A 66,297-nucleotide genomic window follows, 5' to 3' on the forward strand; every position below is an offset into this window, starting at 1 on the left:
GTCTGGCACGGCAGGGCCGTGCGGGCATGGTGTGGCCGCGCGGGCGTGGCAGCAGCACGGGCATGGCGGGGCGGCACGGCGCGATGATGCGGCGCAGTGCGGCGGGCAGCGTGCGTGGCGGCTGCGGTGTGCGCGCGCGCTGGCGGAGTCTAGGCGGGAGTGTGCGCAGGCGAAGTCTAGGGGGGAGCGCGCGCGGGCGGCTAGCGAGGAGCGCCGAGGGTGTCAAACTCTCTCCTACTCTCCCTTGTTCCAAAAATTTGTATCTCAAAAAGATAGACTCTTCTTTCTTCTTAACCAAGGGGTCCTATATATAGGCCCCATAAGAAACAAAGGAAACCCTAACTAAAAATTGAATATTTAACCTAAACCTATGGAAAAAACTTAGATAATTGGAGGGCTTTACCATCAAATTGACATCGCCAGCGTTATAGACACAGTGGATGCTCAAGGAGGCAACTGAGTACAGCCGACTTACACTTCAACGGACATGGGCATACCTTCACTAGAAGCGCTGGTGACATCTTGAGGCTCTAATACCATGATAGAAGATGTAGTACCTGCAGAGAGAAGAGAAATGGAAGAAGAAGGAACCATGATAGGCTTCAAGGGAGATCCAAGGGTGATGGCGCGGCACCGTCCGACACTGCAGGGCCGTCACTCAAGGAGCCAGCACCGTCATCGAGCCCGCCACCGACACGTGTCCCGCCGACACGACGAGCCACATCATCGACGCACAACCACGAGTTCAGATATTCGGCGTGATGACACGCCACCTTCGGAGCGTTTGACTTACTTGTTTTTCTTTGTTTCCTTTTCACCTCTTTTTGTCTTTATCATTTTGCCGTTGTAGTGAGGGGAAGAACCCATATGAGGATACCTTCCCCTCCCATCTACCTAGTGGGCCTTACAAGCCCCTTATTTTCCTTTTCCTTTGTTGTTTAAGGGGGCCCATTTCCTCCTTCCTACATAAGGGAGGGGTGGGCGCCCCCCCAAGACAGTCTTGATTTTCATTGAAAAATTATAACGTTGGAATTCCAAGAGTCACGACCGTGAGAAGCGGAAGAAGAAGAAAGAAGAAAAAGAAGAAAGAAGAAAGAAGAAGAGGAAGGAAGAAAAAGAGGAAGGAGGAGAAGAAGAAGAAGAGGAAGGAGAGAAGAGGAAGGAAGGAGGAAGACGCTGACCACCGCCCTGCTCGGAGCTCCGCCGCTGCCGCCCTGTCCGCCGCCGCTCTGCCGCCGATCGCCGCCCTGCCCGGAGCGCCACCGCCGTTGCCCAAACGCCGCAATGCGCGCCGCCGCCATCCCCGCGCCACGCCACACGCTAACGCCGTCCACAGCGCCCCGCCATCCGCACGCCGCTGTCTTTCCGCCAATACCGCACGCCGGCGCCGTCCACAGCAGCCCGCCATCTGCACGCCACTGTCTCCCTGCTTATGCCGCTACCGCTGACCACACCTCACGCCCTCGCGCGGGATCGCACGCACCGCCGGTTCCCCTCCGCGCGCCCGGTTGCCGTGCTTGTGCACCCCACGCCCTTGCGTTCGGGCGCTCGCTGCCATCTCCAGCACGCCGCTGCCGGTGGTCCATGAGCACCCTCCTTGTGTCGCACTACTGTGAGCTCGCTCCGCGATTGGCCTACACCGCACCGTACGGCCATGGGCCTGCCCCGTGCGCCGTCGGAACCTCACCGCGTTCAACCGCCACCACGGTGCACCAGCCGTGCACTGCCTGCGCGCCACAGCTGCCTTGCGCAGTGTCACCCTGTACAGTGCCCATTCTCCTTACCGCACTCCGGACGCCGCCCGCCCACCGTTTATCCGCGCCGCCCTCTCGCTCACTCCCGCACCCGTCAGCTGTCGGCGCCCTCGGCCCTGATGTTCACTCCGGATTTCAATCGATACGAGATATCCGTCGCCAGCGCGACAAAGGTACCCCCCTTACCCTGCACCCTTTACGTCTCTTACTTTCTTCAGTATACTTTCGTATTGCCTCCTCCGCGCTCGGGTTAGACATAGGTGAGCGGCACAGGTTGAGAAAACAACGAATTTATACGAGAGTCTTACCTGCCCGGTACGAGTCGGGTTCTCCCAACGCGTGTGAGCATATCAGCGGGGTATCCCCGTTCGGCGACGTACTCGCCCTCGACCCGCTTGGGCGAGGTTCGGGAGGTCCGTTTGACCTCACCAGAAACGATCCCGTCATTCTCTAGAACGGCAACACCGCATTTCGGCGTACGCACGTACCAAAGTAGGGCTTTCACGCATCATCGTCATCATTTATACCAGCATTCTCGAATGATGCTGCCTGTCGTCGTCCGATTGAGATCCTGATTCGATACCGAGCCGCTACCCTCGGTGTCGACCGGACGACGTCTTGACGACGTCCGGCATCAAAGGGAGATCCATATTTAATAGGACATGTCACCGCCTGAGCAACATCATGGCATGTGTGGGGTAGGATGGCACATTATGATCTGCAGGCACACAACGCTGAGGACATGATAGTGACGGCATCTGTACGGTGAGACAAGGCGATCAAAGTCGGAATGTCAAGAGAAGGCGGCGCAGCCCATTGCTCTGGAAGACTGCGACAAGTGAAAGGAAAAGCTTCGAGATGTGCTGGTGGTGGCGTCCGTTCACTAACACGCTGGCATCCTGGTTGTCGCATTGTTACCGAGAGGTGTGAACATTTTTGGAATGATGACAACTTGTCAGTGCATTAACACCTTCAACGACGCCAACCCATTAGAGGTACGTGCAAAATCAAGACTGGTACATTATTTTCTTATTCTTTGGATAATTATAATTCTACGTTATTTAGATTCATTTACGGATCCCAATGAAAGTGATTCCCTTAGGCTAATGATAGAATTGAAAGATTTCTGCCAAGTATGATTATTTAAACATATGCTAAGTGTGTCTTTATTAAATTAATGGGATTAATTAAGATAAACTCTTCTTCGTATAATTAGGGGGAGGTTCGTGGGTCATTTGGCAGTTGACACTACTCTTGGGCATCCCATTACCCAGGGAGACTTTAGCCAGTCATCACCTGTTGATCCAAAAGACCTACCCTCAAGATCAATTGGTTTTCTCATTAAACGGCACGATTGACATAGGTATGTTTTTTACATTCATGTGCTATATTTTCATGGCAGATGGTTATAGGTTTTTTTCATGATTCTATATTTTCGTATTTATCAAGATTGTTGACCCATGTTCATACTGAGTCCCTCATTAAAAACTTTTAAAAAAATCATGGATGGATGAGCAGCCGTTATTCATTCCGTTCTATCCAGTCAACAGGTGCTGGTGATTTGCTCTAGCTTTACACCTGTCCAAAATGCATGTCTGTCCCATTGCATCTGTCATGTTTCATCTTCCTTCATTTGTCTCAAATCCTTTGTTAAAAATCCGTCATGACGGTCATGTAGACATGCTAGTTACATCCTGTCACATAATGGTTGTATTCCTCAGGACGTGTTGAAACTTGACCAAGAGACACCAGGTATTGGCTCATTAGAGCTCCAGGCCTTGAAACGGTTGGCAAGTCTATCAGGTGAAGGTCTAGAAAAACTGATGAAAGAGGAGAGACTGGATGCGGTTGTGGCGCCGAAAGTATTAGTAACAAGGAGCGGTGTCGCCTCCATGTTACATGTTCTTGCCATCGGGGGATACCCTGGGATAGTCATGCCGGCAGGGTTTGATGGCCAAGGAGATCCCTTGGGATATGCTTTGGTGGGCCCAAAGGGTCTAAGACTGCACTAATTAAGACTGCTTATGGGTTCGAGCAGGCTACTAAGATCAGGATTCCACCTCCAAGAGTATGATACCTCTTTTTTGTCAGACAGTGCCCCGTCCCATCAAGCATCTAGAAAGGCTAGGTGGGATGGGGATTACTAATATGTTGCAGAAATGATAAATTACCTTCAAAACACACAATTTGTGATGTGGGATGAATAATATATAATACATTATCATTATAATACCAGTGATGGCATATGCATCATTATTCTGCTGTATAGACACACATTTATATGGAACCTATAACTAGTCGGTCCCATTAATCCATATATGTTATCCATTGAGTATATGAGCAGTAATATTGCTTCTTGTTTTGACTAAATCAAACACAAGAACATGACTAGTGGGCATACGTCTCCACTTTCTTTTTGTGCCAATTGGTTGTATAAATCGTACACCATTCTGTTTTCTATGTCACCATTGTCTTCCTCTCCCCATCTTGTAATGCATTCGCATCACATTTTTTCTTATTCCTATTTTTCTACGTAAACCAGCAGGGATCATTCCCAACATTTGGTATCTTAGTGATGATCCAAGAGGTTTAGTGTCATGTCAAATTCCCTTCGAAATTAAGTTAAGGATATTTAATAAAATCAACTTAATTAAGTTGAATTAAGTTAAATTACCAAAATCAAGCTTAAAAACATACTTTCTATTGAATTAAGATGATGTTATTAAATATCCTTCTAGTAAATTATTGCATCATCAAATGATCCTTGAAAAAAAAGAGATATGAGAATGATATGTAAGCAATATCTTTCCTGTAATCATAACATAATATTTTTTAGGTTAATACTGTGACATTTATATGTTTTCTGCATTAAACAATTATTTCTGACTTGAATAATCCTTAAATGATTGCATCTTTTTCTTTAGGGATATTCTGAGTTTTTTGGATTTTTAAAGGATTTATTTAACATCGTATTCTGAAAGAATTTATATTTCTGAGTCAGAGCATATATTTTAATGAATTCTTTAACGCGGTACACAAGAAGATGTTAATTATCTTCTTAAATATGTACTGTGTTGGCACTTCTTGTCTTGGAAAGATAACCTACCAGTTAGGATAAATTTGTTCCTGATTAATATATTCGTGTCTTTGATCTAGCTAACTAATTTAGTTAGAAAATATATAACTTATGTAATCATAACTAGATTAGCACATGGGTCTACAAAGTCACGAGTCAAAGGAGGTCAAAAATCGTCTTTCAATGGAAGACATTGAGACTTGAGGATGATAGAGCTTCATCGATCTTTTATTTTATTGAAATCCTTTTTAAGCCTTATTTCAAAGAACTTGTTTAAGGCTCGTCATCATCTCGGGCTGGATACCTCTAATCATTATTAATGAACAGCCCAACATGTATGAAAAAATAAGTATATTGTATACTCTATCTAATTGTCTAGGTAGGTAGTCTGCATTTAACATGGTTATATCAATTGGCGTTTATCAAATTTCAAGACTCCTAATTCACACCCACTCATAAGCCCTCTTTGGAATTAGATATTGAATGACCTATAACTTTCTGAAATTCCACAGATCGTCCTACTGATTGGATTAAAATATTTACAAATGCTCTACCAGTGTCGCTAAAAATCTTCCTGAATGTTCTACTGGTCTATCTGAAAATTTTCCTGAATATCCTGTTGATCTTTCTGGCATTATAATGAATGATCAAGAGGATATATTAGCAGTCTTTTTGCACGACCAACATCTCCTTGGAAATTGGAGATATGTGCCCATTGGTGAGTCAAGAATACTTCTCCTGGACGTAAATATTTGAATTGTGTTCCCTCCAAACCCATTACATTCAAGTTCTGAAATCAGTTTGAAAGGTTCATCCATCATTGGTTTATTCTGATATAACTCCTGCATTTTCATTTCATGAAAATTAACATCACTGTGATTGTAACTTTTGCTTTTCTGTTTGGAATTTTTTGGGAGATTTATTGAACTTTTCAGTCCATAATTCAGAGTTTAAATTAAATTACATACTCTGAAATTGTGGATTTATGTTTGTCATTTTTTAATCTTGAGGAGTTAATATCTTTGCATTTATTTTTTGAACTAAAAAGCCTTAATCTCTGGACCTATAAACTATTTTGAAAAGCATATATTTCTCTGAAACCCTAATTGTAATAAACTTTGACAATAGAGAACAATAATTATCTTTTTTTCTTTCACTCTGTAATTTTACTACAGTACTGGATTCAATGTTTTCAGAGATTTACATCTTTAATAAATTGAACCATAACTTTTTTCAGTTATTAATTTTGAGTATCTTTGAAAAAAAATTAATATTTATAGATATTAAATCATTATCTAATATTGCACTATGGTAATGGAAATCTTAAATTTAGGATTTTAATTCAAGTTTGGTAATTGAGATTATTCAATAAAAATATATTTACCCACATTTCGTAATATTTAGCTAGTGATGAGTACAGATTGTCTCCATAGGGAACAAATTAAGGATTTAATTTTCTTACTATATTGATTAACGATACAAGAAAAAGATAAAAATGAGAATATAATAAGCTAGATTGTGGTATAAAGTAAAAGGTTGTAAAAGTTAAAGTCAAACTTAAAATTAGCCAAGAAAAGAGGAAATAAGTAGAATTATGTGATGTGTTATGAGAACAAGGTAGAGGACCTGACGGATACAGTAGTGCTCAAGTGCATGAATTATGTTCTGGTAGAGCGAGATGAGATAATGGGTATGTAAGAAAGTGGGATGATTGTGAAAAGATGATAAGAAACTTTAATTCTGATAACAATGATGTCGGGAAAGAAAAAAAATATGGCAAAGATCATGGCAATTTACAAGTGCTGATAAGCTCCCCCTCTTCTCTAATGCTTCTTCCCACACACCCAAGACACCAAGAACACGTTTGATGGATCCAAATACTTACTATCTTTCAATCAGCCTACACAAGTAGGAAGAAACTTCAAGATGAATTTCACAATAATCCAAGCCTGTGTTTATAGTTCAGAGTGTATGGATGGAATGAGTAGGGGGAGACGAAGTACTGCTGAAAAATTCAGCTCAATCTGAAGTGTAGATCGTCAGATATCACTGTTTGAAGTTAGAGTAATCCCAGTCCTTGATTTTCTCTATCTTCTTGTCATCGCCTCTCATACTTCCTCTTTCTCTGTTTTCAGTTGAACTGTCAAATCCTTTAGATTCCTCATCCTCTTGTCTACCGCGCTCATGCTTTTCGGAGTTGCCTTGTGTACATGCAGTGGGGAAAAGACAAAACAGAATGATAATGTATTTATATTATTAAGATAGTTTTAATTTATCGTTCTCGCTACTGATGTGGTGGCCCATCATCGCATGCCACATCAGCATTGTCCATATTTTTAACAAATAGGAGAGTCACACATGTGCACCACATGTACCCTTGCACACCACATGTACCTATGGCACCATGTGTCACGTGACACATTAGTGTTGTCGCTTATGTTGACCAGTCCACGAAGAGAGAGAGAGAGAGAGAGAGAGAAGAAAAAAGTTAGATTTTGTCTTTTTGCACCTCGGTCCATGCAACATGTATTGCAAAAAAGATGTTTTTTTTCTGATTGGTCCATGTTGCCCATGAGCCAGAAAAAACTAAAAAAAATTTGCTAGTCATAAATATCATTATGGCATCGCTTTTCATGATGAACGTCGTAGCTCAATGATTGGCTGATGCCGATCATTAACTGAGTTAATGTTGGATGTAGCCAATCATTATCCTTAGTTCTGATTCATCGCAGTCTGAGGAATCGAACGGTAACACCTGGCAGTGTGAAATAAAGATTTAAAAAATCTTCTAAAATTTATATTATATAAAATAAATTCCAAAAAATATATATAATATTTATTTCAACGAAGGAAAATCTTAGCTTTCCAATTTTAGCATCTAAAAATTCCAGAAAATTGTATTCTTTCAGAATCTATTGACATAAAAATCCCGAAATTCAATAAAAATGCCAAAAAATAATAATATCATTTTAAAATGAATTTAATATTTTAAAGCTTGTCAACTTGCCTATATAGTTGAATTAATTCAAATAAACATATAAATATGGTCTAGTTAATGTACTGAAAATGCATGTTATCAGGTAAACACATGAGTTTTTGTGTAGCTTTATTTATCTTTGAACTCCAATATTTTTTGAAATTTTGTCTACACAATTGGCTCAATACTTTTTTGGACTTAAGCTACCATATTTTGAAAGACATAGAAGAACACTATGATAGCTGTAGCAACGAACTAACGTACTAAAATTTCTGGTTGAATCACTAAGATTGCGAAGAACTATCTAGGAAAGTCCCCGGAAAAGTTTGGAGGCGTATGACCTTCGGGGACCTATCAACACCCTAAGGATGAAAGGAGAAGTTAAAGGTGCTTTTGGAGAAGACTCAAAGTGAAAAGCTGAGGGCATATCCATTCTATAGCTCTTCAGATAGTTCTGTGATATGAAAGTGTGGAGGGTATAGATTGAATATGTAAGGAAGACAATCTATTGGATTTCTCGTTAAAGATCGTCCAATGTTGTAGCAACCTTTTGCTTGATTACAAAACCAAGTAGGTTTGTTCCCAAAGCAGGGTCAAAGTTAAAAGAGTAGTGAGAATAGTAAGTTGGTACACTTTGTGTCAAATAATATAAAATATAGCTTAGAAAATGATAAGAGGTCATATTTTAAAAATACCAGTTTAACCCCCTTCTTAGTGTTTTTCACTATCACTTATCATGGCCAAGACCAATGACTACATCCCATAAATATTCCACTACCGGGGCCGAGGACATCATCCCATTGTCTTCTTAAATGTGTCAATTTTTATTAAAATTGTGTTTCCATGATTGAGTCTTTGAAGGACATTGAGTGGTCAAGATGGGATCATTGGAAAGAGTAATTGATAAAAAAACATGCTTCATTCCTTTGCCTGGACATCTAGGGAAAAAAATGACATGACAAAAGATTTTTTCCCCAAAATCACTACATTTGATTGAAAAATGTCTGAGAAATTCATGAAATGAGCTCACCAGAAAGAAGTGTGGGAAACTTGAGGATCAAAAGTGAAAATTTTATCTAAATCTTTATAACTTTATAATCTAATTGCAAAATTAATATTTCCTCAATCAAGTTCCATAGTTAATACAAGTTTCCAACCCACAACCCCAAAATATCTGGTCTGCAATCAAGTTTAAATATTTATAATTACCTCTTGCTATTATGATTTAAAATACCTAGCACATAGGCAACTATCCCTCCTCTTTTAAATGGATTTATAAAATGTGTGCACCAAGCAAGGGTCACCAAGTCAACAATGCAAATCACGCTATTTTTTTCCAAAGAAACACAACTAGACTCTTATTGCTAAAGGATTTTTGAGGTAAATTGATGTGAAGTGTGAGAGGAATGTAAAAACATTGAATGATAGATTTTTGTCATCCACTATTTAAAGTAAAATTAGGCAGTCGAGATGACGCCATGTTCTTTTTTTTTTGTCACTCCTTTCAGACATCGTGGTGTCCACAGCAAATCATTCTTTGACCAACCCTGAAGTTTATAGCTTTATAAGATTTCTCACATTCTTCACCATGTAACTACACATAACTTCAAAATAGTAATCCCTTTATGGAAACTTTAATCTTTCTAGAGGGGTATATAGTAGCTGTAGTAAATATTAGGTTGAAATAATCACAATCATTAAGATCACTACACTCCATCTACACGAAACCTGTCACATAGCTGCCATGAATGGGCATGCGCTGGATACCATAAATTGTCAACTCAATCCCTTCAGCTGAAATTCTGGGCCTACACTAATAAGTTTTCTGTTTTTATCGTTCTTAGTTACTAGAAAACCATATAAAATCCATAAAATGTAAAATTTTGTCATTTAATTTAAAATGTGTTTTAAATGAAAAATTACTTTGTTTCTAAGTTTGATCTTCTTGGAATACATGGCATTTAAAATAAGATATTTAAGAGGAATAAATAGTTTGATATATAGGGTCAAACTATGTCAACTTTGAAACTTCTTTTCAATTATTCTACTATTCTTCTTCTTGTTCCCTTTTCTGATCACAAAACTTATGTCATGAAAGAGCTAAACTCAATAAATATGCCTAATTTTATATATTTTGACCTTGAGAAAGATCAAACATGAAAAAGGACATAAGTAAAGGCAATGAACGTAATGAATAATTATATGACTGAATGCTCAAGATACATGTTAGTGATTCAAAACAATTCCCTATCCACAATGTGTCTCTATTTTCTCTAGAAGGGTGATACGCTTCAGATAAGAAGTACAAAAGGGATATCACATACCGATATTTTGAAGATTTTTATGTTTTGATATCTGATATTGTGAATGAATACCAGATATGGAAATGTACTTATAATATAACATACTAGTATATGTCTCTCTATCGTAAGTGTGGGACAGAGCGGGAGAATGAGCAAAATTCACAAACAGACAGATGAGTAGGAGAACTATATGTATACATACATATATGAGAGAGGGAGAGCAAGAGAATTTTTTTAAAACTAAAAAAGCAACAACATAAATACATTTTTTTTAAAGCAAGCAACACCTTTTGGCTCTGATACCACTTTATGTGGGACACAATAGCACAATTCATGAAAATTTTAAATTAATATTAAATGATATTACCAAAATATATCTTGAGGGTGATTCGAGTGGGTTTAATGATATAGAAGGTGCTTCAGCTGGTGAAGCAGGGATTTAACAAGCATAATGAAAGAATAACTATGATATCCCTAACTTAATGGAAGTAGAAGATTTGAAATACCCAATCAAAGTTTAGCACATGGATTAATAAGGTCAACAATCACTCAAAGCAAATAATCTATAATTGTTAACCAAAACTCATCTCAAAGTTCAGGTGTCACAAGTTACCTCAGAGAAGGGGTTCAATAGCTTGGTTGTTCTGATGTTGAATGGCCTAGGTTGGTATTGATCTTTAGCTCCATAGACAGGGGTGTAAATAAGAAGAGGAAAAGGTATGGGAAGTGGATATAATTGGAGTGAAATATTTGGTTGGCCAGAGAAGATGTTGATATGTAGCGCTAGAAGGGTGGAGGTGGTGGAAATTGAACTCACAAGGTAGATGGGATAAGGCATGAGAATATATGAAGATATGAAGAAGGGAGAAAATGGGAAGATAGATGGAGATTATGGAGGTGAGACAAAGGTGTCTGGTCAATAAGGTCAAGTATTAGATTTTAGGAAGATGATGAAGGAAGATAAGATATGGAGGAAGGAACCCAAGAGGAGATGATCGATGTTGAAGATGAGATCTTGTGATAGCTGTTTTCTGTTGCCGTTATTACCAGAGAATCACACTTCTCTAATAACCATACTTGACAATAATTATCAAGAAAAAGTGTTCATACAGACAGGCTTATAGCGCATTTAAAGGAAAGGAAAAAATGCAGTTACAAAGCAAATAAGCCATGGACGGTTTAAGAGAAAGCAGTACAGAAGAAGAGATGGGATTGGTGATTTACAAGGAAAAAAATTCACGGGAGAAAGGTAAGGGAGATAGGTTATGAGAAAAGTCAAATTTGGAAGTTATAGAGAAGAGAGAAAGACAGAAAAGTAGTGAGGGAAGAGAGTAGTAGAACATTCAATAATAGTGGGTGGTTAAGAGGATGAAAGAGCCAGTAGAAAGAAAGAGAATAGGTGGAGAAGAAAAGTACAAAAGGGGCTGAGTGAAGAGAGAGAGAGAGAGAAAAATAACATGAGAGAGAGAGGAGAAAAGTCAAAGAAAGTGGCTGAATGAGGAGAGAGAGAGAAAAAGAACGTGAGAGAGATAAGGAAAGTCAAAGAAAGTGGCTCAATGAGGAGAGAGCGAAAAAGATTGTGAGAGAGAGAGGTGAAAATAAAAGTGAAGGCTAAAAAAAAGAAAGAAAGAGAAAGGGATATAGGAGAGAGAAACTTGTGTCACACAAGTTTATGACCCTGATGCTGGCCCTCATGATTCTTCTATTGCCTTATAGGTATATCACTTCCCCTTTAGAAGCACTATTGTTCTCCTTCTCTTTCTGGATTTCTTGATCTGGAATAGCATCATATTTCACTTCCTCTCGATCATCGAAGTCGCCGCAGTATCCAACCAGTTCCTTGTTTTCATATTCAAGTTCACTTATCTCATCTTCATTAAATTTGTCCTAAATATCATCCATGTTGTCATCCTCTTCAATGTCTTCATCATCTGTCATTTATTCTCAATCTTGAAGGTCAGTGTCTTATTCTTGATCTTCAAGTTCAGTCATTGCTCCATCGTCCCCGACGTCACTAAAGTTACCTTGTTGGGATGAGGTTCGGACAAGGAGTACATTGAGTGCACGAGAGTCATCCTAGCATTCCTTCTTGCTGTAGGCTGACTTGGTATGATTACTGAAGCTTCATCAACTTGTGATTCCTCATGCAATAGTTGTTGATCCCAATTAGTGGTAATGATGTCTTAAGTCCCATCAATTCCTCCTAGGTTTGAAGAATTAATTCTAATGAAGGGCTCACTAGTGCAACAGAAGAATGTTCCCACAAGTGGGGGAGCGATCAAGAAATTTGGGCCATGGGAGCCAACAAGCATCTGAAATTTGTCTGTCAGCCCACTTCACAAGAAACCTATGTCAACCACATTGTGGAGAACAGATAAATTGGTCAGTGATAACATAATCAATTTTCTCTTTCTTAGTTGAATGCCCAATATTTGATGAAATGGGGCTTGCGTCACTTTGAAGAAAGAGGAAAGCTCAATACCCACTTGGAATATTGGACAAGCCTTGACACTCAACTAAATCAGAGTCATCGAATGTGGAACTCGTACCCCAATCCTCAGATAGATAAAAAACATAAGCATTTGTCCCTAGTTTCCTTAAAATTTTGAAGGGTCCAGCTCCTTGGTAACCCAGTTTAGAATATAACTTTGGTGTCCTAGCAGGATTATTACAATATCAACTGCGTGGAATTCCTTAAAATGACAGTGGGAATCAGCCAATTCCTTATACATCTCATTTTATAAAAATGATAATTTCTTTTTAATCTCAACTTGTAAGGCATGAATATGTTGGATAAATGACTCAACATAAAAATATGTTTGATCATACATGCTATTCAGATGTCAATCTATTGGTTTGTGAGGATTAAAACCATGGACAATTTCAAAAAGAATTTTTACCCCTGGATCGATTTACAAAACTGTTATATACAATTTCAATGTAATAAAGTAGAGAATCCCAAGTATCATGATGTTCATGAAAAAGACACCAAAGAAGATTTCCAAGACTCTTATTAACAACTTTATTTTGACCATCGGATTGAGGGTGAAAAGCAGATGTAAAATTTAATTTGGTGCATGATTACATGCATTTTAGCACCTAATGTACTCATAATTGCATGTTATCAAGCCTAAAATGATTAAATCTATTTTTAGAATGAAATTATGAATTTTATGCATTTTAGGGATTTTTAACCATATATTCTAAAAGAATATTATTTTTGAGATACAATATGATCTTTTTGGAATTTTTTGACATCAAAATTTAGAAAGATATGATTTTTCTGAGTCGAAATATATATTTATATGTATTTTTGGGCTTTCATTTTAATTAGTATGAATTTCAAGTATTTTATATTTATTTTAAGCCCTTTTTATTTTGTGTGCGACGTGTCGCCGTTTGATTCGTCGAACGGTGATGAATTAGAAGCTATTTTTAATGATTCGTGACAGACAATCATTAACTGATTTAATGATTGGTGTCAACCAATCATTTCAGCACGCAATCATCGCTTCTCGATTCGCCAAGTGATGATTGCAATCGATGCTAACGAAAAGGTGCCTTTAATGTTTTCTGCGCAAGGTGACATGGACGAATCAAAAAAAAGATGCCCTTTTTTGTAATAATGATGCAAAGATCGAGAAAGAAATGGACAAAAAAACACTTTTTCCTCTCTCTCTTTCCCCTAATTCTGAGAGCGCCGACGTGGCACGCGCGCATCCACCTATAGTAAAACACATTTCAGTGTGCCGCCACGTCACCACAAATCTTCTCTTCTTTTAATTTTTCTTCTGTCCTTTGTCTTCTTTATAGGCGCACTTGGTGCGGAAAATGACAAGCGCCGTGCGGAATACAAAAAGCCCACGCAGAAGACATAGTGGCATAGAATCTGGAGCGCCTTGACTTCTCAACATGCACAGAAAACGATGAGGATGATGAGGAGAGAGAAAATTTCAAGGGCTAGGATTCCTTCAACTTCAAACGGTCATACCTTTTGATCTATCCATACCCTCTGATATATTAATCGAGGCCTGAATCATTGTAAAATTCATCTTGAACTTGCTTCCTACTTGTGTGGGTTGATTGGAAGATAGTGAGTTTTGAGATCGATCAAGAGTTATCTTGGTGTCCTGTGATGTGGGGAGAAGTATTAAAGAAGAGGGGGAGCTTACCGGCACTCGTAAATCACCGTCATCCTAGCATAACGTAAGGATCCAAGGTAAGTGTCTTCGCCTTACGTTGTTGATAAACCCAAAATATGTCATATAATTAAACACATTTTGAGGTCATTTTGGAAAGATTTCATGTGTATTTTATCCGATTTTATAAGATTTTGCATCACATGCACTCAATAGAGCAAGTTATAAAATAATGCATTTTTTATGTCATTTTCATGCATGTTCTACGAATCGAAAAATTTCTTAGCGAAAATATCTTCAAGACATTTTATTTACTTTGTTTATGTTTTTGGCAGAGAAGAAGTTGAATTAAAAGATTGAATTATTGAAGGGAGAAAGCAAGAAAAAATGATAAAACAAAGTAAATAAAAAAATTTTAAAAAAGAGGTTTTGATGGGCCGGCTAAGGAACCGATCAGGAACATAGAGCTTAAGCCAGCCGCAGGCCAGCGAGCGTAGAGCTCAAGCCAGCCCACAGTTGGCAAGGGGTTGCGCCCCGTAGAGGCACACACAGCACACCAAGCAGAGGTCGTAAGATAAGTCCAGGTCCTGCACTAGAGAGGTAAGGCATTTGATTTCAGTTATTTAGAAATGTGATATATGTAGCGCCTTGTCTTTTTATCTTTTTGACATGGAATTTAGATCCCATACTCTATTTTAGAACCATCGCGGGCCGGGTCACAAAGCTTGAATATGAAAATAAAGTAAGACCGGGCTTCAAGCCACCCTAGCACAAAGTTCGTGTCTTTTCGGGGCTATTTTAAGTTAGAGGAATACGATCTCCACCGCTCGATCTTCTTTAAGAAGATCGGACGGTGAGATCTATCTCGCGCTATTTAAGATGTGTTATTTGTTTTTTTTCAGGCCTTTAATCGGCAGCGATCACTGACGCGGATGGGGGGACCCTTCGGCTGACAAATCAAAACACGTGAAGGTGACGTGGGTGGCTGACGGAGCACGCTGATAGGGCAGGAGCGGGGGTACACCATAAGAGGGGTTCCACGCCTGCGATTTAATCACAGGCGTTGAAGTTTTGTAAGGGCGATTGGACGGCTAGGGGCATTTCCATCCAATTTAGCCCCTGGGCCTAGACGCCACTGACCGGAGACCATTTTTGGACGGCGAGAGAGGACCACTGGCGATCCTACGGCCCAAGAGGACCTGCAGGGCCCTCCCCCTCCATCAGACGGGTTATGGGACACCTCCCAGGCCGTTAAAAGGGGCTAAGAGCCCCTAATTTCAAGTATCTTTCGACCTTAAGTCCATTGGACGGTGGAGATCCCTTCCACGTTTGGAAGCAAGCTGCGATGTCGTGACAGCGCAGGCAGTTGTGGACAGCAAGGGAGGAGCCGAAGAATATCTGAAGAAGCCTGGATTTGCACCCGGACGGCGGAGAAGAACGAGGGATACCTTAAACCAAAGCTTGGCGGCTGCGGCGATCGGCACCACCACTCTCGTCTTCAAATCAGGGTGATTCAGGCTAATTTGTGTATTTCCTCTGCTAATTTTCATGTTTTTATATTAATCTAGGTGCTTAATTTCTCATTCAATCAATACCGTGATCGTGTTTTCGTTGAATTTGGTATCGAGATCTCTTTGTGACATTTCACCAAACATTTGATGTGTTTGATGATTATTTGCTTGATTTACCTAAGTTCCACTATCTAGACTTTATAAAAATGTAAAAATATAAATACATCCTATTACCCTACCTCTGACTGGCATTCTGTCGAACATCTCGCGGTTGTTCGACAGAAATACCCCTTATATTCCATTTCCTCTTATAAAATCTATTAAAAAACATTCAAAAAACTTAGAATTAATTAAATACTCTAGATATATATCTCTTCTTTGACTCGCTTACGGGCATTTGGTCGAACGCCTCTTGGGTGTTTGACTAAATCTACTCATTGATTATCAAGATCGATTATAATATATAGAAGATATAATAATCATATAAACTATATAATTACTCCTATTTTGACCTCTTTTGAGCATTCAGTCGAACACCTATTGGGTGTTCGACTATATCAAACCTTATAACTTCAGAAGTCGAGCCTAAAACATAAAATATATATAACATGTAAAAAATAAAATCTATCCTATTTCATTGTTCTATAGGGCATTCTGTCGAACACCTAAAGGGTGTTCGACAGAACTGTCCCTTTACTCCCTATTTTTTATTATAATAATAAGTATAAAACTGATTATGATAGATATACTATCTATATAGTAAATATTATAACTATATAAGGTACTCTCCCCAACTGTAGGTGATTATCTACATATTTACTCCCTCTTTACTTCTTAATATTTCTTTTTACTTATATTTACTTAGTATATTATAGTTAATAATTACTTAATATTCTCTCTTCACCTTTCTTCTTAGTATATAAAAATACTACTTTACCCCTTCTATTGTATCTGAATATATATATATATATCTAGCTACTTATTCTTATTCTTTTCTCTTATTAAACTACTTATCTTATTAAAATAATATCCCCTCTACTTATTAATTATCTCTTCTTATACTTATTATCTTTAGTATTATTACTATATTTTATTAATTAACAACTCATCTATTGAATATAGACCTAAAGGCTAGTCCCTGTGGAGACGACCTTACTCACACTATACACCTGAGTAAGTTTCTATACTTTATTGAAAAGTTATTTGATTGTAGGCAAATTAAAATTAGAATGACAATTAAATTATTATGTAATTTGATTTCATCAAATTAGCGCCGTTGCCGGGGATTGGCGTCTCTTAGGTAATTTTTTTTTTGAGTTGTCTTCTCTTCTCTATTATTACTAGTATTTTCTATTTTTTTACCCTAACATTACAGGAAAATAAATTTCATCTTATATGAGCTCATAAGGAGAAATTTTGAGGTGACATCTTTTCTCTCCTAATTAAGATTCTTTTAGTTGAAAATTTTGTATACTTGCTTGCATTATTTCTAACCTTGTTGTAGGTATAGGAACTACTTGAATTTAAGGTGAAATTTAATTTTATAATTTCATTGAATTTGAATTTTCATATTTTTTGTGTTCTTTATATGTCTATTTTTAATGATTTTACATTTTACCCTCTAGAAAATATAGAATTGAAATTCTCTATGTACCTACCTTCTCAGGATTAAACACGGAAGGAAACTATAGTTGGAATCATGCTCACTCCGAGCATGAATACCCATCCTCACCATGGGATAGGTATGATTCAGCACATGATTATTGGATGTCGCGCTCACACTTCACATATCCAGATATCCAACAATATGACCACACCCCCCAACTACTCTACACCTTATTATTACGAAGACGATCATAGCCAAAACCGAGCACCTCATGGTTGTCCTCCAAATTCTCACCCAGATTTACATTCTAGAGAGGACTCGTTCCATAACACGAGCCGCAATTATTCATATAGGAAAGACTACTCCTACCCCCAACACTCTCATGTCATACCTTACATGTATAATGGATCCCCTACACATGATCACATATATGATCATTGGGATCAAAGCACGTCCACGACAAAAAGGGAACCTGATTTCTATGCACTGGATGCAAACCGGTCATGGAAGTTGTTGATTTGTAATGCCTATAGAAAAGAAAAACTCTTGGTGTCCCTCGATGATTTACATGCATATCTTAGTGAGTCGTGGCCCATACTAAAAAGGGGTTACGTGAACAACCTAAATGTTCCAATGATGGGAATGCTTAAGTTATTTAGGGACATGACCAATACCTTACCTCCTATACGTAGGGAATGCGAAGCCCATGAGATGTCTAAATTAAGACAATTGATCAAGAATCTTGAGGACATCATATTTAGAGAGCACAAGGATTTAGCCAAGAGAATCCAGGAGATCACTTATGAGTAGGGTTTGACATTTCGGATCAGGGACCGGTCGAACCGGACCAAACAAGACCGGACTGGAACTAGACCAAACTTCAGGTAAGGTTTAGGTCCATGCCAAAAAACGGACCAGATCAGTCCCTGTCCCACACACTAACCATCCCCTTCCCAGTCGCCCTTCCCATCACCCGCCCTAAGCGCTCATTGTTGCTGCTCCACGTGCACAACGCCTCTGCCACCCCCGTGCTCCTCCACACCCCCCGTACGTGACCGGACCGGGACCGGGACCAAACAAGACCGAACCAGAACCGGACCAAACTTTTGGTAAGGTTTAGGTCCATGCCAGAAAATCGGACAGGACCGGGACCATCAAACCCTACTTATGAGGATGACTATGAGGAGTTCTCTCATGATAAAAAGGGTATACAACGACAAGATCAAAGGCAATCCAATCACCTCCGTCCACTTGAGCAAAGTGAATATGACACTTGTGGTACCATGAGCCACAACACGAACATAGTTTTTCTCCCTTTGAACAAGAGAGAAGTCAGGAACTAGAGCACTCTCTCCCTAGATAAGACTACTCATATGCCATAGATGAACCCCAATCATCCCCCACCGTGAAATCCATGCAAGATATGATGATGAAGATGATGGAGCAATTAGAACTAGTCAGCAATAGACTAGATAAGTTAGAATCTCATCATACTAGTGAATCCCATCACATTGTTGGGAATGAACTAGAACATATCCCTAATCATATTGTGGAAAATATCCCCGGAAAGGATGTAGGTGTTGATACGGCGATGGAGCATCCACCCCTTCAGGATAGTAATGTATATCCCATGATTATCACTGATGATAAAGAAGATACATACGAGTTTGATGATCATACATTTAGAGGAGATGGCACACACTTAGAGTCCTCTTGTGTTACATTAGAAAATCTACCAGAGGAGGATTTATGATGCGATTCGGTGATCACGCCTCCATTTTATGAGGATGTTGATAGAGCTTCTATAATCATTATAAATAAAGGGGAAGGTATTTTCGAGGATCTTATATGCATAGGAGAGACATGTTTAGACTTTCCTGATTTTGAGTGTGATGAGAAGCCAAATTTAGGGAAACCAGTTGAGGATCAAAATTCTAAAAATTGGCTTGAATTTTTAAAATGCATGGAAAATCATTTTAGAAGGAAGACTTTTGAATTCATTGGATATCATTCAGGGGATCAAAAGCATGTTGACTTCCCACTGAGATTGAAATTACACTTGATAGAAGTCAAGGGATCTTTAAAGTCAACCTTAAAATATAAGTATATTCACATGGGGCTAGAATTACTTTTATGAAATTCTATAAGTCTGACTGATGACTATAAAGTCAGTGCATGTTGGGAGAAAACCCAGTCCCCTATCTTAGTTTCATGTTTCTAGTTAACTTTAACTTTCTAGTTAGGTTTTTATTTGCTTCATATAAAATGCCGAGGAGGTGAACGTGTAGAAGCCGTCACGTGCCGTCAACCAAGCCGATCATAAGGAGTCCAAACCGCTGTAGGCCAAGGAGCAGATTTGTTTGGTTCTTTCTTTGGATTTTTTTGGTACTATTAGTGTTTTTCATGCATATCATTAACAAGAATACCTGATCAATGGGGGTAGAAAATTCTATTTATACCACATACTACATTAGATGCTCCTTCAGGTGCATATACACATAACCCACTTAAACATCCAATTTGATAATTTCTTAGATGAAGAACGACCAAAGGATCTAGCATCTCTTGAATAGTGTGGTGAACCATCTGAGGAGGAAGAGAGGCGAAACTAGGAATCTATCACACGATCATGATCAACAGTCCTTGGTGTCTCACTCGTGAGTATACGGTGAGTCAGTGTGTGATTTCCTTTATTAAGTACTGAATGAACATGACCAATCTGAACTTCGGAGCCTATTCTTCAGTCATTGATTCTCACCTTATAGATTTGAGACGTGCTGTAAATTTCTCGTCCCAAGCCTAAGCTCCTAAATGCATATCTTCATCCTGCAAGTGATTAACCTCTAACACCTATGAAAAAAAGGTGGAAGCTGATAACTTGCAAATTAACATGATTAATTAATGAATTTTATATTATATTTATGTGTTTTAATGACTATATTTGCATGTAAAATAAAGATAGATCATTTAACCTTTCATTTTATTATTAATTCTGATTTTTTATCATTTTTTATGGAATTTAACTTCATTTCAGTGAAGAAATATTTTTTACAGGGTTTTAAATACTTGGCTAAAGGTTGGTAAGTGTTTCCATGATTTTTCTGGAATTTTCCATATTTTTATATAATTTTTTGACCATTATATAGCCAAGAAATGATTTTTACATATTTAAATAACACATATATTATTTATTTGGCATTTATAATATATTTAAATATTTACTAAGAAGTATCCACGTCATTCGCCCGAAATTCGGGCGAATAAATGGATATATTTATTTAAATAAGAATAAAGAGAGAGAGAGAATGAGTGGTTATTATTATATAATAAATAGAGAGAAGAGAGAGAGAAGAATAGTCAACATAAGCGGCTATGATTTAAAATATATAAAAGAGAGAAGAGAGAGAGAAGAATAGACAACATAAGTGGCTATGATTTAAAATATTTAAAAAGAGAAGAGAGAGAAGAATAGCAACTTATGATTTAAAATGAAAGAGAGAAGAGAGAGAGAAGAATGGTCAAAGATTGCGGCTAAGAGAATAAATTTTTTTTTTTAAAAAAAAGACCTTTTGTCCTTTTCTTTTGTTTTTATTATTTCAAGGTGACGTGGAGCATTCCTAGCCATTCAAATGACGAAATCACTTGCCAATGATTGCGTCAGGGCGTGATCCGAGAAAGCGGAAAACGAGAAATAATCATGCTAGCCAATCAAAACGCGCCATTTCCAAGCTTATTGGAGGAGAGATAAATAAATCCAACGGCTCAGATTTTTTCTCACTAAAACCTTGATATCTTGAGATCTACATGTCCGATTGGGCTGAAATTTTGAGGGTAGGTTCTTCTTTTCCCCCTCTACAATACAGACGGTTGGATCTTTAAATGGAGATCTGGAAAAGGGCGAAAATTACTTTTGGATGATCTCCCCCAAGCAATTGGCCAGGAAGGACACAGGAGGGATTCTTGAAGTCGACAGATCTTGCTTCTGAACTCAAATTTGTAAGTCTCTGATTTGTATTTCAATCATCTTCTTGAACGATTCTAAAACGCCAAGGCATGGGCGAAATGTACATGCCCTAGAAGTTTGTTTTGAATAAGATTAGCACTTCGTTTTGATTCCGATTCAAGATCTGGTTTTTGATCCTTAATTCTACGTCAACTTAAAACATTTCTGCTTCATTAGATTCCGATTCAATGTCGGATTTCAATTTTTTTCCCAATTTCTTCACTTTCTCTCTCTAGGTTAATTTGTTTAGTTTCTCTCTCTAGATTTCAATTTTTATTGTTTAGGAATTTAATTTAATATATAAAAAAACCTAAAAATAAAATTTGAATCGAAAATTCATCTATCTTGAACTCCAATTTAAAGATCTCTTTATTGATTATTTAATTCCCAATTTTAATTCATAAAATTGTTTTAAAATTTATAATAATTGGGAAATTAATAATATGAATTAATCTGAGCTTAAAATTATAATATTCCTATCTTGAATTTTCTGACCGAAATATTAAAAATCAAAATTAAGTTTTACTTAATTTTGATTAATTAAAGAATATTATTAAGGATAATTAAGATTTATTAATTGCAAAATTAATTCATTCTTGAAATTAATTTATTCAAATTGGATAAAAATTCTCATTTGTTGCCTCCCTGTGGTTCAACCTCTTACTTACTCTATATTCATATTTAGTGATTAAGGGAAATTATAAATTTTATTGCGTAAGTCTAAAAGCCCAAACAACAACATATTTTAGGTACATTTTCAGGCTTATCAGAAGCTTAGAAGAACAAGAAGCAGGATATGGAGCAAGGGGCAAAGAAATGTGCAATCTATATGCCTCATATATTTTTAATCCCGGAAGGCAAAACAAGCCTAAGCAAAAATACAAAGGAGAAATTAGGGTAATTAGGGTTTATCATCATACTTTCACTCTCATTTTACTCTCTTTTCTCGTCTCTCCATCCTCACCATCATACCACTCTAAATCCAATCACTATCGTCGTTCATACCATCGTCCATCATCATGTCCGCCACGTGCACTTACTTTTTTCTTTAAGTTAAATTAACTTATAACTTACCTATTTTTTGTCGATATCTCTAGCTCACATCCACGAATCTTGTTTTCATCAATCTTCTTGTCGATCATCAATAGTATAAGAAAGTAATTCCTTAATCATCATTTCCTATGGAGAAGATCTGTCCTCATCACTATCTAAGTATTTGTAAGTACAGTTAAATATATTTTTATTGAATAATCTCAATCACCAACGACAAATTTTAACCCTAAAATTGAGATTAGCAGTGCACATATGGTGCCACAGTGTTTCCAAAAATAACTCATGAAGTTAACATCACAATTAAAAAACATAGTTTTAGGAATACCATGGAGGCAGACAATTTCATCAAAGAAAATATTAGCAATGTGTGTTGCTTATGAAGTTTTACAACATTAATAAGCCAGAGTTTTGGTTGAATAAGTCGTTATAAGGCTCTGATTTATGCCACAATATTTATAAGATTTTCGTTAGAATAATGTAAGTATGGGGTAAATCCACAAGTAGCAGGAAATGAGAGAGTACATTATAATTCAGACATATTTCAAAATAGCTTTTTTGGTGATTTTATATATTTTTATTTTTAAATATTTTCTGCATTATATATTGATATTTTTTACTGTTAACTAAATGATAGAAAACTAGTCAAAAATATATTCAATAAAAAATAAATATTTATATTTTTTATTAAATTTTCAAATAATTTATTATGATTTTTAAAATTTTCCCTAGGGCAAAAAATAAACTTAAAAGACACAGAGAACCTTGGGCCTCATTTCTCCTAGTGAAATTGTGATAGTAACGAGTAGTGGACAAAAATCCATGTAATCTTTGCTACATGAGGAATGTTTTAGTTTTGTTTGATGTGTGGGAAATCTTGAAGTCTAGGTTATCCTCTGGATTGTTTACTTAGACAAAATGGTGAGAAAATTCAAGTTAAACATTCAGGAGATCACACAAACCTTTTTTTCACTTCCCCCAAGGGCCAAGTGGTGATCTTTTTTCAAGAATTTTGATCACCCTTGAACTCTTTCCCACACTATTGTAGAACAGTAATGGATCAAAGAAATCTGATGCACTAGGTCTCCGACAACAAGTTGGGAGCAGAAATCCAAGATAGGATACAAAGAGAAGGAAAAAGAGAGTAAATAGAAGTCCCCAAACTATCCCAGCCATTAGATTTAATTCCAAGGGATTGGAGGGCTAGGATTTCTTATTTTCCAGCTGGACCCACGTGCCCTCCTCAGATTTGAAAATAGATCATTCAAATTGAAATTGTGGGTTAGTTCCACAATTATTTCCTTTACTTGACCTGGTCTTTAAGGAGGTTTGGATGGACATCTAAAATGGGCTTTTTGTGTATTGGGCCTCATCTTAATATATGTTAGATTTCTACTTTCCTCCAATTTTTAACTCAAATTCACTGTTTTATTTACCTAACCCTGTTTATCAAATAAAACTCCAAGAAGATAAGAGAAATCCGCTTGACTCTAAAGATTCAAATGGGGTTAGTCTCAAAAATCAATAAAATATTTAAAAATATAGCTTAAGAAAATAAATCATAAATCTCTAATTTATCCTTAAATGTTAAGTAATGCTAGTGAAAATCTAAAAAATATCTGGTAAAAAAATATAAAAGCATAATTTTACTAATCTAATTTGATGTTATCAGTCATGCAAGAAAATGATTCATTTTCTGAAAATGATGGACTATACGAAAAATAGAATAAAATTTCTTTTGATTTTTAGGGAGTCCTTAAAAAATTTCACGCTAATATCTTCCCATGGTTTTGTTGGAACAGGTAGATGCGTATATAAAACCCAGTGTTTTGTTTAACAACTTTACTGAGAACATAAGTAAGACATTGTGATACAATTTTAGAAACCTTGCGCTTAAGACCAGGCCAATACAATCGTTCTTCTACTACACTTATGGTCTTGTGTTTGCAAAAAAATTCCACAAATGCGTCCTTGATGTGTTTCCCAAATCATGAAATCTTGCATGTTTTTTTGGGGTACACAACTTGTTCCCTTTAAAAAGATAACCATCAATAAGATGATAATGTTGGTAGGTTGCTGAAGAGCTGTCTAGGACTTGAGCATATAATTGAGAAAGTCATGAAATCATTTATAAATTTATTTAGCACTTTGAAAACCAAGAACTTGATTCATAAGACGGATAATAGTTGCACATTTCTACTTCGGGCATCCACAACCTTGTTTTCTACACCTGGCTTGTGTCCGATTACAAAATTGTAATATTGGATGTAATCTAGCCATTTTCCATGCCTATCATTCAATTTCGTTGGGCATTCAAATATTTAAGAGCCTCATGGTTAGAGCATAAGACAAATTATTGTGACAAAATATAGAGACGCCGCTGTTTAAGGATTTGAATAAGTGTATAGAGTTCCTTGTCATAAGTGGAATACTTAAGTTCAGCATTATTTAGTTTGTCACTATGGAAGGAAATAGGATGACCCTCTTGATTCAATACAACACCAATACCAATCTAGATGCATCACATTCAATTTCAGAAACTTTAAAAAGATTGGATAATTTAAGGATTGGAGAGTGGGCCATCAAATGATCTTGAGGCATCATCTGCTCAGATAAAGTTTCCTTTCTGTAAAAAACTTGTCATTGGAGCCATAATTGAACTAAATCCCTAATGAATGGTCAATAAAAGGTCACTAGGCCATGAAAACTTTTAATATCATGAATGGTGTGCGGGGTTCACCATTCTAAAATTAATTTGATATTTTCAGGATTAACAGTGAATTCTTGAGAAGAAACAATGAATCCTAAGAAGGTGACCTGATGCTGATAGAATGAACACTTATTAAGATTAGCATTGAACTTGTGTGATTTTAATGTGTGACATACCATTCTCAAGTGACAATCATGTTCCTCTATACCTTACTATAAATCAAAATATCATCAAAGTAGACGAACACAATTTTTTTCTGAGATATTGTTTAATAGTATGAGTGATGATCCTCATGAATGTACTACATGCATTTGAGAAGCCAAATGGCATTACTAAGAAATCATAAAGGCCATCCTTAGTTTTAAAAGACATTTTCCATTCATCTCTCTCATGAATCCTTACTTGGTGAGAACTACTTCTCATCCTCATTTGCTGCAACCTCTTTATTCCACTCATTATCCAAATTCATATTTCAAATTCAAATTCAGTTTTTAGAGTCCGGTTACAAGTTTTGAATAGAAGGTATGAACCATAGTTCAATTATTTCTTTTCTTGATCAAGTAAAAAAATTCGGTGCTCCGGAAACTTAACAAAATTTCCTACAAAGTAGAATCATCTTTGTCAAGATGACAGATCATCTCAACTAATCCCCTAATCACCCTATATAAGGCATTTAAAACCCTAATTTTGGTTCTCTCTTGAGATAGCCCTTGCTCATTGCTAGTCAAATTCTTTTGGGAGTCAAGGTCTATAACTTTCTAATAGATTTACTCAAGTATTGAAGACACTTATTACCCAATTTTGAGTTCATCAAATACCTAGTTTCAGAAAGGATAAGTCCATTAATAATCTCATGCAGGTCGAGAGACCTTAAGGGAATAAAGAGAAAGAAGCATTGTTTGCAAGCTAGGCCGACGTGCAGACAGCTTTGTAATGGCATCACTGAGGACAAGTACCAAGAGAAGAAAACTTAGGGTATAGAGTGCTCAAAAGATGAGATGGTTCATTCTGAAATTCCTTTGGTTAAAATTTATTAATTTATTTATTCTTATAATTATTAAAATAAGTTTCTGAATCAGAATATTTGGTGTACATCAAGATACTCAATTCATCCCCCAAAGTATCTCTCTACATATATCCCAGTCTATCTACATATATAGCTAATCTAATCTGGATCTATTTCTATATCTTCTTCCATAGAGTAATCAACTCGGTGGCTTTAGGCGCCCATGCCTGCAAAGGCACCCACTATCCTATAAGTGACATATGCGCATGTGCACAGCACTGCATATGCCCTATAGCAAGTGCAAGCACTATGAATGATATAACACTTTTATTAATTATATAAATATTTATCTTTCATTCTCTTAATGTTTCATTACTCATATAAATATACACATATTAGAAGATAATTAGCCTTAATATTTTGGATATTCTTATTATCCTATTAAAACCATTTTATTATATTCTTAACAGCACTTCTTATATATTTTATTATCCTCTTATCACTATAGTACCCCATTCTATATTATTAATTTTATGAATGTTATGTTATTATCGTAAGACCATCCATTTCTAATTCACAACATAGATTTATCTCTACATCTTCATTCCCTATCTTTAAAATAGAGTAATTTAATATTTTTATGTATTATTTTACAGAATAAAATTAAAAGTAAAACAACATCAAACTACGACATAAAATTTTGTTATTACTGTGTCGGATACTTAAGGTACTATTGTGGAGATATAAATGATAGATAGTGGGTGCTCTTGAGGGAATAATTTCACTAATTCCCATCAGTACGAAGCTCTGAACAGTGTTATACCTAAATGTCAATCAAGATGGTTCATGTCATAGTTATGTAAGTGGTCCTTAGACCCTGCTTATTGGTATCTAAACATGGGACTCCAAACAGTTTTAGCTTAGATGCAGAAAAAAGATCATAAAATGATTGCATGGTCAAGATGGAATAGGAGAAGATTGACTCAAGGAAGTTGATGCAGCTAAGTCTTGATTGAAATATCATAAAAGGTGTTATATGATGGTTTCTTCACACACTAGTACAAACTATATTATTGATTGGGGTTCTATGGATATCCATACCTCAAGTCGTTATGGGAGTTTTGCGGATGAGGGGTTTTTGAACGTGCAAAAGGATGATAGAAATTTTCCATGAAAGTGTGACATGCTACTTTAAACCTTCCTGACCACGATGTAGCTTGGCATCCCATGGGTGGAAAGTCATAATGTTAAATCGCTATATCATTAATTAATATGTATTTTGGGTATATTTAATTAACTAAGGTAAGACAATAAAAGTTTATTAGGCTTCTCTAGTTATTAGAAAGATTATAGGATTGACCTTGTAGGTCACGCGCAAATAATTTATTGATGAACCAATTATATATTTAAAAATAAGTTTCTATGAAAGAATATTGTTAAGTATAAATAGGATTAGGGAATGAAAAATGTTATTCCCGCTAAGGATAGTGTGATGGTGACAGATGGTCTTGGATGGTTGATGAACCACCAAATAGGGTTAAACATGTTGTTCAAGGCTTCTGGTTATTGCAACAATATGTATAATTTTTCTTACCAGCAAAGGGCGAATAAGGGTTCAATCCATAGAGAGAAAGTATAGAATAACTGAAATTTAGCTTCAATTTCTAATTTTTTGGATCTATAAAGTATATTTCAGGAAGTAAATCTGAGCCATTCAATTTTCTCTCTCCTCAAACATGTGCGGCAGATTGCCAGTGTGGCACAAAATTCTTGGTATAGAGAATAAAAAATGTAATTTAATATATTTAATAAACTCAATTCTATATTTGCTGACTTAGGAAATTAGTCTCTTTATGAATATAATTTGAAAATTTTCCATAAAAATACTACAAAACCTGAAAAAATCAGAATATGATTTTAAAAGTAATAAACCCCTAAAATATTTAATAACATATAGATAAATAATTTATAACTTGTGTAAATATATTCATCAAGAAATTAATGTCAGACAATCATGCTAAAATACCATAATCAAGAAAAATAGAAATTTCATTCCATAAGAGCACTAAATCATTTTTTATAATTAATGGAATGCATTTATAATTATTTTAATTAAAAAAGGACAAAATGCATGAACTTACTGATGGAAATATATGTGGCCGGCAAACCAATCACACATTCCACATCTCGTTCCATGTTCATTAATACAACATATTCATTAGATTGCACGTGTGATGCTTATAATGAAGTCCATGAATACATAATCATACTTAGTGAATTATGATGAGATCGTAATACAGAGATCACTAGTTTTTGAGCATGTGTTCTAAATATTCCTATTCGAAGGATATGCGAGAAGGACATTGAAGTATCTAGATAGAATAGCACTATCTAGCCTCACTCATATGATGAGTATGGCCGGTCCCATAGCCATTAGTGTCGGGACACTGAGGATAAATAGTGGGTGCTCTTTAATGGAAAGAGTTCACTGAATTGATCTGTACGAATCCGAGAATGGTATTCTACCGAACTGTCAATCAGGTCGATTCACGTCACGGTTGTGTAAGTGGTCCTTAGACATGAGACACCAATGACAACTCGTGGACGGACGGCTGTACTTTGACTATGGCCACCGAGTCTTTAATCATGGGATTCTAAACTGTCTTAGTTCGGGTGCATCAAGAAGTTCACGAAGACGATTGAGTGTTCAAGATGGGATCGTCCACCCTCGGTATACGAGGTGACAGCTCAAGGAAGACGATGTGATGAAGTCCTTGGCCAAGGTAATGAAATATCGAGAGAAGAGTTCCCCAATGATTTTCGAATGCATCAGTACTAACTCAAATGACCGATTAGGGTTCAACAGTTGACCATATCCTAAGTTGTCCAAGGAGTGTCAAATGGATGGGGGATTATACATACATGATAATTGATGATGAAGAGGTTCCATGAGAGAGTCTATACACACTCCATTGTATCTTCTAGAACACGAGGTGTAGCTTGGCACCCCACGTGTTGGAGAGTCGACCTATCGATTGGGTTAAATCAATCTAACACTAATTAATCTATATGATGATATAGTTAATTAATGTGGCAGGCCAATAAAGGTTATTGGGCCAATGGAGTCATTAACTAGACTGATACGTGGACCTAAAGGGTCACATGCAAATGGTATTTTGGACATTGGAAAGTATACTTAAATTTTGGGGGGTTTTAATAAAAAATACCCACTTAGTATAAATAAGGGAAGGCCTTGAACGAAATTCACCCACACCAGAATTGTTCAAGGCTCTTCCCCTTCTTATCCCCTCTTCCAACACCCCTATCCTTGCCCGATGCGATCGAAACGGCATAGCAACGATAGTGGAGGTAGAATGGGGTTTGCCACGAGAAGGAGGAGATTCGACATGCTCAGGATCACGTAGCTACGTCTAGAGGCTGCACACTTGAGCAGTTCGACTCATCTCACTCCGAGATCCAAGAAATCAAGGATGCGATCCGTGCAAAGGTATTTTGTTTCATAGTTTTAATGATGTCATTTGATTCAGTTCAAGTCTTTTGCTAAAGAATATTTTGATTTATTCATCCATATCAAGGCCTCTAGAACCCAGAATTAGTGCGGGTGTATATTGAGAGAGAGATCAGAGGGACAAAAGTCAAAGAAAATGGTTGTTGTAGGAGAGATAAAAAATAATGACCAAAGATAGAAAAAAGCCCAGTGAAAATAGTCAAAGAAAGGGGCTGAGATAATTGAGAGAAATAAAAAAAGAGGATAAATATCTAGATGGATAATAAAGAAAAAAATTACAAAAGGAATGAGAGGGAGGGGTTGAGAGAATGAAATATGGGTTTTAAATGAGACTAATCAGTAATAGAGACTGAGAGAGAGAGAGAGACCAAGAAAAAAAGAGAGATAAAGAGAGAGAGAGAGAGAGAGAGAGAGTAAAGGAGACTATAGAGCAAGAGTACAAACTACAATGCAAGATTCACCTATGAATTTTTAAGTTCTCATATGACCTGATGTCACGTAAGATGGGGATGCCATCGAGCGATGGATGAAAGACTAAATGTGATTTTCTCAAAACTTAGGGATGCATGATGAGACAGGAGGCGTGATGAGAAATATGTCACAGTTTTATCTGTCATTGATCATCAGCATGATGGAAATATGTGGGGCCAGCAAGATAATCACATAGTTCTTATCTCATTATATTTTCATTACACAATTATTCATTCTAGTGAATGTGAGATGCTTATAACAAAGCCATGAATACATGATCATAATTAGTGAATTATGATGAGATCATCATACAAAGAGCACTATTATGTAAGCATGTGTTCTAAAAATTCATATTCGAAGGATACTCAAGAAGGACATCCAAGTATCCAGATAGGATATTACTATCTAGACTCACTCATATGATCAGTATGGCCAGTCATATATCCATTAGTGTGGAGACAGTAAGGATAAATAGTAGATGCTTCTTAGGAGAACGATTTAATTCAATAGAATTGTAAAAATACCTGAATGTTATTATACACGACTGTTAACCAGATTCATTCACATCATGTTTGTGTAAGTGGTCCTTAGAATTGAGACATTAAAGATGACTTGTGGATAGACGATTGTACGTTGACTATGGCCTACGTGTTCCTAATCATGGAATTCTAAGATTTTAGTTGGAGTACTGTAAGAAATTGATGGGGGACCATCGCATCAACACCGACACAAGACGAGCTCTACCACACCGAGCAGCTCGTGCCGATGCCCGCGACCGCGGATTCAAGTATCCGGCATAATGACTCGTGTAAGTTCTCTTCATTATTTGGTTCTAGTTTGTAATTTTTCTGAACAATTGGATTGGGCCACTGTCTTGGGCCTCGTCCGTTATTTCCTTTTCATCAATGTAATACTTGTAAAGAGGAGGACCTCATCTTGCGACGGTTTCCTCCTCCGCGAACGGCCACTTGGCACCCATCCTCCCTATATAAGGGGATGGCATGCCCAAGTGATGGACAGACTTGAGAAATTTGAAATCAGATCGTTCTTGTTCCGTTCTTTCTTTTAGAGAGAGATAGTTAGATATCGTAGAGTAAGATCGTGGAGATCATGCCTCTCGTCAATGAGCCGTATACACGTTGAGATCACTCCGTGTCTCATCCGTTCATCGAAAGGTTCTTTTACCTTCTGTTCTTGAAGGTCATTCTTCAAGATTTGTGTTTCTTGGCGGTTATTCATCAAGAACTGCAAGAATCATTTGAAGAGTTTGATCCGCTGCCATTTCCTCATCGGATTGCACCACCTCTGCCTTCATACGTCGGTCCTTACTTGCCGCTATCCATCGACCACCACCGCCGCTCATCCTCTGATCGGCGCAACCAGCAATGCCCGTGCCAGCCTCAACATGCCGCACGCGCGCCCGACAAAGCCGCACCGCGCCTCGACCTGCAGCGCATCCGGCGGCGCTCCGCGCCTCAGCCAGCATCGCGCCCAGCGGTGCTCGTACCCGCCTCCACCAGCGGCGCACCCCGGCGGTGCCCCACACCTCGGCCTGCCCCGCGCCCCTGCGGCGGCCGTCCCCGACTCAACCGGCAGCGCACCCCGGCGGTGCCCCTCGCCTCTGCCTGCCCGTGCCCCATCGGCATCCGCGCCCGCCCCAACCGGCAGCGCGTCCTGGTGACACCCCTCGCCTCTGCCTCCCCGCGCCCTAGCGGCACCTGCGCCCGCCTCAACCGGTAGTGCGGCCAGGCGGTGCCCTCGCCTCTGTCGGCCCCGCTCCCCAGCGGCGCCCGCCTCTGACTGCTACACGCTCAGCAAAGCGCACCGCGCCACGGCCTGCAACATGCCTAGTGACACCCCGTGCCACGTGACGGTCGCTCCATCTACCGCGCATTCCGTCTCCGCTCACGTTAGTGTCGCATCAAGGATTATCGTCTCCCAAGTGTTCCAATGAGGCGTGTACTCCAGGTTCTGCCACTCGCTCTTCTCCCACTTCTTTCAGTATCATTACGTCCTTCAGTGCCGTCGTTCCCTATCGTATTCCTCTACCAAAACATTGTTGAAGTTGCTGAATAGTATAGCCACCGTTTGTCGAGAGATAGGATATCCTTGTGATAGACGATTATCTTTCTTATCATAAAGGTTCAACTCCCATGGGCCGTAAAATGCCTCTCTCGTCATATCCATTCTAGTAGATTCTAAGGGTCATCCAGAGTCTTCCTTGATCTGTTCACCCCATCGGGACTTATTGTATTGTTCACCTTATTCGGACCGTCCTTCTTGCTCGTTAGAGTTTCTTAAGATTGCATAATTCATCATCAATAATATCATCTTCCGCGCATTACTGTGACGTAACACATGCCGTCGATCCCGGCCGTCATCGTATTACATCAGAAATTCACAATGGGTGGTAACAATAGGATCATGCGCCCTTGGTATAAGAGGAGACAGCTCAAACAATGAAGTCCTTGACCAAGGTAGTAGAATATTGAAGAAGAGTTATCTGATGATTTTTTAAAGCATTAATATTAACTTGATGGTTGACCATACCCTAAGTCATTCCAAGAGAAAAAAGTAGATGAAGAATGATACGTACATATTAATTGACGATACACAGGTTCCATGAGTGATTTGATACACAATCCTTTGCATCTTCTAGACCACGAGGTGTAGCTTGGCACCCATGGTTTGGAGACTAAACCTATCGACTAGTATGAGTTGATATGTAAATTAATTAATATGTGATGATATAGTTAATCAATTTGAAAGGCCAATAAATGTTATTAGATAATTGGAGTAGTTAATTAGACTGATAGATGTGCTTATTGGGTCACACACGAAAGGTCTTTTGGACGTTAGAAGATATATTTTAAGTTTGGGGGTTTTATAAAAAATATCCACTTAGTATAAATAGGGGAAGACCCTTAAAGATATTCACCCAGGCGAGAATTTTTCAGGGCTCTTCCCCTTCTTCTCCCTTCTCTCATTCATTCATCTGCGTTCCCATTACAATCAGGAGTACGCAACGGCGATGATGTAGCATGAACAGAGCAGAATGGAGAAGATTCAACATGCCAGTGAGTGGCAGAACATTTACGAGCAAATATGAGGATGAATTCATAGATTTGAGTGTGTTAGTGTCCATGAATAGCCATCGTCATGTAGTTAAACCGTTTAGAGGGAGGAGTCCTCAAAAGAAACAAGGTATGGTAGATGCTAAATCCATGGAGATGGGGCTGCTTTTAGACATAGAGGTACATACATTTAAATCCTTATGAGTAAAAGGGTATAGAGATTTAAACCTCATAATATGTCACTCGAGGTGTAAAAGAAATGGTAAAATACAACAAAGGGTGTAAAAGTTTATAGAAAATTTATTGTGAAATTTATGTGCTAGGAACCAAGTCAATTCTGAATAACTTAATAATTATTCACTAGAATGCACTAAAAATCTGACTAACCAATATTTTAAGATGATGAATGATGTATTTTACTTCTTCAAAAAACAGGAGATTATAGGAAATGGTGAGTTTTGTAGGTTTAGAGAGGGAAATATTGGAAGGTAAATAAGCATAGGCTGGAAGGTTGTAAAGGACTTAACCATAGAGTATAATAAGTTCGTAATTTCTGAGATGACTACTTTAGAATTGCTAAAGCTATGTCCCTTGCCCTTTTAAGACAATCAAATGAAGGAGAAGACAATAAGAATGGAGATAACGCAGTCTTAAATGAAGTATTGTGACTATATTAGTTCATTTTAAGCATTATAAACGAGATAAATTGGGTATAAAAAATAAGAGATGAAATTGAAATTTTATCATGCCAGGCCCAAACCATCATTGGACCGTCAAGGATGCTACTTGAGTCACAAACTAGGTGGACGAGGGAATCCAGGAATTAATCATACTGCTATTTATCATCAAAATATGTAAGTGTTAATAAATAAAATAAAAGAGAAAATTAGAAACGTAAGCATCCCAGGCCACACCATGAATGAACTTTGAAGGATGCTACTTGAGTCACAAAGTAGATTGAGAAGGGAACCCAGGGCTTAACATTTTTGCTAGTTTTCGAAACAATCTGAAAGTTTTAACATATAAAGTAATATAGGAAATTGAAAACTTAAGCATGCCAGGCCCACACCATCAATGAACTTTCAAGGATGCCACTTGAGTCACAAAGTGGGTTGTGGAGAGAACCCATGGCTTAATATTTTTGGTAAATACCCAAAAAAATCTAGAAGTCTTAATTTATAAAACCAGAGAGGAAATTCAAATTTTAAGCATGCGAGGCCCACACCATCAATGGACTGTCAAGAATGCCACTCGAGTCACAAAATGGGTTGTAGAGGGAACCATGGCTGACAGTCAAGCTGGCATGCCCATTGATTGCCCAAGGCCAGTGCGCCACTGCACAACACCCATGCGCTTCTGCAACCCGCTTAATAAGAAACATTTCTTTTGTTCAACATTGATATGTATTTAATATATATCAGAAGCATATTTCTTGAGATTTGCAATGCGACATTAGTTTTTTGTATTGTTTAAGATTGTGGACTGTGTGGGGACAAGTTGCATAGTGAGCTTGGTGGGTTGTAGCAAGGAGCGCAGATCTCATCAGGCCGAGCTGAGTCGGCCAAAGAAGTCACGCAGAGAAACAAAGCTCACAGAGTGCGCCAGATCAAACCATGTGACCCATTTAACTATGATTTCCGCAACGCAAAGATAGTGCCCATGGCATTGTGCGGCAGGGGTAGCAGGGGTACGTGGACCACGATAGCGCCAGGTTGTGAAGAACATAGGCGACCATGCATGTTCGATCTTCATCGGATGAAAGGCCGTTTTCCTACTATTAACCCTCTCCCTCTCATCTCTCTCTCATCTCTCTCTTTCTTTCTCGCTATTTCTCTCCTCTCTCTCTCGCTCTCTCTATCTCTCTCTCTTTCTCTCTCGCTCTCTATCTATCTCTCTCTCGCTCTCTCTCTATCTCTCTCTCGCTCTCTCTCTATCTCTCTTTTGCTCTCCCTCTATATCTCTCTCCTCTCATTATCTCTCTGCCTCTCTGTATCATTTTGCCTCCCTCTCTCTCTCCTCTTTCTCTCCTTTCTCCCCTCTATCTCTTCTCTCTCTCTCTCTCTCTGTATCATTCTGCCTCCCTCTCTCTCCCTCTCTCCCCTCCATCTGTTCTCTTTCTCTCTCTATCTATTTGTCTCTCTCTCTTCATTTATCTATCTCATATCTTCTCTCTCTGTCTATCTATTCCTCTCCTCTCTCTCTATCAATCTCTCTCTTCTCTCTATCTAGCTCTCTATCTCCTCTCTCTCACGCTTCATCTATCTCTATCTCCTTTCTCTCTTCGCTCTCTCTCTCCATCTTTCTTCCTCTCTCTTCTCTCTTCATCTATCTACCTCGCTCTTCATCTATCCATCTCACCTCTCTTTTCTCTCTCCCTCCATCTATCTACCTCTCTCTCTCCATCTATCTACCTCTCTTTCCTCTCTCGCTCTCCATCTATCTTCCTTTCTTTTTCTATCTATCTATCTCTGCTCTCTCTCTTTCTCCATCAATCTACCTGCCTTTCTCTATCTGTCTCATCTCTCTCTCCATTTATCTACCTCGCTCTCTCTGTCCATCTATCTCGTTTCTCTGTCTGTATCTCTCTCTCTCTTCTCTTTGTTCTCAGATAGACTCTGAAACATTTAAACCCCTTAAAATATCTCCGTCATTCTTGGCTGTGGTATCTCGGCTCCTTGTAAAGCTCATATCCTTTACCTTCTGTTTTTGCTTTGAATAATACAAATTGGTTGCCAGTCAAGGGAGAAATCTCTACGACCTTTGTCATGCTGAATATTCCACGCTGGAAGCCAATTTTTGGCAGTTTCTGTAGAGTTTTTTGTCTTCAATAAGGCTAGTGGGTGAGTATTTTTTACCTCGCTTGGACCAATGTTGAACTTTACATTAAATATAAAAACCCATTTTCTAATTCCAGGCCGATAGGCCAAGGGGACCTGGAGTTCTCAGTTTAGAGAAAAGCTCTAACCCTAACCCTGCAGCGAAGCGGATCTCGTGGCCGAGGCCATCAAGCCGGGCAGCAATTAATTGTTCTAATGATTTTGATGTTTTTCAGTTTATAAACTGATTATTTTCTTTCATCTTCCTAAATGCATTGTCAAATTTTGATTATTTAATGATTTTGAGTTTATAAACTGATTATTTTCTTCCATCATCCTCTATGCATTAACAAAATCTGATTAATTTAATGATTTTGAGATTATAAATTGATTTGTTGTTGGAAGAAGTGAGCTTGAAATCAGGTTCAATTATTTTCTGCCAATACAGGTTGAATAATGCTGGTCAAAATCAAACATTCTAGTCAGCACCGGATATCTAATGCAGTTTTTTTGCATCAAGAACATGTCATGGTGGTGGACCATGCTGCCCAAACGATGAACGGAAGGATGCCTCGTGACAATTCTAAAATTGCTCATCCACAAAGTTGTTCACTAGTTTTCTACCATCTCACCAACCCTCTACAATTTTTTTGTTGTTATTTAATACAATTTTTTTCCAACACAGTAGCTTTGCTCAGAATATTTTTTTTATCAACGTTGTCCTCGCAAGTTTTTTTTTTTGTAACAACTCTGGAGACTAACTTATTAGCCCTCTTGGCTAATTTCTTATCTAATTCTTGGTTCCTCTAATTTGACCAACATTTGTTCGTCTACGGCATTCCATTTGAAGCCTTACAAACGAAATCAAGGAAGCACTAATATATATTATCTTCCTGCAGGTCACCCAGTTGAACGTTACGAAAAATGATCTTTCCTTTGACTCAAAGTCACATCTTTTGGTCAAATTTGATCTTTTTTTAGAGTAGAACAACATTTCGTTCAAAGATCACTTTGTATAACGTTCAACTGGGAGACCCGCAAGAAGATAATATCTATTAGTGGATCCTGCTAAGATGACATGTTTTGGTCAAATATGATCTTTCTTTTAAGCACCCGGCAGCTCATCGCCCAACCACCATTCAACAAGCCAACATCACAAAATTCGTTTTTGTTTACTAATCAACATAACCGCCACGATTCCCTTGAGACTCACATTCCAACTCAAGATCGACCGAGATTATGACTGGAACAATCTTCTGACCGAACTAAGATGGGATAAAAAAAATCAGTAAACGCGATGATCAGAAGCTTCGGAGGTTTCGATTACCAGGAAAACGACACCTAATCTGCATTTGTCTCCGGCCGATCAGATTCCACAGAGCTCGATCTCTCCCTTCGAAGGCGCCCGGACGACAACAGAGGCCCAGCGATCTTCCTCCTCTCATCCGATTCGGCCGCGGAGGTCGCTTCCTTTAGCTTCCTCTTACGAAGCCTCTTTCTCTGACACCGAGTGAGCTTCCGATCTACCATCTCCGGCTCAAATCGCTTGATCTCTTCCTCATCCGCCTCCTCCAATCCCTCCGCTTCCACCGCTGCAACATCAACGCGAAGAAACTGTAAGATCAAAACTGACATGGCATTAAAAAAATTGCAGAAAATCAGAGCCTACAGATCTCGACCGATTGCTCAATCTCCGCCGCCGCAGACGGAATCTGAGATTCTGGGAAGTAGATTCTCCTCAGCGCCTCCTGGAATCTCCGCCCTCTCTCCTCCCGCCTTCTTCCCCATTCTCGCCGCTCCGCCATCTCTCCAGTCTCCCCTACCACCAATTTGAAATAATAAAAACGGAAAATTAATAGCTCGTTAATATTTTTTAAATGGTACGCTGACGTGTCAGCCCGGTCACTTTCCCGGGTTGACCGGTCGGCCGGCCGGTTCGACGTCATCCCCCTCCCCACGTGTGGGCCGGACCGGTCCCCCCCGTCTCAGGTGGAAGAAATAAAAGCAGAAATTAAATAATCCACTGCGACCGCAACGCAAGCGCGAATTAAATTAAGCTGCGAGCAAATAAACAGGTGGCTCCACGTGGAGGCTTCGCATTGGTCGAGAATTGGGCTTTTGAACCCGGTCAACGGCAGCCGACGACCGGATCACGTACAGCAGAGCCGGTCGCCGGTGACGTTAACAGCTGGGTCACCGGAAGACTAACGACGTAATGGTAATTAATGGCGGGGCCCACTCTGAAAACGAGACTAAGCGGGGATTAGATTATAACTAAGTAAAGTCATAGATTTGACCGGAGAAGGACGGGCTTGATAGCCACATCTCCGCGCTGGAGACTGGACAGTCATCTTCTTCTTCTTCTTCTTCTCCTTCGTCTTCTTCTTCTTCGGTTCTTCCACCCCTTTCCGCTCCTCTTTAAATCGTGTTCCTCGATGGCGGCGGAGGCGGCGAGATTGACGGCGGCGCCGCCGGCGGGGTGGAGGTTTCGTTGCTGATTTCAGTCTTGCGAGTCTATCGGAAGAGAGGGGGAAATGCCGGAGATGAGGCAGATGGCAGCGACGTGGCGGCTGGAGAGCCGCGCGCAGGTGGTGGACGTGGCGAGCGCGGTGAGGGACGGCGTGCTGGGCGGCGGCGAGAAGGCAGATCCGGCGGCGGCGGCGGCGGCGACGGCGGCGGAGGACGAAGAAGAAGTCCCGGCGGTGTTCATCTGCCCGATCTCGCTGGAGCCGATGACGGATCCGGTGACGCTGTGCACGGGGCAGACGTACGAGCGGCGGAACATTCAGAGATGGCTGGCGATGGGACGGATGACGTGCCCCACCACGATGCAGGAGCTCTGGGACGACGCGGTGACCCCGAACGGGACGCTCCGGCAGCTGATGCAGGCCTGGTTCGCGCAGCGGCGGCAGCGCCGCCGGAAGCGGGCGGAGGACGTGGGCGGGAGGGCGGCGGCGCTGGTGGAGGCGCTGCGCAAGGCGGAGGGCAAGCGGGGGAAGGCGCAGGCGCTGAGGGACCTTCACCAGCTCCTAGTGGGGCAGGGCGCCGCCGTGAAGGCGGCGGCGGAGGGCGGCGCCGCCGGGCTGGCGGCGTCTCTGCTGGGGCCGTTCACGTCGCACGAGGTCGGGTCCGCGGCGGCGGCGGTGCTGGCGGTTCTGCCGCTGGACCGCGAGGCGAGGAGGGCGCTGCTGAGGCCGGCGGCGGTGTCTCTGCTGGCGGACCTGCTCAACGAGGGGTCGGCGGAGACGAGGCTGTGCTGCGCGCGGGTGGTGGAGAGGGTGATCGGCGAGGAGGAAGGGGAAGGGGTGGGGGAGTGCCTCAGCCTGAGCCTGCTGGCGGGGCTGGTGAGGATGGTGAAGGACAGGCGGGCGGGGGAGTGCGCCGCGCCGGCGCTGCGGGTGCTGCGGGCGGTGTGCGGGCGGTCCCGGCGGGCGCGGGCGGCGGTGGTGGCGGTGGGGGCGGTGGGGCAGATCGTGGAGAGGCTGCGGGGGTGGGGGGGGGAGTGCGCGGAGATGGGGTGGGCGGTGCTGGCGGCGCTGGCGGAGGAGGAGGGGGGGCGGGCGGCGATAGCGGGGTGCGGGGGGGCGGTGCCGGCGGCGGTGAAGGCGCTCATGACGGTGTCGGAGGCGTGCACGGGGGAGGCGCTGGCGGTGCTGTGGGCGGTGTGCCGGAGCTCGCCGGAGGAGTGCGGACTGCGGGCGGTGGAGGCGGGGCTGGCGGCCAAGCTGCTTCTCGTCATACAGAGCGGCTGCGCGGCGCCGCTCAAGCAGAGCTCGGCGGAGCTTCTCAAGCTCTGCAGCCTCTACTACGCCGCCGACCTCTTCGTCGCCAAGTGCCGCCTCACAGCCACCATCCAGTGACCCGGCCACCACCAACTCACCCCTCATCCATCATCATCATCATCATCATCATCATCATTCAAACCGACCCGCATACTTGGTCAATAAGCCGGATTTCCCATTGCACGCCGGCCATTTTTGTTCTTCATTGATGATCTATAATCATCCTGCTTGTTCAAACCTTGATGCCTCCTCATGGGCGAACGCAAAGAGAGGTGATAGAGATGGAGTTCGAGAGAGAGAGAGAGATCTTGGTCGATGACTGGTATTTGATGTATAATCATCCTCCTTGTTCATGTCCTAATGCCTCCTCATGCGCAAATGCAGAGAGAGGTGATAGAGATGGAGTTAGAGTGAGAGATGGAGAGCTTGACCTTTGACTGGTATTTGATCTATAATCATCCTGCTTATTCAAATCTTTATCCCTCCTGGCGGGCGAAGGCAGAGAGAGGAGATAGAGATGAAGTTAGAGAGAGAGTTCTTGACCGTTGACTGCTGTTTGATCTAAAGTCATCCTGCTTGTTCAAGTCTTTATCCCCCGTATGCGGAAATGCAGAGAGAAGAGGTAGAGATGGAGTTAGAGAGAGAGATCTTAACCGTTGCCTGCTGTCTGATCTATAATCATCCTGCTTGTTCAGATCTTGATCCCTCCTCATGGGCGAACGCAGAGAGAGGTGATAGAGATGGAGTTAGGGAGATAGAGATCTTGACCGTTGACTGGTATTTGAACTATAATCATCCTGCTTGTTCAAATCTTTATCCCTCGTTATGGGCAGACGCAGAGAGAAGTGATAGAGATGGAGTTAGAGAGAGAGATAGAGATAGAGATCTTGGCCATTGACTGGTATTTGATCCATAATCATCCTGCTTGTTCAAATTTTGATCCGCCCTCGTGGGCAAACGCAGAGAGAGGTGATAGAGATGGAGTTCGAGAGAGTTAGAGAGAGAGATCTTGACCGTTGACTGGTATTGATTCGCTGATGTGTCTTGTACTGGACGTGGGACCCAGGTGGGGGAAGCCTGAGGCTTACCCTTGACCTGGGCCTGGGAACTCGGGAAATTGGACCATTCTCCGTACTGGCCCACTGACCATCCTCGGGTAAGCCAAGATTCGAGATAGTGGGCCCGTCGACTTGTCAGGTTAGGTCATGGTGGTCCCCACATCCAGTCTGGGCCCATTTCCATCAAAAGCCCAAACTCAATGAAGCCCATTTTCCTCCCTCGACTAGCGAATGTGCTTACTCTTAGTCTATATATCTTGTGGTATGATAAGAATCTTGATTTAGGCAAATAATAAATGAGACAAGTAGATAGATGTTCCCCAGATGCAGGATCGCTACGACAGAGTAGAGACAAACTATAATGGCCGAATGACCAAAATGCCCCTATTGGCCCAACCCTGAGTAGGATAGGGACCTTTATTGTTGTGTTATAAATATTACCCATGTATTGAAATGTCCATTGGCTGACCAAATTTGCTGTCAAAGAATCTCATCTATGAAAACATTTCAAGTAACTCATCTCACCATATGCCCCAACCTGCATGAAGAAATCTATGGTCTTTATCATAACATGCCATGTCATCTCTACGATACTCATGAACCCATCTCTCTCTCCTATTCTTGACTGGAATAACGCATCTGGGGGAGTAATGGGTGTGAAGCTTCGGCGTCTGAAAATAGCATGAGCGAGGAAAGAAGGGCAATGGCCGCTGTCTCCACGCGAAGCCGGCATGGGCCGAGGCCAACGGCTGTTACGCCGCTTTGGGTCATCATCTCCACTTCCTTCTCCGTGAAGTCTGGAAACGTTCAAAACTTTTCTAACCCATCAACCATGCATCCCATAAAGACTGAGAGATATGATTAAATGATTGAGAGAGAGAGGGAGAGATAGAGAGAGTGATAGAGAAAGAGAGAGGAAGAGAGACAATGAATGAGATCGAGAGAGAGAAAGAGAGGGGTGAGAGAGACCAAGACAGATAAAGGGTTTTTCTAAACCATCAACCTCGCATCTCATTTAGACTGAATAATCGGGCAAAAGAATGAATAATTGAAAGAGAGAGAGATCGAAAGATAGAGAAAGAGGCAGGAAGAGAGACAGAGAAAGAGATCGAGAGAGAGTGGGTGAATGAGTGAGAGAGAGAGAGAGGAGAGAAAGGGAGGGGAGAGAGAAAGGACGGAAGAGATAAAGGGAGAGAAGTATAGACAGAGAAGAAGTGAGAGAGAGACGGATAGAGACAGATAGAGACAACGAGAGATAGAGCGAGAGAAAGGGGGAGGGAGGGGAGACAGAGACAGAGACAGAGACAGACAGAGACAGAGACAGGGAAAGGGAGAGAGACAGACAGAAAGACAGAAAGATGTAGAGAGAGAGAGACAGAGAAAACAGTGGAAAGGGGGAGAGCGTGAGCTAGACAGAGAGACGGAGAGACCGAGAAACGGAGAAAGGGAAACAGCTTGCGATAGATTGCTAGAGAGAGAAAGGGATAAAAAAGGATTAAGAGAGACAAAGAAAGAGAGATTACGTACCTCCTTCTGGGCCGATGATGATCAGCCCACCAGCGTCTAACCTCGAGTTATGAAAGGTTTTACAAAGAGGGGTCGCCCCCGCTACCGCGACGAATGCAACCTTTGCACCAGTAATCTGCATCGAAAGAGACAAGATTGAGAGAACCAATTCGAAATTTCCATGCATCAAATACGTTCATACCCAAAACCCATCACGAATATCTGAATAAGCATTATTAAGCCATTACAACTTTACTCACAAGAGGCAAAAGATCCTGAATCTTTACAGGGGGATTCAGCTTCATCTCGTCCAGACGCTGACCTGAGAGAAAAACAAGAAGAGCACTTGTGAATTATCCACTTTGTGAAATTACGGGACTACTAACAAGATCGTAATGGTAACTTTCCATTAGATCTACCATTGCTCGTCAACCGTCTGTCACCCATCAGAGTCATCAACCCTCGTTAAAGTTGACAAGACGGATTCTCAAAAAATAAACCGGTCAACACTAAAATCAACGTCAATCAGCATAGTTGATGCTGATGTTAACGATGATGGAAATTCTTGTAACCTAGGAACTGTTGACGTTGATGTTGGCGTCCAATGATGTTGATTTGTCATAGAAGAATTGTCAACTGTCTGTCTACATTCGCCAACAAAGCTGAAGGGATGGTCCTAATCCTAGATCCAGATGAAGTAGATTAATCTGCCCACATTGTTTTTTGGCTGCTAGCACGACTCGATGCAGCCGATCGATCCGGTTATCTGCCATGGAAGAAGATCTTTCGGTCAGCAAGGGCGTGATGCTACTGGCGCCGAGCTCCTGGTGAACAAATCAAGTAAAAAATCAGCAATTTTGGATAACATAGAACCATCAAGAAGGAAAGGGGGGGAGCGAGATCACATACGGTGCACTTCTCAACAAGCCAATCTCCCCGGCCGCCTTTCAGGCTTCCTGCAAAGTTTTGTACATTGCGAAGAAAAGAATTAAATTAAAACTCGATAAATATGTAGCAGTACATGTTTCCCAAGAAAAACCCACCAAAAGCAGCAAAGACGTGCCACTGGATGCTTTTGAGGTTGACTAGCTTTGGTTCTTCAGAAGCCAGGAAATTAACCCCAGTTCGGTCAATGCTGTCTATGCATCCCTCAACCACAGCTCCCCTTCCGTTGAAGAGTTCTATCCTTATCGTCAAGACAGAAATAAACAAATTAAACATTCACTCTTCAATCATATACTTATGCACTTGACTAATTTTCAGATCCCACCAAAAATGAACAGGAAGAAAATAATTCTGACCGTGGTCTTTAACTTACCCATCCGGCACTGATGATCTTTGTTAGATTGTGATATGATATCAGGCGACCTATACGAGAAATGTTGGGCTGGAACCATGTCAAAACCTTTCAATCAGCCCAAGCCCGAGAGAGAGACAAAAATGACCTCGCCCAAGGACACCCAAACCCTTTAAAAGGGGTAGGTGATAGCAAATCGGCTGAAAGGATTCATTTTGTAAGGCTCACTCTCTCTGTCTACTCGCTACCCCCATCTGAACGCTTACTCTATTTCTCCCTCTCTATAACCTTCCTGAAGTTAGCCTCTGTGCTGTCCGCAATGTGATACAATCTGTACCAAATTGGTAAAAAAAATAAGAAATATGTATTGATTGGAGGTCCACTATACTTTGCTTTCGAGTGATCACCTCTCTCGTTGTAAGCTAGCACCTCTGACAGCCTGAGCACCATTGGACAACATCTTCCCACATACAGCTATTCCCTCCAGAGTTCTCAGCACCGTCCAAGAACTCGAACTTCCAGGATGCCTTTATTTTAGGTCTCGCCTCTTATTTATGGGCTTTTCATATTCCTTATCCCACTCTTGGTCAAGACCTGGAGTTAGTACCCATGTCAGCACCACCTGGGACACAAGGCCCCATGATGCTTTCCTGGGTCAAAAATCCCTTGTTTGACCACCACGTCTTTTATGTTTTTCATATAATCTAATCGGGACCATATCACTATGTTCTCTTTGGAATTTCATCAGCAGATCTCTCTTCCCTTGCACAATCTTTCTCCCTGTGTTGGACAAGGAGATGAAGAAAACCTGAACAGGGCATGACAATCAGCATCATTAGGGTCAGCTGTTCCAGGACTAACTTGTCATCGTCATTGAAAAACCCCCATTGTCATCTTCATTGTTATCAGCACAATGGTCAGCCAAAAAGTGTGCGATGATGAAGATCCCAATTTGGTCATCACCGTCGTACTTGCAGAGTAATGATGAGGTCAACGACAATTTGACATTGTCATCCCATCATCCTCACTAAGGATGAAAATGTCGTAGAGATGGTGGCAGCCATGATCGGCAGAAGAGAGAAGGACAGCTGCGGCGGCAGATGGAGTGGCCACGGCAGCTGGTGGTGATGGCAACAAGGTCACTCCAGTTAAATATGGGGGTTAGATGACAGAGGTAAAGAACAGTTCAAGGGAAGAGGTCTCGTGAGTCTCTCATGACAGCTGAATCATTTGTTATCAGACAATTGATAACTGATTACTTATTAGAGACTGAAGGCAGCAAAGCCATGATGCAATGACAGGGCCTGCAGCTTTCAGGAGCTGGACAATTTCAGCTGGAATCAGAGCCAGTTTTTAGAGACCTGGCAGATGCTGTAATGAAGAGAATTTACAGATAGCAGGCTCACTCATTGAAGGTGATGCCAAGTTCTGGTGGCCACAGAGTCGTATCAGCCCCAAGGAATCACCCTTTGGGAGGAGTTTACAGAGGAGCTGACAGAAAATTTTATAGTAAGTGCTTGATAAGATCTGGAAAGATCTTATAAGAATTTTGTAATAGAAATCCCAAGATTAGTAGTTGGTCGGTCTACAGTTGAGAAGAATGTGAAAGAGCGTCACTGGAAACTCAGTCATAGATAAGGAATGTGGCAATCAAATAGAATCAATGTCACAATCACGGCTCACAGAGAAAAAGAGATGAAAAATGAAAAAGAAATCAATGAGAATAAAGAGGAAACCGGATCAGTTCTCATATCCTCCGGATCGGAACAGCTCTCCTGAACTCCAGCCCACCTCTGTGATAAAAACTTCTTTTAGTTTCGTATTGACTTGGTCCTCCCTCCATTATATAGAGTCTAAGGCCCATTGATCAAAGGTTTTTGACCCCGGACATGTCCCTCAGGTTTTTACTGGGCCCAGGCAGCTTCCTTGCATGCATACTCTGACAGGAATGGGAAAGGTTCTGATATGGTCCGCTGTCGGGTGTATCAAAGGAAATGTCAGGAGATGGGTATAAGTAGCCAAGCGGAAAGTAAAGGAGTCAAGCAGTAAGTTGCAGGTACGTTCATTCCTTCTCATCTCTCCTCTCCCCTCTCATCCTCAGCCCCTTTCAGTGACCTAATCGGCTCTTCCCTCACATCCTCAGGTGGTCGCCCCAATAGGACTCCACTAAGGGCGAGCTGCTCTCCATCCTCTGGAAGGCTCCCAACTTTTTATGACCCTCCTCCTCATCCTCTATCTCCTCCTCTCTTGTTCTCTCCCGTGTTACTGGGAACCCTGCTGTCTCCTTTTTGGAACGAGGAAGTTTTCTCTTCATTTGTGGTTGCAATACCTTCTCCCCTTTGATATCTGTTCTGTTGGTGACGGGGAATGCATCAGGTTCCTATCAGTGCCAGACGTCAACCCACAGTAAACCAGCATCCCCAGAAAGAATGTTGTGGTTTTCATTTCACATGCAGTTTCAACACGGAGAGGATTCTGTCTTTGATAGTTCTCCTCACATTTGTAAGAGGACTCCAGCACTGGGTAAAGCACGAGATGCAAAGACTCGTGATTTCTACTAATGATCACGGAGGAAGAATCTTTCAAAGTGTCATGGAAACATGCAAAGCCGCAGACGAGCAAAAGCCCAGCTGACCAGACAATCATCCAGACAACAAGAGGCAGCAGACCTAGAAGGTAGCAGGACCCTGTATAGGTTGTTACTCCTGAGGGAAACATTGGAGATCTGAGTGCCCTCTGCTTGTGGCATACAAGACAGTCAACATGCTAATGCTGATCATTGTCAGAGCAAGATGTCCAGGTAGGCATCAATCAGTTGTTGACTCTAAACTCCCAACTGGCGGAAAAAAAAACATCAATCTAATGGTGCCCGTGATATTCTATGATATGGTAAAAGTCAGGTCTCTCAAGATCCAGACAATGGTATACAGTGGCACCACAGATAACATCATGTCCATTGAAGCCAACATCCAAATGGCCCTGAGGCGGCCACCTACAACATCAAAAGTCTACATGGCCAGACAATTTACCCATCCTGCGATGGGTATATAGCATGAAATATGCTGACAGAGGTGAGCCCATGGTCGGGTTGGCTCCGTGACATCATGCTCCTGGTGAACGATTTTGGAAAAACTTTGGGTGTGGATGCCAAGAACATGGCCCAAGCCGCGATCTATATGAGGGTATAGTTCCTCCGGCTTGAACCCTCCTCACAGTGCAGAGTTGATGCAATAGTTGGAAGAGTGTATAGACGCAAGAACCATGCAACCAGGAAGGCTACCTACAGGGCCCTGATTGTCTTCGAAGAAAAGAAAGACAAATCTCCATTGCATCAACTGTGCAAATGTGCAAAGTCATTATTGCATCGAACAAAGTTATTATCCACAAAAGTGCAAGAATCCCAAGGATATACATCTCGTTAGATCGACAGGGGAACACACTAATCTTCTCAACGCTTCATCCAAAAATAAATCCTTTGAGGTTTGCATGAAGGAGGATGATGAGCCAAAAGCTATAAGCATTATCAGTCATGGGTTTTTTTCATCAAACGCAATAGCAAGCTTTGCCACCTTGATGGAGCACTTGTTATGGAATTCCTTGATGAATTCATTATCACATGTGCGGAATGCGTAGGACCACAAACAGAATCCCCAACATGTGTATGAAATTCTCACGAAATATCTACGTCGACAGATCCAATTGGAGTTTCTAGACCACGCCAGTGGCAGCAACGACATTTCTCCGGACAAATCGAAGGATTAGGCCATCAAAACCGACGAATTATCTTCAGAAATTACGCGAGATTGAAGCATACCGATCATTGACGCGCAGACGCAGTACCTTGGCCATGTGCCAGAACTCATCCCCCTGGACACGGACCGCGTCACCCTGCCGCAAAAAGTGGCGTAAAAAACACATAAAACGCGCCAATCAAAGAGAGAAGTCAAAATCAAGGGAAATGGGCAGGCTAGGACCTTGGAAGAAGGAAGAACGTCAGAATAGAAGCGGGGAAGACCACCGCGAGATTGATCAGCGATGGAAGCAAAGGCACGAACGGAAATTCCAGGAAGATTACGCCATGAACGGACGGCGGAGACGTGAGAGGGGCGTGGGAACGCCAGAGCTTGCTTCATCCTCTTCGATTTTGTAGCTGTGGAGCTCCAATCCCCCACGATCGCCTGCGCCGAACCGATAAACCCCGACTACAGCAGAAGGAAACGATGTATAACTTTGAACTAATTAAAGATTTTGACTGTGAAATAAATAGTATAGGAAGTTATAAGAAAATTAATTCAGGTTTGAGTAGAAAAAACGGTTTTGTTAAACAAATACAATCAAAGCTTGATATTTCATCTGGGATGGAACATTGCCTGCAAAATCACTTACAAGAAGCTTGAGATTAATCCCATAATCCTCTATTGTTTTCCAAAAAAACATTACAGCTCTAGGAGAAGAATTCAAAGACCGCCATCTGTCTCCAAAAATCGCCTAGCCGCCAGCCATGAGGGAGTCAATCTCAGTCCAATCATAGTGTCATGTTGGACCACTCTTAAATTTCTCTGGCTGAGGGAGTCAATCTCAGACCACTCTGAGGTTATTTTAATTTGATGGCATTTTGATTCGATCCTAATTTATTTGCATAATCAAACATTGGTTAAACTTGACATGAGGTTTGGTCAACACCCCTCTCATCTTTTCCTCTTTTCACTTTACCTTGAATGGGACAATTTTCAAGTACCTTAGTGTGACACTATGTCCTAATTAGACGCATCATGTTAGTGTGACAATACACCCAAGCAAATGTTAGACCTTCACATGTATAAAACCCCCGGGGTGGTGTTAGGGCAAGACAGGATTGGTTTACGAGCAAGACCCTTGGGTGGGTCGTACCTGGCACCGTGTTTTTGCCAATAGTTAGTGTGACAATAATATTCCTACGGATCAATCCAGATGATCACCGCGTGCAAAGTCAATTTTGGACTTGTAATTTGCATGCCCTATTTTAGATATTTTATTTTATTTGTGCACGTTTTTAACGACTAAAACATTGACCTACCTTCGGTGTAGGGTAGATTGAGTTGAGGAGGAAGATGCATTAAATTTGTGGCCAAGATAGTGGAGATATTGGTGAAGAACTTATCCAAGAATCCCATTTACACATTAGTGCTAATTGAATGAAATATTAAGGCTTGATGGTTTGAAAGTACTAACCATACCTATGTCATCAGGGAATCTCACATGGAGGAAGGATTATACATGGTATGTGATGATGGAAAAGGTTCCATGAGAGAGTTAATTTAGTATTTATTTTAGTGCACGAGTTGTAGAATTGCACCCATGGAGTATAATCTTGAACTATTAGTTGAATTAAATTGATCATTGATTAATTAATGCTGATATAGTTAACTAATGATGCTGGCCAATAAATTCTTGGGGTCATTAAAGTTATTAACTAGACTGATACATGGGCCTAGCGGGACACACACGATTAATGGATGTTGGCAGATATACTTCAATTTTTTTAAAGAAGTACGCAAATAAGCATATAAACGGGGAACCCATTTTAGGTGCCCATGCTAGCAAGGCATGGGCCCCTTATTCCATTCTACTCGTTCCACTCACTCCACTAGGGAGACTTGATGGTGATATAAACTAGATGTTCAAGAAGAGTTGGACAAGAAGAAGATATCCATCATAACATTGATCATGTGGATACGTCCAATGCCATACAACTAAACAACTTGAAGAGTCTCCTTGAAGAGCAAATCAACATTGGAATTAGTTCCCCGTAAGGCAATATCGATATCAAATACATTATAAAATAGTTCTATATTGATTTTCATCTTCCACCATATGAAAAGGTGTTTTTTAGCACTCAACCAAACCTCTAGAATCCAACAGCCAGATTCTGGGTTAACTCATTTGCTCGAACCCCACCAACCTACTAAGTCAACCAATCATAGATAAGGAAATTGACCTATGTCAGCATCCCCTGTGCCCATATCATCATCTCAGGCCGATCCACAGTTTCATAAATAAGAAGACACAGCTTTAGGAGAACTCTGGTGTGGCGCAACTTTAGGAGTAGAGCAAGGAGCATTTTGAAAAAAAAAAGAAATATTATTCTTCTTTGAAAGAAAGAATGAAGTCTTCCACCAAGAAAGAAAATGAGTTCAAATAAATCCCATTCTTGGAACATCCATTGCTTCTACCCCATGGGGGAATATCTCTGCTATAATGGAATACTACTATTCGCCTCATCATGCTGTCAAAAGCAGTAGTAGATTACTTTTAAAAATATTATTTTTGAATCTAATTCATAAAATTTGGGACATTTTAAAAAATATCATAAAATAAACAGAAGAATCAAATAAATTTTTCTTTGATGTTTGTCTTCTTATTTTTTTACAAGTTTTATCATATTAACAAAAACACTAAAATAAAAAACACTTATAAAAATAATGAGGAATAAATTTTGACCAGAAAGCTATGGCAATACCTTCTCCCTGTGGATTTGTCCCATGCTTGTGATGGACAAGTTAGAAAATATTAAAAATATCTTTGAATAAAAACAAAAGTCTTACATTAATAATTGGAGCAAAAATTCTGGTTTGTCAGAAATACTTCATGGGTTCATGCTGTTTAAAAACTCTTAAATCCATAGAAATTTGCACTTATACTTTATACTCAATTCAACTCAATAAAATGTTAGAAGCTTGGAAGTTGAATTTGTGGAAGTTGAGTGGGGTTAGTTTAATAATACTAAAATTTGATGGAAACCATGTGATGTAATTTGTAGGTGAAAATGCCATTACCCTGATTTTAGGCTTTTTAAATGTTTGAACATTCAGAAACTTGTGTATATTTATTTGATTATCAATTGATCCCATGTTGATTCTTCCAATACATGAAACAGACTGGGATGAGTTTGGGCATGAAAAACTTATAATCCGTGAAAAACATAAAATTGAAATTGGGGCCCTGTCTGTGTTGTATGTAGTGTTGGGCAAGTTTCTAGCTCCTCTTTTTACCTCCAAATTTCAATCCTTCTTTCTCACAAGCTTGCCCCTCCCATGTTTTCTTAAAAGATGATTTAAGGCAGTCAACCGACAAAGCAGTAACCACCCAATAGCCCCTCCCATGTTTTTAAGTCACCATAAGTTCTCTTCTTACATCTTCTTCTGCTCCATTTTCTCTCGGCTGCCAATGTCCCTCGTTCCAGACTTCCAGTTTTTCCTTTGTGAAGTGGTAGGCTAAGAAGTTCACAAGGTTTCGTTGCTATCCAAGGACTGACGAGCTGTGAAACAATCCCGAAGATCCTTACAAGCGATCATTTAAAAGGTTTGATTCTCTCTTAATTGGCGATTTGGTCTGCTTGTTATCGTCCAAATTAAAATAATTAGATCTTACAGCTTGGTCAGATTTTTAAAGGACACTACCAGTCTCATTTCATAAAAGTGACATTATTATTGCCTTAAATATCCCCTTTAATTTTCCAAACATAGCTTCAAATCACATGTAATCCATTAATACAAATGAAAATTTACTTATTTGTAAACCCTTTATTCTCGATTCTTGTGTGAAACTACTAATCTCATGCATCTGAATTAGTCATTTGAACCTCCGACTTCATGGATAAATTTACAAAACCTCTGGCTTCGATGGCTTCGATGGACGTGTTGTTTTCTTCAGTAATTTTAGAACATCCAAAAAGCCCTGGGATTCACCTTGAAATGGCAAGATAAGCTCAAATAATCCCATCTGAAATAAATGCTCATTTGCTTATGAACCGTAGTGTTTTGCTTTGCTTGATTCAACGGGACAGGACTATCAGCCAACTCAGCAACCAGCTCAAATATTTGCTTCAGGCATTTAACATAAAGAAGAAACTTTTTTTTACTTTTGCCACGGGCTAACAGCATAAAATCTTTAAAAGTCATAGATCTATTAGGAGGTAAGAAGACATCAAGATGGTAACTTCTGACGAAAATAAAACGAGTTCCTTATGGGTAAAGGTAATTACAACCGGATCCCAAAAATACAGCTCCTAAGAATATTATAAAATCGGAAGAATTTTCTGGAATGCTCCTTCCGAGCAGATCATAAATGGGTTCGTCGTCATCAGAGCGAATTGCTGAGCCCCAGATCATAATGGAAATTCATGACGAAAGGGCAACAGCCTCTACTTTCTTTGCCGTGTAATTGCTTAGAAAGCAATCAGTAACTGCAAGAAGTTGTTTCTTCTCCAGACAGAACGAAGAAGAAGGAGCTAAGCAGGAACCATGACTCTAGTTTCAGAGAACAAGTGCAAGCAGAGAGCGAGGCAAACAGTCATGGAAATGAGAGACTTAGCCGCGAAGTACCTCATCACGCCGGCGCCCTTCTCCTTAATCTCCTCGCCGACGACCTTAACGCCGGCGGGCACCACATCAAGAAAAGACTTCACCGTTTCAGCGGTCACCCTCCCGGTTAAGTCCAGAACAAAGCTGCGATTACTCGGCACGTCAACCCACCTGCTCTTGCACTGCGCTTCGGCTTCTTCCTCGCCGCCGGAGCAGGCCAAGACATGGTGGGAGGTCTTGACGAGGGTCTCGACCGCGCCATTGCAGAGAGAGACCAGCACTTCTTTCACTTTGGCGCTGTGCTTGGGGTTGGCCAGGCCGGAGAAGAGGTCGTCGAAGGCGTTCAAGTCCATGGTTTTGTCTAAGTACACAGTCACGGCAGTGCCCACGAAGGCCTGGATGCAGTCCCCGATCAAGGGTCGGAGCTTCTCGGCGCAGAGAAGATCAACCCATGGAATCGCAGAAGAAGAAGAAGAAGAGGAGGAGGAGGTGTTCATGGCGGCCATGACCAGATTTCTGGCGAAGCTGCCGACGACAACGGAGGCGAAGCCCGAGCCGGCGGTGGAGAAGAGCTTGTCGGCGAGCTTCTCCGCGACCGAGGAATTGGGGCTGGGCTTGGGGTCGGTGGGTTGGCTCGCGAGGCCGTGGAGAACGCCGACCGTGACCGACTCGGAGACGCGGGCCAAGGCGCGGGCGAACTCGTAGGACCGGGCGAGCTTGGAGAGCTGCCGAAGGCTGGGCGGGACGACGTCGGAGTCGCCGCGGAGGAAGCGGTTCACATCGCCGGAGACGAGTTCGAGGGTTTCGGCGGAGGCGGAGACGGCGGCCGTAATGGAAGCCGCGGTTCGGAGAAGCTTCGCCAGCCGCCGTCGCTTCTCCGCCACGGCGGGGAGGTGGTAGGCTTTGTAGGCGCCGAAGCCGGCGGCGGAGGCGGCGGCGAGGAGGAGCAGCCAGCGGCGGCGCCGCCGGAGAAAGGCCAGCGTCGCCGGCCACAGAGGCAGATCCATCAGAAACCCTAGCTGAAAATCTCGAAATCGACGGGGAATTAGCCGTTCAGGAGAGATTTCTCGCCGCCATCGCTGAAAACCGAAAAATCGACGGGGAATTCGCCGTTCAGGAGAGATTTCTTGTCGCCATAGCTGAAAATCGCGAAATCGACCGGGAATTCGCCGTTCAGGAGAGATTTCTCGCCGCCACTGCTGAAAACCGCGAAATCGACGGGGAATTCACCGCTCAGGGGAGATTTCTCGCCGCCGTAGATGAAAATCGCGAAATCGACGGGGATTTCGCCGCTCAGGAGAGATTTCTCTCCGCCATATCTGAAAATCGCGGAGAAGAAGATGGGAATTTGAGGACGGAGGTGTTTCGAAAGGAAGAGGACGGATTTGAGAATTCCGGGGGAAAATATAAAATCAAATGAAATGATAATAAGAACCGCCGGTGAGAATAAGCGAACCATCACCGCGCCGTACTCTTTGGACCGCAGTGACGTGGCTTCAACCGTTTCCGAAACCCGCCACCGCTGACCTGATTTCCGAGGACTTTTCTGGAAAGGATATGAACATAAATAATATTTTATTGAGTTTAATAACCAAAGGAATTCTCGACGGCGACCGACTGTCTTAGACCCGATTGGGTCGGTCCGATCGATACCTGATCGTCTCGAGTTCAATTTAATAAAATAGCGATTTAATTAATAATTTTTGTTCTTGAGCTCGTCTCGGCGCTGTGCTCTTTCACGTGACAGGTTTTACTCTATTTTTTATCCACATATTTTTTTAATTTCTCTGGATGTGTCTGGCAGGATGAGATGTAGAATCCGAGGTGAAAATTTGGAGAGTTTGTGATTAGATTTCCTATCCCTTCTTCTCTTGTCTGATTAAAATTCTTTGCTCATGGAATTGCTTATGATAATTAAAATACCACGATTACAATGGATATGATAGGAGGAAAGACATAACTTAAACTTTTAAAAGGCATGACAAGACATTGCCCACTTTTGTATGTCTACTAGGTGTTTATTAACCATTTAAGTAATGGTGGAGAATGAATATTAAAGCTCTTTATTCAAAATTCAGAAGTGTTAATTTCTAATTAACAATACCCCTCAAAATATCTTATATAAATCAATTTATTTCTCATTTTTTAAAATGAATTCTCCATCATCTAGAGTTATATTAACACTACCATTACAACACTATCAACATTTTTAAAAAATTAATCATACCATTTAGTATGCAATTGATAAAGTTTTGGTTGTTTCTATATCAGTGATTTGAAGTATACCATGCCATCTAAAATGATTGTCACTTCAAAAAGTAATAAACTAATTTTAAATGTAATAAACATTGATCTGCACCCATAACATGGAGCAAAAGATAACCAATTTCATAATTTATTAATTATTAAAATAATGCCAAATATTTATTTTTAAAATATAAAAATCTGGTAATACTTATGAATTAATTAAATCGAATAATATATTAATAATTTTATACAATATACTGGAAAACTATTTCTTCATAATTTAGGAATGGCACAGGTAAAGTACATTCCTTAATTGTACAAATCCATGAATATTCTTTATTCAAACATAAAAAATGTAGTTACAAGTTTCATGAATTAAATAACAATTCAAACATTTATTCAATTTAGTAAAATAATAAACAGTGTTGAGGATCTTAACTCAACGGAGCCTAAAATATGTATCCAACCAGGCTCAAGAAATCCACCAAGGGTATAGGGATAATACCCACACACTGATTGGAGAAAAACAACATTCTTAAATGGGATAGTCAATGTTCATAATAGAGGTCTAAAACAGCAAGTACAAAAGGAGAAAAGAGAACAATATCACCAAAGGAACTAACCAACTAGAAGATACACACTTGATGTCACCTCCTCACAGAAATATCTTTTCAAGTTGTTATGTTGTCCCAACACTTCTCCTATTCTCCAATTAGCTTAGCTTGAATCCTCTTAAGTTGCTCACAAGGATACCCACAAAGATGCACACTACAATGATATCTAGGATGTCTTTAGAAATGTCACCAGGATGAGGCATGCACCTCCGTTTATAGAGCTCCCTGGAAGCTTCAAGATACCTCCTTCTCTAGAAGATTTCCACACCTTTCTAGAACATCTAGAAAGACCCACAAGCTTCTTGTAGGATCCATTCGCTTCTAGACTAGCTTAGAGGACTCCATACAATTCTAGAAGCATCTAGATGACTCTAGAAGTATCAGAAGGTCCTTCAAGCATTTAGAGGATTCTAGAAAAGTCTGATAAATTCTAGATCACTCAGTTGGCTTCTAGATAATTAGAGTTGAACAAGACAATCCTCACAAACAATACTTAATTTATTGCATGGGTTTTGACTTTATTTTTAATACCTGATTAGTTTGCATCATAGTCATAATTCTTACGACAATAAATATCTCACAAGGGGATATGAGCTTAAAACAACAAATAAAACATATCATATATTTTATTTAATGGGAGAAATTTAATTCAGTAAAATTATGGTTTGCTATTTTCCGAGATAGAATGATCATCTTCCTTGTCTATTATTTTTTCCCTTCCTCATATCATCTCATCTCCTAATTTCCTCATAGGGGATCATCTCGTCATAATTTTTCATGCCCCACATCATCCCAACCTGTTTCATGTACTTGGAGAAGCAACATGGTACCCATTGATAATGAAATAAATATACACCATTGTCTGCACGTTCAAACCCTAAAAAGTATTAAATCATGGTAATGGCCTTGAAAATTTTGTATATAAATTACCTCACATGATTTGCATTAATTTTTAATATTATTATAACTTATCCCACTTAACTTCCATGAATTTAACTTCCCAGCTTCTAATGTTTTATTGAGTTGAATTGATTATAAAGTATAATTGCACATGGATTTTAAGATATTTTTATAAAACACAATAATCCATCAAGCACTTCTGATAAACCAAAATTGTGGCTACTAAGACTAATTTAAGGCTTTATTATGAAAGTATTTATAACCTTTTCTAACTTGTCTATTACAAAAAACTGTTGGATCCTAATAGAGCAGGCAATGAGATAACTTTCTGGTCAAAATATAATTCTCATTATTCTAAGATATATATTTGTAATTTTAGGAATTTTATTTAATGTAATAAAATTTTTCAAAAGTAAGCAGAAAAACATTAAATAAACATTTATTTTATTCTTAAGAAAAATTTCTCATCTTTTGTAAATTTCACAAAATTTTATGAATCTGATTCAACAAGAATATTAAGAAAGGTCTCAACTGGCATCATGGTAGCACCATGAAGTGGTTAGAGGTGAAAAAGCATAGTTGGCACACAGTATGATGATATGCACTAATGTCCAGATCTATGGGCAATTGGTTCAAGAAAATGGGATGATCAATCGTCTGGCTATTGGGTTCTAGGGCTTCAATTATGAGCCAAAAAACTCATTTTCATGAAGTGGTAGATGCAAATCAATATATAACTATTTTATAATGCATTGGATAAAGATATTTGCTTGCAAGAGACTCTCCAAGCTTTTTATGTGTATGATGGATGTGATCAATGCTATGATGGATTTATTCATGTGATCAATGCTATGATGGATCTCCTCTTCTTCTTAAACTCTTTATGAAGATCTAGTTGATCTCGCTGTCAAGTCTCAATTGTTGAGTAAGTAGGAGTAAAATGGAAGAAAGGGGATAGGCCTCTCTGACATGGACACCTAAAATGTGTTCCCTCCTCTATTTTTCTTTAGTTAAGCACTTTTCAGAAAAGTTAAACTTAAAGTATATTAACCAACATCCATTAAGATTAAGTGTATGACCCTCGAGCTCCATGTATCAGTCTACTTAATAACTTTAATTGCCCAATACCATGTATCTATAATCCTTCATGCAAGAATCCCAAATGACTTGGGGTATAGTTAGTACATCATCACTAACCATTAGACCCTAATCCTTCATTTAGTTTGTACTAGTGCATAATGGGGATGATTGGAGAACATCTTCTGTAATATCTTCACTACCCTAGCTAAGTATTTAACGCATCTTCCTCCTAGAGTCAATACCCTCCAACATGAGACTAGACGTTCTCATATCGAAAACTCACTCTCCTTCCTGCACTTCTGAGCTAAGACATATTTTAATTCCCTGATTAAAGACTCTTACCTCTTATTTTAAACATAGCCTTCCATACACAAGATTTCCTTGGTGTCTCATCTCAAAATATCATCTATATTAAAATGGCATGAATCAACCTGATTGGCATTTAGGTTAAATACCATTAAAGTATTCATATAGATCGATTAGGTGAACTCTTTCTAAAGATATCCAACTTTTTGTAGTTTCTCCACACTAATGGACATAGGATCAGACAAACTTATTCATTACTATTGATGGGGACCATCCAGCACAGAAGACCAGTCTAAGTGGTGGCGACGAGGTCCACAAATCGACACCAGACGCGTCACCACCATCGTTCGAAGTCAACATGACTGCTGAAGACTTGCCGCCATCGTCACCAAATCAAGTCAACATGCCGACGTCAGGCATGACTCCACCCACGCACACCCCCTCACGCGTCCTGACATGTCGCCAAAGGCAGATCCAGAACTGCTCCCTGACGTGATGCGAAACCACGTCGCTCATCACGTCGCTCGTCTTTATTTTATTTTTATTTCTTTAAACTGTATTTTCTCTTTCCTCCAAGGCCTATATGTAAAGGCCATTGTTTCAAGAAACAGTTAGGCAGTCATTATTCAAGAATTGAGTTTGTTTCTAACTCTTCTTAGAGGACTGCCCAGCCTCCCCTATCCCTTCTCCAACCCTACCGCCGCTGCCTCCGCTGCCATCACCGCCGCCGTCACCGCCTCGCATCGTTGGCCACCTTCTTCCCCTTCCTCTTTCCCCTTCCTCTCCATCTCTCTCTCTTTCTCTCTTTTCCTCTTCTCTCATCCCCTCTCTATTCCCTCGCCCAGGACAACCAAGGCTCCCCGCCCTTGGCCGCCCAGGGCTGCCGCACAGGACCGCCCTAGGCCGTCACCACAGGCTGCCCAAGGCCACCGCCCCAGGCCGCCCATGGCAGCCTGCCCTAGGCTGCCCAAGGTCGCCACCCCAGGCCACCCAGGGCAGCCCGCCCTAGGCCGCCCAGGACAGGCCGCCCTAGGCTGCCCAAGGCAGCCACCCTAGGCCGCCCAGGACAGCAAGTCCTAGGCCGCTCAAGGCTACCGCCCAGGGCCGCCCAAGGCAGCCGCCCCAGGCCACCTAGGACAACCAGTCCTAGGCCGCCCAAGGCTACCGCCTAGGGCCGCCCAAGGCTACCGCCCAGGGCCGCCCAAGGCAGCCCGCCCTAGGCCGCTCAAGGCAGCCACCCCAGGCCACCCAGGACAGCCAGCCCTAGGCTGCCCAAGGCTACTGCCCAGGGCCGCTCAAGGCTATCCCGGGCCGCCCAAAGCTGCCCGCCCGGGGCAAACCTAGGCCGCCCAAGTCCGCCACCCTTGGGCCGCCCAAGGTGCATCATCCGCACTGGTGCCCGCGCACGCCTGCCCTATCCATATCTGCTCTCGTCAAGCTTTCTGCCAGGGCCGTACAACACCCGGAACATCCAGACTCCCTCGTCCAGTGGGCCATTCAGCGCCCGGATTTGCCCTGTCTTGTCACGATCAGAATTCCCTGCAGCCTCTTCACGCACTACGGTGCCGAGGTAAGCCTGAACTCTTTGGTGCCGACGTGTTCTTGGTCTAGTGTTCCCCCGAGAATTCTCCACCGCCGACAGATTTGATTTGATTTGGATTCCCTAAAATTCTCTCTCTCTATTGTGAGTTTCCTTCGCAACGTGAATGCGTGTATTGGATTTGGTGCTTCGGCATCGTCGCAGTGTTTGAAAACAGTACTCCCGCCCTCAATGAGGAACGTGACTGCACCACTAGTATTTCATCGGTTTTAAGTTTCGAATTCGATCGCGTGGATTCTGTGGTTTTTTTTATCCATCCAACCTATCCCGTCCAGTTACCTCCACCCGTCGTCGCCCTACCCGTCCCCACAGTCATCCTTTTCCCAGCTGTCCTTCATCACTAAGTTAGCTCGTGAAGAGATCTGGCCTTCAAGTATTCGACCTAGTCAACGGGCCATCGGAGGTTGAAGTTATCTTCGTCTTATTTTTATCCCTTCTTTCTAGTTTTGAAAAAACATGTATGTGGCCCTACATGTTTGTATGGATGGGCCTCGTTTCCATCTAGAGGACCCTTTTTATGTGGGCATTTTCCTTTTTACCTAAGGGAGGGCCCAAATTTACCCATATGTTAAGGGGGGGGTACCCCCCCTCACTTGGTAGAAAAAAGAGGAGAAAAAGGTGTTTTAGTGTATTTTTTATTGTTATTTTTACTTTTTGAGTTTTTTATGACAATGCCATTGCAAATTTTGGAGTTGCTTGTCAAACCTTAATTGGCCACCTGTCATTGCCACTACTGCCACCACCATTGCCACCCCAACCACTGTCGCATCTGCCGCCTTCGACTGTTGCCGCCATCACAGCCGCTTAGGCTGTCGCTGACATGCCAGGCCACCATTGGTGCCCATGCAAGTCCCCGCTTGCTCGCACTGCAGCGCCTTGCACGTCGTCCACCTACGCTGCCTGAGTGTGCCACACAATGCCTCCCGCCTTCTGCGCCGCCTCTGCGATGCCTCCACACCGCCGTGCTGCCATTGTGTCATAGCACTGCTCCCGTGCTGTCTGCGTTGTTGCTACCATTGACCGCATAGCTGCCGTGCTGCGCCGCATCGTGATAACATGTCATCGTCGCCCCCACCGCACCTTGCACCTTTGCCTGCTCTGCGTTGCTGATAACATGATAAATGCATGTGTATTTACATACATTTTATATGTTTTTGGTATTATTAATTTAGAATTTATCATGTTATCATTTGGATTAACTAAATATTTATGCACTAGCTATAAATTCCAATTTGCACATTATGGTTATTTTTTTTAACTAACTTCATTGACTTCTTTGAAGTCAAGCAGTTTGATTATTGATGAGTATTTTGCAATTCCAAATGTGCAGAAATTTACAAGAATTAGAAGATACAATTCTTAAGGAGTTGGAGAATTTTTGGGAGATTAGCAATTATCAAAATGGGCTGAAATGATGAAATGGTGTTGTGGGCTTCTAAAAGAGAAATCAGAGGGGGTTAGGCCATGACCTGACCTAAATATGGGGCCTTCAAAAAACTTACAAAAGAAAGAACTTTGAAATTACAAGGCAAAGCTCTCAACCAATGGAGAAAAAGATGCAAAATGGCGAGAAAAGAGAACAGAAAATGCCCCAAGGGGTATTTTAGTAATTATTCAGATGTATAAATAATCTTTTTATCCCTCATTTCCCTTCATTATGGAAATTCTCCAGCAAGAAGCTGCACAGCATGACAAGGCATATTTCAGAATCTAGGTTGCTCAACCTACTTGATGTAAGTTTATTGAAGTTTTCACACAATCTCATCTCTTGTTCGCATTAAAGAACGCCTGATCCTAGCAAATGATAAGCCAAAAATAGGGGTAAATTTTTCAATTTTATAATCCCTTATCATTGTTGAATTTAGCTTATACAATAAAATTTATAAAACCCAAACTTAAGATGTATAATGATAAGTATGGGTATCATCCAAGAGAAGCTAGTAAGGAATTCAATTAGTAATCTACTTTAATACTTGGAGCCTAATTAGAGTTAATTCAATCTTCAATGAAGATCAAATCATCCTAATTAGATGAAGAATTTATAAAGGGGGTAGAAGAGATGGGAAGAATAGAAGAAGCAAGGAACTCTAGATTGACTTCTTTGATCCAATAAAAAGGATCAAAGGGATCAATTAGAGGGGTTAATAAATATATTTTGTCTTAATTTGTTTTAGGGGGATTTGGAAACTGAATTCACTGAATTTTATATCATAGAGTCAATCTATTTTATCCTATAAATTAAACATTTTTATTTTTTTTCTTAATGTGCAAATGGATTAGCTAGGTCAATTTCATGATCTCTCCTCTCAATCCTAGTAAGGGCAAGCCACTCAAGCCAAGAGATTTAGAACTGCAAACCAAGTTCAAGAGGAAAAATCACAAATTTCACTAAAAAATAATCCAAATTACACTAAAATTCAAATACAATGAAGGAAAAGTACGAGATAGAGTTGATTCAGGAGGAAGCTCCTCTCTGTCTTGCAGTTGTGAAAGAACCACATCTAGAATGGCCTCCTCCTCTCAAAATTTGGCTTATATACTTAGGTTAAATGGTAAAAAATTAAAAATTTACCCCTAATCAGTAATTAATTTTATCCATCAATGTAGGCTTGATCTGAATGATGCTCTTACGTTCTCATACATTTTCAACCTATATTAGAATTGTAATAACTGTATTTTTATGTGGATGGCTTTTATTAATTCAGAAAACAGTTTCTAACTGTTGGATGAATTCTTTCATACTATCACTGGCATGGTGAATGGATGAGATCTAAGCATATAAATAGAAAGAGGATGTCAAGATGAGAAAATCCATAAAAAAAACATTTCAACCAGACTTCAGGATCAAAAGTTATTGATGAATAAAGTTCGACCAATCTAAGCCCTTGGATCAATTTTCATTTATTTAATTTAATTTTTCCTCTACATGCAATGTCATGTCGTTCTCTGATTGGCCGACGCATTTGAACTTAAAATGGTGGCTTTGTTCTCGTAGTGCCACGTACCCCCTGCTAGAAATAAAAAAAACATAAAAAATAAACACTATACATAATGCTGTGCACGTACTGTTGCATTTCTTCTTAAAACAGCCAATGAGAAAACACCACATCATTTCCCGCGTGTGTGCTTTGTATGCACAGCATGGGAGGTGAACTTACCGCCCAAAGAGAGTTTCCAAGAATTTTACAGAAAAGTCCCTGATTAAATCTGCGCGTGCAAATTGACGCTGCCCAAAAAATATTTATGTGTATGTCCTTTTCGCTTTCTCTCCCCTTTCTCCCTAAAAAAACCATGAAAAAACCCTGATTAATTTCAATAAAACCTTGCAACTATTTTAATTGCTTACAACCACGACGGAGGTCTGTTTGAAGGGCATAATTGCAACAAACATTTATGGAAAACCCCTTTGACTTTAGGAATTGCTTAAAAACTTATTTTCTTTATTTTCATTAAAAAATTCATTTCTTCCTCAAATAAATTCCCAAAAACTCCAATAAACTTCCAGAATTCGTCCAAGCTTAAATAAAGATCCAATAAAAATCTAGAAAATTCAGTAATTTGTCCCCACACTAATGAACATTAAAATTAATTTTTAAACCTGCCATTTTCATTCAAACATAATTCTTCAAAGCTTAAATAAATTCCCTAAAATTCATAAATTAACAGAAATTTAGGGAAAATCAGAATTCACTTGGAAAAATCAATTAACATGTAATATATGATAACAACTCAACTTAAACTCTTTAAATGCATAAAATTGTGATAACTGTTTGAACTAAATACCGAATTTAGGGTGTTATCAGAAAAGTATAAGGATCTAGACTTGATAGGAAGCATTAAAGGCTCATTAAGCTTGCATTGAGGTTTTAGGAACTTAGATTTCCATTTTCCCATCATTATCTATCCATTTCCCCTTTAAATCATCACTTTCTCACTCTAAACATTCATTTTCCCTACTTTCTCCCTCTAGAATGCGTCTCTTTCTCTCTCTAGACCTTCATCCATATCCCTATTTCATTCCCTCAAAATTTCATGAAAAGCTCCTCCATTTACACCTTCAAATTCCATCTCAAATTCTTTCTACACTCTCTCTTCATTTTCTCTCTCTATCTCTTCATTTCAGTCATTTCTCTCTCTAAAATTGTTTATTTCTCTCTATGAAATCCATTCCTAGCTTTCCCTAAATCCTATATCATTTCCATTTAAAATCCAAAAAAATTCCATTAAAAAATCAGTTTTATCCTTTATACGCATTTCCACGTTTTGTCGCTGACATGCACTGTTATGCGGTGTCGTGCAGCACTTGTATGGCACTTGAGCTGCAGGGACACCCCACTACCTACCGGTCTGCGCACGGGCATCACGCACGACCACATCAACTAAGTCCTGTGCAGGACTTAGCCAAATCGACTAAGTCCTAACCTTATTGGGTCAAGCCCAATTGGACTGACCCATTTGGCTAAGCCCTGAATTAGAGGGCTGACCCACTAAGACAAGCTCAAACGGACCTGAATCAGGCTCATTGACCCAAAGCCCCAAATGGATCCATTGCTACCGCCTGTCGCCGATGCCGCTGTTGCCTGCCGCCACCGCCACCACTTGCTGCTCTTCGCCACCATTGCGGCCGCCCACTACAACCGTCTCTGCCTACGATCGTTGGAGCAGGTATTTTCCTCATTTTATGCATTTAAATATTATGAAAAATAGGAAAAATTAGGAAAAATTATATTCTGCATTGAAAAATTCTAAAAAAATCAGGGAAAATCCCTAAAATTAATATAACCAATTTCGAGTGATTTTAACATCTAAAAAAATTCTAAAAAATCTCTATCTCTCATTTTTAATATTTCTTGTGGTTTATGGTGTAAAATAAATTCCAGAAAATTCTAAAAATATTAATTTTTGATTTCTGGTATTAATTAAAATTACAAAAATTAGTGCAAAAATTTTTAGTGTTTTTCTTTGTATTTCTGCTTCAATTTAAATCATAGGAAATTTTATGAATTAACTAAAAATCTATAATAGTCCAGAAATTATATTTCTCACTTTGAAACTCATTTCCTTCATTCCATGCTTGAGAAAAATTCTTAAATTAAATTTCTTCCTCTCTATGGATCGACCCCTTACTTGCCCTATATTAATTATGGAGTATTTAAGTGGAATTTTTCAGAAATATTGTTGGTTTAGTCTGAATTAAAATAACGACATAAAAAGCATAAATTTGGACTTATCAGTCACCACCACTACGCTACGTCATATCAACCGCTTTTTGGACATCACCAGCATAGTGGACCACGTCCTCCATTGACATCGCTCGCACGTCCGTTTGTGCTGCTGCATGTGTGCTGTCCTTGGCGCTGTTAGCACTCGCCACCATCGATGCTCTGCTTGCCATCTGCATCACTAATGAATCACATGCTAATTCTCATTGTCACCATCACAAGTGACCCCCTGGCGTCTGTCCTGGTATGCTCGCGTCTCTTCCTATTTACATGTTCAAACCTGTCTTAGCCGCCGGGGTTGAATTAGGGACATTTAGGATTAACGTTCGGAGAGATAGAGTTTCTATCGGTACATCCTTGGTTGGACTTGTCAAGGGTGTGCGCATTAGTAGTAGTAGCCGTGCTCACATTGTTGGTCTTCAATCTGACGTTCGGGTCACTAGGAACCTAGCGACATACTCATGACCCTCTTATCGTGATCTATTGGTCGTCAATGACATCGACGTCCTGTTTGTGCTTCTCGTTGATTTTGCATCCACATTTGCATCAGTCCCCATTTGCATTTCACTCACCCAATTGTTACTAAAACAGACAATCCGTCCCGTCCTGTCATTCTGCACCAACTACCGAAGAGTACTATTCTTTCTTGATAGTTCAATCCCCTTGTTGAGTATCCTTGGAATAGGTATACTTCGAATACATGTTTAAAGTCTAGTTATAATTATATATGACCTCATCACAATTCCTTAAGTCATTGCATGGATTCATTATAAACATCACATGTGACTGATGCTAAATAAATATTTATTCCAATAAATTTAAAACATGACATGGAAGTGTGATTGGCATGAAGGGCACATAATATCCACAATGATCGGACTTAGTGAATTATGATGAGATCGTAATGCGGAGATCACTAGTCTTTAAGCATGTGTTCTAAACATTCCTATTCGAAGGATACGCGAGAAGGACATCGAAGTATCCGGATAGAATAACACTATCTAGCCTCACTCATATGATGAGTATGGCCGGTCCCGTAGCCATTAGTGTGGTGACACTAAGGATAGATAGTGGGTGCTCTTTAGTGGAAAGAGTTCACTAAATTGATCCGTACGAATCCCTGAATGGTATTATACCGAACTGTCAATCACGTTGATTCATATCATGGTTGTGTAAGTGGTCCTTAGACCTGAGACACCAAAGACATCTTGTGGACGGACGGTTGCACTTTGGCTATGGCCAAGGAGTCTCTAATCATGAGAATCTAAACGGGGTTAGTTCGGGTGCATCAAGAAGTACTCGAAGGTGATTGAGTGGTCAAGATGGGATTGTCCACCATCGGTATAAGAGGTGACAGCTCAAGGAAGACGATCCAACGAAGTCTTTGGCCAAGGCAGTGAAATATCGGAGAAGAGTTTTCCGATGATTTCTGAATGCATCAATATTAACTCGGATGATCGATTAGGGTTTGACAGTTGACCATACCCTAAGTCGTCCAAGGAGCGTCAAGTGGATGAGGGATTATACATACACGGTAACCGATGATGAACAGGTTCCATGAGTGAGTCGATACACACTCCTTTGTATCTTCTAGGAGACGAGGTGTAGCTTGGCACCCCACGTGTCGGAGTCTCAACCTATCGATTGGGTTAAATCAATCCGACATTAATTAATCTATATGATGATATAGTTAATTAATTTGAAAGGCCAATAAAGGTTATTGGGCCGTTGGAGTCATTAACTAGACTGATACATGGGCCTAGAGGGTCACGCAAATGGTCTTTTGGATGTTGGAAGATATACTTAAGTTTTGGGGGTTTTTATGAAAAATACCCACTTAGTATAAATAGGGGAAGGCCCTGAACAAAATTCACCCAGGTCAGAATTGTTCAGGGGCCTTTTTCCTTCTTCTCCACTCTCCCCACAACCCCTCTCCATCCCTGATGTGATCGGGACGACGTAACGATGCCGACGGAGAAAGAACGGGGCTTGTCAACAAGAAGGAGGAGATCCGACGTGCCGAGGACCGCGTGGATATGTCTATAGGCTGCACACTTGAGCAGCTCGACTCGTCTCGCTCTGGGATCGAAGAAATCATGGATGCGATCCGTGATAAGGTACTTCGTTTTAATGTTTTTGTCGATGCCGTTCGATACGCATAAGTCTTCCGCTGCGCATCATTTTGATTTGTTCATCAAGATCTAGGCCTCTAGAACCCAACAACTGTGACTCTTTTTCTTGTTCTATTGCATGATTGTTTTCACACAATAAAAGAATATGTTCTAAGATTGAAGGAACATCTCCAATTTGGGGCCATC

General features: G+C 40.5%; 4 protein-coding genes across 6 annotated transcripts; 1 reads left to right on the forward strand and 3 right to left on the reverse strand.

Moving 5' to 3' along the window:
- Nucleotides 1–37,178: 37,178 nt before the first annotated feature.
- LOC144706646 (uncharacterized) lies at nucleotides 37,179–38,008 on the reverse strand. 2 transcript variants are annotated; one of them, XR_013582290.1, is made up of 2 exons: nucleotides 37,705–38,008; nucleotides 37,179–37,617 (listed from the first exon to the last, which is right to left on the reverse strand). XR_013582290.1 is itself a non-coding variant. In XM_078579650.1 (2 exons), the coding sequence occupies exons 1-2, from the start codon at nucleotides 37,828–37,830 to the stop codon at nucleotides 37,367–37,369; spliced, it is 387 nt and encodes a 128-aa protein (XP_078435776.1). In that variant the 5' UTR covers nucleotides 37,831–37,866; the 3' UTR covers nucleotides 37,280–37,366. The 2 variants fall into 2 exon arrangements, 1 of the variants encoding a protein (XP_078435776.1); XM_078579650.1 differs by having other exon boundaries at nucleotides 37,280–37,617; nucleotides 37,695–37,866.
- A 343-nt stretch (nucleotides 38,009–38,351) lies between these two features.
- LOC144706947 (U-box domain-containing protein 75-like) lies at nucleotides 38,352–40,047 on the forward strand. The gene has a single exon (XM_078580041.1). It carries the CDS (start codon nucleotides 38,560–38,562, stop codon nucleotides 39,883–39,885), a length of 1,326 nt encoding a protein of 441 aa, XP_078436167.1. The 5' UTR covers nucleotides 38,352–38,559; the 3' UTR covers nucleotides 39,886–40,047.
- Nucleotides 40,048–41,311: 1,264 nt separating this feature from the next.
- LOC144706909 (methyltransferase) lies at nucleotides 41,312–48,120 on the reverse strand. Of its 2 annotated transcripts, XM_078579993.1 has the most exons (9): nucleotides 48,055–48,120; nucleotides 47,643–47,870; nucleotides 47,483–47,556; nucleotides 43,415–43,557; nucleotides 43,281–43,327; nucleotides 43,087–43,195; nucleotides 42,632–42,693; nucleotides 42,393–42,507; nucleotides 41,312–41,662 (listed from the first exon to the last, which is right to left on the reverse strand). In XM_078579993.1, the coding sequence occupies exons 1-9, from the start codon at nucleotides 48,103–48,105 to the stop codon at nucleotides 41,481–41,483; spliced, it is 1,011 nt and encodes a 336-aa protein (XP_078436119.1). In that variant the 5' UTR covers nucleotides 48,106–48,120; the 3' UTR covers nucleotides 41,312–41,480. The 2 variants fall into 2 exon arrangements, with proteins under 2 accessions (XP_078436119.1, XP_078436120.1); XM_078579994.1 differs by lacking the exon at nucleotides 48,055–48,120 and having other exon boundaries at nucleotides 43,415–43,552; nucleotides 47,643–47,778.
- Nucleotides 48,121–51,594: 3,474 nt separating this feature from the next.
- On the reverse strand, nucleotides 51,595–53,151 carry LOC144706745 (protein PHLOEM PROTEIN 2-LIKE A10-like). Its single transcript, XM_078579753.1, has one exon. It carries the CDS (start codon nucleotides 53,015–53,017, stop codon nucleotides 51,938–51,940), a length of 1,080 nt encoding a protein of 359 aa, XP_078435879.1. The 5' UTR covers nucleotides 53,018–53,151; the 3' UTR covers nucleotides 51,595–51,937.
- Between the last annotated feature and the right edge of the window lie 13,146 nt (nucleotides 53,152–66,297).

The sequence above is a fragment of the Wolffia australiana genome, chromosome 8 (assembly GCF_029677425.1).
Source record: "Wolffia australiana isolate 7733 chromosome 8, ASM2967742v1".
Taxonomy (NCBI): Eukaryota; Viridiplantae; Streptophyta; class Magnoliopsida; order Alismatales; family Araceae; genus Wolffia; species Wolffia australiana.

Bases quoted from the DNA above. Each gene is read 5' to 3' on its own strand.
- LOC144706646 (XM_078579650.1), bottom strand. From the start codon at position 37,830: ATGGCGGAGCGGCGAGAATGGGGAAGAAGGCGGGAGGAGAGAGGGCGG. The intron at 37,618-37,694 runs GTAGGCTCTGAT...TTGATGTTGCAG, and splicing joins TGAGCAATCGGTCGAGATCT to CGGTGGAAGCGGAGGGATTG.
- LOC144706947 (XM_078580041.1), top strand. From the start codon at position 38,560: ATGCCGGAGATGAGGCAGATGGCAGCGACGTGGCGGCTGGAGAGCCGC.
- LOC144706909 (XM_078579993.1), bottom strand. From the start codon at position 48,105: ATGTTTTTTTGGAAAACAATAGAGGATTATGGGATTAATCTCAAGCTT. The intron at 42,694-43,086 runs GTGGGCAGATTA...TTTTTCTCTCAG, and splicing joins GCTAGCAGCCAAAAAACAAT to GTCAGCGTCTGGACGAGATG. The intron at 41,663-42,392 runs GTACGTAATCTC...GAACGTTTCCAG, and splicing joins CATCATCGGCCCAGAAGGAG to ACTTCACGGAGAAGGAAGTG.
- LOC144706745 (XM_078579753.1), bottom strand. From the start codon at position 53,017: ATGGATCTGCCTCTGTGGCCGGCGACGCTGGCCTTTCTCCGGCGGCGC.